This window comes from Coffea arabica, chromosome 4c (assembly GCF_036785885.1).
Source record: "Coffea arabica cultivar ET-39 chromosome 4c, Coffea Arabica ET-39 HiFi, whole genome shotgun sequence".
NCBI lineage: Eukaryota > Viridiplantae > Streptophyta > Magnoliopsida > Gentianales > Rubiaceae > Coffea > Coffea arabica.
The window spans coordinates 20,395,390-20,467,478 of NC_092316.1; the positions used below are offsets into that span (position 1 = coordinate 20,395,390).

The 72,089-nt window shown below is 36.7% G+C and overlaps 2 protein-coding genes and 2 long non-coding RNA genes across 7 annotated transcripts; 3 read left to right on the plus strand and 1 right to left on the minus strand.

The window, feature by feature from the left end:
* The first annotated feature begins 21,815 nt into the window (after positions 1-21,815).
* Positions 21,816-25,260, plus strand: LOC140005325 (uncharacterized). Its single transcript, XR_011813142.1, has 2 exons — positions 21,816-24,556; positions 24,902-25,260. It is a non-coding gene; the product is annotated as an uncharacterized lncRNA (long non-coding RNA).
* Positions 25,261-28,252: 2,992 nt separating this feature from the next.
* Positions 28,253-35,626, minus strand: LOC113740321 (COBRA-like protein 2). 3 transcript variants are annotated; one of them, XR_003460439.2, is made up of 7 exons: positions 35,347-35,626; positions 33,594-33,673; positions 32,950-33,409; positions 32,260-32,419; positions 31,834-32,111; positions 29,174-31,742; positions 28,253-28,581 (listed from the first exon to the last, which is right to left on the minus strand). XR_003460439.2 is itself a non-coding variant. In XM_072046172.1 (7 exons), exons 1-6 carry the CDS (start codon positions 35,438-35,440, stop codon positions 31,866-31,868), a joined length of 924 nt encoding a protein of 307 aa, XP_071902273.1. In that variant the 5' UTR covers positions 35,441-35,624; the 3' UTR covers positions 31,544-31,742; positions 31,834-31,865. The 3 variants fall into 3 exon arrangements, 2 of the variants coding, with proteins under 2 accessions (XP_027123712.1, XP_071902273.1); XM_072046172.1 differs by lacking the exon at positions 28,253-28,581 and having other exon boundaries at positions 31,544-31,742; positions 31,834-31,924; positions 32,041-32,111; positions 35,347-35,624; XM_027267911.2 differs by having other exon boundaries at positions 28,253-31,742.
* On the plus strand, positions 28,566-30,879 carry LOC113740320 (COBRA-like protein 4). 2 transcript variants are annotated; one of them, XM_027267908.2, is made up of 6 exons: positions 28,566-28,707; positions 28,813-28,892; positions 29,017-29,473; positions 29,601-29,748; positions 29,880-30,157; positions 30,467-30,879. In XM_027267908.2, exons 1-6 carry the CDS (start codon positions 28,566-28,568, stop codon positions 30,751-30,753), a joined length of 1,392 nt encoding a protein of 463 aa, XP_027123709.1. In that variant the 3' UTR covers positions 30,754-30,879. The 2 variants fall into 2 exon arrangements, with proteins under 2 accessions (XP_027123709.1, XP_027123711.1); XM_027267910.2 differs by having other exon boundaries at positions 30,410-30,536.
* Positions 32,239-33,151, plus strand: LOC113740322 (uncharacterized). Its single transcript, XR_003460440.2, has 3 exons — positions 32,239-32,364; positions 32,636-32,714; positions 33,016-33,151. It is a non-coding gene; the product is annotated as an uncharacterized lncRNA (long non-coding RNA).
* Positions 35,627-72,089: the final 36,463 nt, after the last annotated feature.

Consider the following 72,089-nt stretch of genomic DNA (forward strand, 5'->3'; position numbering starts at 1 on the left):
AATTTTTGTTCGGGTCAATCCCATGATTTAAATTTTGTTTCGGGTCAGTCCCATGATTTTAAATTTTGTTCGGGTCAGTCCCATGATTTTAAGTTTTATTCGGGCCAGTCCCATGATTTTTAAATTTTATTCGGGTCAGTCCCATGATTTTAAATTTTGTTCGGGTCAGTCCCATGATTTTAAGTTTTATTCGGATCAATCCCATGATTTTAAATTTTGTTCGAGTCAGTCCCATGGTTTTAAATTTCCTTGTTCGGGTCAGTCCCGATTTTAAATTTCCCATTTGGGTCAGTCCCATTTTAAATTTCTGGTTCGGGTCAATCCCGTTTCAAATTTCTTGTCTGGGTCAATCTCATTTTGAAATTTTGTCAAAAGGGGTCAGTCCCCATTTCTAAAGCGTCCATCGTTCGAGACGCTCGCAGTCGAATAACACAGGTAAGTATTTGGTGTCTACTTTTTTGTCTCAAGTTTTTCCAAAACTCAGACAAAGAGGGGCAAACTGTAGACACCAAATTTTTAGTGTAGTTTGTAAGTCCCAAAGACAACCAAGAGGGGGGTGAATTGGGTTGATTAAACTCTTAACCAAATTTATGCACTTTTTATTTAGTAAAAATTTACCTTCTTTTCTAGTAATGATCAACTAAGTAAATTAGAAGATAGGAGCAATATTGATCAGAAAAACAAGTATAGATAAGCAATGAGAATTTTAATTAAACAGAAAAGTAAAATAGGGAAACAAACCAAGTGTCTACCAAGCTATACCCAAACTTGAAGACCAAACACTAGGAAGAGCAACTTCTCTTTGATGAACGAAGATCAACTAGATGTACAATGGAGGGAGCACTTCCTCCTTGCCCTAAGCCTCACTTAGTCAAGTTAGGAAGTTTTACAAACACTCAGAAAACCCTCAACAAAGCTACACTAAAGATCCTTTCAACCACAAAAGAAATGCTCAACAGAAATTCACACCACTTTAAAACAAATCTACTTTGGAGACTATTTTCTAGCTAAAATATCTCTTGAGAACTTGTAAACAAAGTGTGCAAAAGTCCTTTCTTGGTTCAAACCAGTTTGATTTTAAAGGGATCCAGAAATGGGCTTCATCAATGCTTCCAACGGATAGAAGGCAGCTGAAGAGTCAACTAGCCGTTGGGGCTGTCGGACGTCCGACGATCGAATCATTGTCCGAACCAATCGTCCGATGATAGCCAAGTTGAGGTTCGGACGTCCGATGAGTTTTTTGTCGTCCGACAGCACAGCGTCCGACCTTGGGCCGAGAGCTAGCAAGTTATTTTGGAATTTTTCGGACGTCCGATGCGGTTGATGAGCGTCCGATGGCAAGCGTCCGATCCTTCCGGACGTCCGATGCTTCCATGTGAGCGTCCGACGGTGCTTCCTTCCTGATGTTCTATATCTTTTCGGACGTCCGACAGTTTCCTTTCGGCCGTCCGACCTGATTGTCCTGTTTTTGCTTCTCATTTTGGTTGTTTTGCATTTCATGACATATTTGAACCTGATTCTTGGATAGACAAAAACACTTGTATTTGAAGAAGGTTAGACAAATATTTCAAAGTATCAAGAATGACAAACTAGACATACTTAAAAGACAATATCTTTGATCGAAACAAAACAATGACTAAATTCATTCATATTATTCCAATCTTGTTTGCCACATCCAAAGCAACGTAGTCAGGAGATAAACGAACATATGCTTTCTTTGTTCCAACAGACCTGATCAAAGTGTTCACTTTCTTGGTCTGTATAAACAAACTTTTGTGATCATCAAAACCAAGAATAACATTCTCCCCCTTTTTGATGATGACAAAACAAAAGTTTGAAATGAATTTTGATTGATTGCAATGAAAACTCCCCCTTTCTAAATAGACTAGAACTCCCCCTTTCTTAGTGAATCATAAAAATTTGAAAACCTCCCCCTCACTAGGCTGCCCAACCGAGTTTCAAAAACATGACAATTAAGCAACTCACAACCAACATATTACCAATTCAATCCATCATCAAAATCCAAATTTAATTAAACCATCAATCAATTCAACATATCCAACATCATCAAATCCAACATATCAATCATCAATCAGATCTCTCCCCCTTTTTGTCATCACAAAAGGGCAAACCAAAAACATCCATCTTATACACAAATACATCTTATCCACAAATGCAAACCAAAAACAATTCATTCCATTCACACAAATAGAATAGACAAACATCACCAGTACTTAAACATCACCAATAACTTCCATCAAGATACTTAGACCACCAGTACTTAAACATCACAGGACTTAAACATAAACAAGAATATCCATTATATTACACCACAGTACTTAGAACATCCATCAAAACACACCAAAAGAAACTTAGAATATCCATTACATAACATATTCATTGTTGAATTCCACAAACACCTAAAAGAGACAAACAAAATGCAAATGTCCTAAATGATGATTTAAGTGGATCCAGGTGTCCTCCGAGAAAGCTGATATTGGTCGACATCCTCCTCTTCAGTTTCTTCATCATCTTCAGCAGCTTCTACAACTGGTGCCTTGCCTTTGTCTGATGTGGAAGGGCCATGAGGAGTCACAGGAGTTGATGGATTCGGATCTGGAACAGATGAACCTGGATCAGTGGTTCGAGGTTCTTTGTCATGTGAGACTTCCTCAACCACAGGTGGGGGAAAAAGAAGATTCTTTTTATCAAGAAAGGCAGTTTGTTGCTCAGAAGACATGGTGAGCATTAGGCCACGTTCTAGAAGAAGAACATGCTGTTTGAGTTCATGAAGAAGCTCAATTACTTCATTACTTGAAGAGAAAGATGCTTTAGTGGCAGACTTCCTAGGGTGAATGGGAGTGAGTGAAATGGGTGAAGGATCATGTATAGTCTTAGACCTCTGTTCACTAGATGATGCCCCCTTATATGCCCACAGATTATCTTTAAAAACAAGATTTTTCCTTTCAAAATATGCTCTGGTAAAAGCATAAGAAGATGCTTCTTTGGGACAAACACCTAAAATTGGAACTTTGTAAAATTCAAAAATCTTTTGAAGAAACTTTCCATAGGATAGTTTTCTTCGAGAGTCAGTAGCATAGCGAAGTAAAAACTTGCACATGACAAAACCAAAATCAATTCGGATTTTTTCTCGAAAACAATAAAAGAGATACAACTCCATTTTGTTTGCATCAGTTCTGTGGCCATCAGGGGGCACAAGCAGGTTTGAAATGATAGAAAAGGCAATTAAATTCACAGGGGCCAGATCATTCAACTTAGCATCAGCAGGTGAGGAAAAACTTCTTTTGAAATAAGTTAACATTTTTGTCCCATCAAAATGATTTGCAGCAGTAGGGAGCTCTTCATAGGAAAAGAAATTAGCAACCTTATCTTTGCATAAACGTTCAATGGTAGTTTTTAAAATGGAATTCACAGTTCAGAATCAAAGATGAGGTCTACCCCATTTACCCTAGACATGATTTCAGTTTGGTCAGTTCCTTTCCTCAGGTTGGCAAAAAATTGATGCAGCATATCAGGATAGTAGACATTGGGCATGGAAATGAGATGTGACCATTTCTGGAAAGCAAATAGATTCAGAATGGATTCTAAACCTATGGAGCGAAATTCAGAGGGGTTTACAGTTCTTTGAGGGATGACACCCTTCTGGGATATCCAGGCGTATCTGTCTTTCAAAGCATCATCAAAGAATGGAGGGAGAGGGACTGATTTAGGAGGCGGTTGAGAAGAAGTCCCCTGTCCAGATTCTGGTTGAGAAGTGGGTTGTGGAGTAGGTCGTGACATCTGACCCTTGATAGCTCCCCTTTTGAAGGGCTTGGATGTCCGTTTGACAGTAGGAAGATCCTCATCCTCATCCCTGAGTGGATACTTGCGTCCGGCAGTAACTTTTCCTCCCCTTAGATTCACCATTTTTCTAAATGTGTGGAATGGAGGATGCAAATGATGCACACAGCAGTAGGGAAGTGAATCGCACAGAAATTTTGGAACAAAAACACCTTGAACGAGATTTGACAAAGCGATTATGCAAGAGTAGGGTTGTGAGGAAAATTTGGGGATTTGCGAAATGTTATTCAGTTTGGTGAAATGATCAGGAGAAATGAAACGCAAACGATGGGGAAATGTTTTGGTTGAGTCAATTTGGGAATGGTAGATACAAAATGGTACGAATTTGAGAGTGAGGGAAGAGAGAGTTTTCGTCCGAGAGGAAATAGGATGGGAAGAGTCTGAAGCAAATGCGGAAGAAAGTTGTTTTAAAAAATGAGCCGTTGCACTGTCGGACGGCCAAACGAAGTTGTGCGTCCGACAGTTGCGTCCGAACAGGCGCAATCTGGAAAATGGCTGAAGAACATCATCGGACGTCCGTTCATCTTCTTTCGGACGTCCGAAGACCCCAAAAAAATTAAGATGATTTTTCGATTATTCCTAATTTTGATCTTGGATGAATGAACTGATCTAATGGCAAAGCTTTTGTGAAAATATCAGCAAATTGATTTTTAGAGCAAACATAATTTACACATATTTCACCTTTTTGAACAAGATCACGAATAAAGTGATGCTTTATATCTATGTGCTTTGTCCTAGAATGATGAATAGGATTTTTGGTCAAATTTATAGCACTAGTATTATCACAGAATACAGGCATGCAGTCATACAACAATCCAAAATCATTCAAAGTGTGCTTCATCCATAAAGGTTGAGCACAACATGCACTAGCGGCAATATATTCCGCTTCGGTTGTAGACAAAGAGATTGCACATTGTTTCTTGCTAAACCAAGAGACTAAACAATTTCCAAGAAAATGACAAGTTCCACTAGTACTCTTTCTATCCACACGACAACCTCCAAAATCAGCATCTGAATAACCATATAGTGCAAACTCATTAGATCTAGCATACCAAAGACCATAGTCTAATGTACCTTTCAAATACCTAAAAATTCTTTTTACAGCATTCAAATGTGATTCTTTTGGACAAGATTGAAATCTAGCACACAAGCAAACAGCAAACATAATATCAGGTCTACTTGCGGTTAAATAGAGTAGGCTTCCGATCATACCTCTATAATGCTTTTCATCCACATGATTACCTTTTTCATCTTTGTCAAGCTTTGTAGAAGTGCACATTGGAGTTCCAACTTGTTTTGAGTCCTCCATGCCAAACCTTTTCAACAGTTCCTTGGTATATTTTGCTTGATTTATAAAAATTCCCTCAAGAGCTTGATGTATTTGAAGTCCAAGGAAGAAATTTAATTCTCCCATCATACTCATTTCAAATTCATTTTGCATAGTAGTGGAAAAATCCTTGCATAAATACTCATTAGTAGCACCAAAAATAATGTCATCTACATATATTTGCACAATGAGAAAGTCATTCAACACTTGCTTAGTAAAAAGTGTGGTGTCCACAACACCTCTTTTGAAATCTTTTTCAATCAAGAACCCACTTAATCTTTCATACCAAGCTCTTGGAGTCTGTTTTAAACCATATAAAGCTTTAGAAAGTTTAAACACATGACTTGGAAATTTTGTATTTTCAAAACCGGGGGGTTGATCCACATACACTTCTTGATCAATAAAACCATTTAAAAAGGCACTTTTAACATCCATTTGAAACAATTTGAAACCTTTGAAGCAAGCAAAAGCAAGAAGCATTCTAATAGATTCTAATCTTGCTACGGGAGCAAATGTTTCATCAAAATCAATTCCTTCTTCTTGTGCATATCCTTTAGCAACTAATCTGGCTTTATTTCTTACAACAACACCTTTATCATCCAACTTATTTCTAAAAATCCACTTTGTGCCAATGATAGGTTGATTTTGAGGTCTATCAACAAGTGTCCAAACTTCATTTCTCTCAAATTGATTAAGTTCCTCTTGCATAGCCAAAATCCAGTTTTCATCCTTTAAAGCATCATTGATATTTTTAGGTTCAAAAAGAGAAACTAAAGCAAAATTATCAATCAATTTTCTAGATGAGGAACGAGTGTTTACCTTCTCGGATGGATCACCAATTATAAGCTCTTTTGGATGATTTTGGCTGAATTTCCAAGCCTTGGGAAGATCTTTGAGTGGATCATCATTTTTGTCTTCATCTTCCTCTTCTTGATCATTATGAACTTCATTTTCAATTTCAGTTGCTGCTGGTTTAGAACTTCCTTCATTTCCAATTGATAGCTTTTCCATTCCTTCTCGAACACCTACATCATCATCCTCACACAAACTTTTGGAATTATCATCATTGGCTTCATCAAATGTTATATGTATAGCTTCTTCAATCACAAGTGTCCTTCTATTAAAAACTCTATATCCTCTTTTATTCTCACAATACCCCAAAAATATTCCTTCATCAGATTTTTTGTCAAACTTACTAAGATGTTCCTTTAGATTCAAAATAAAACATTTACAACCAAATACTTTGAAATAACCAACGGTAGGTTTCTTATCAAAAATCAGCTCATAAGGAGTTTTCTTTAAAATAGGTCTCAAGAGTATTCTATTCATCACATAACATGCAGTGTTTACCGCTTCAGCCCACAGATATTTAGGCAACCTACATTCATTCAACATAGTTCTAGCAGCCTCTTGGAGAGTCCTGTTTTTCCTTTCTACAACACCATTTTGCTGTGGAGTCCTTGCAATAGAAAACTCATGTGTTATACCATTATGATCTCAAAATTCTGGAAAACCACAATACTTGAATTCCGTCCCATTATCACTTCTAATCCTAACAATTTTTAACCCAAGCAGATTTTGCACTTTAGCAAACATTGAAGTAAAATTTTTGAAGGCATCATCTTTATGAGCAAGAAATATCACCCAAGTGTATCTAGAATAATCATCAACAATTACAAAACAATATTTCTTACCTCCCAAGCTAGTGATTTGAGTGGGACCAAATAAATCAAGATGCAAGAGTTCCAAAGGTTTTGAAGTAGATACACACATTTTTGGTTTAAAAGAAATTTTTGTTTGCTTCCCAAATTGACATGCATCACATATTTTGTCCTTATCAAAACTGATTTTTGGCAAGTCTCTAACCAACTCCTTTTTCGAAATTTCCTTTAGTAAATCCATGTTAAAATGACAAAGTCTTCTATGCCATAACCAAGGATCTTCATTTGAAGCTTTAAGACATTTTAAGTTAGAAGAATCAACTTTATCAAGAATCACAATATATATGTCATTAAACCTCTTAACTTTGAACACAACATTATATTTGGAATCAAGTACAATGCATTCATGCTTTTTAAACAACACATACAAGTCTTTATCACACAATTGACTAACACTAAGCAAGTTATAACCTAAATTATCAACCAAGAGCACATTATGAACAAAAGTTTCACCATCCTTACCAACATCACCTATTCCAATTGTCTTAACTTTCACATCATCACCAAATGTTACCTTTTCACTTGATTTTGATTTCAGCTTTATGAACAAGGAAGGATCACCGGTCATGTGCCTTGAGCAACCGCTATCAATGAACCATTTGGACTTGTTTGAGCATTTTTCCTGAAAAGAAAAGGTGTTTGGTACCCTTTTTAATTTTTGGGTCCATAATAGTTAGCATTGTATCTAACTAACCACATGCACTTCATCCCTTTGTTCAGATTTCTTTTCACATAGCAATTACCTTTCAAATGCCCTCTTTGACAACAAAAACCACACATAATGGAAGAGTCCTTAACATGTACTGGTTTGATATATCTCAATCCACCTCTTCTATATGTTGTGAAACCATGTGCAATTTTGTTGTGTACAAATGTTCTTTGAAAAGTAGTAGGATGGGTAAATAACATGTTCCTTTTGCTAAACTCCTGCTTTCTTGCTTTCAAAGTCTCATCCAAGTTGTCCATTCTTTTTTTCAAATCACCCTGTCTTTCCTTCAGCATTTCACAAATATTTGTCTTTCTATCAAGCTCATTTTGAACATTACATCCGGCTCTTACTAGACTTTCATTGTCGGTCTTTAGTTGTTTATTTTGTTGAAAAAGACTTGCATTTTCTTGAATGAGAAAAGCCATTTTCTGTTTTAACTGCTTGTTTTTATCATAAGATTCCTTCAAGGCATTATGCAGTTTTTCAACAAAAGATTCAAGATCATCATCTTCATCATTATCACTTTCAGATTGAGAGTGTGTGGAAGTTACCTCATTATTTCCAATAGCCATGAAGGCCATTTGAGCTGATTCTTCCTCTTCTTCAACTTTTCCTTCGGAGTTGCATTCATTCCAAGTAATCTGAAAGTTGTTGAATCTTGGCTTCCGATCAGCTTTTCCATCTTTCATCTTCTTCATGGGGCATTCGTTTGCATAGTGTCCAGGCTGTCCACATTCGAAGCATTTGTCCAACTGTTTCTTGTTGAAATCTTGTTTTCCTTTGTACTTTGTGATAGATGGATGATTCTGGAATTGATTGCTAGGTCCTCCTCTTCTAAACTTTCTTTTATTCAAGATTCTCTTGAAGCCTCTGGTGATGAGAGCAAGATCATTATCATCACCATCTGAGTCTTCATCATCCAAGTGAGCTGTATCATCTTCACCTTGAGTAGTCTTTAGAGCAATGTTTCTCTTTGCTCTAGCATCCTCTTCCTCCTGCACTTTAGATTTCAGTTTCAACTCATAAGAGGTTAGTGAGTTAATGATAGATTCAATAGGCACAGAACTTAAATCCTTAACCTCCTATATTGCAGTCACTTTATTTTCCCATTCTTTGCCCAAAGCATTGAGAATTTTCCTGTTCTTCTCTCCCAAGGTGTACTCTTTGCCCAACGCCTCGAGATCTTTGATCAAGTCAGTGAACCTGCAATACATTTTGTCAATATCCTCAAGAGGTTCAATTTTAAATGATTCATATTTCGTGACCAAGATGGCCTTTTTCTGTTCTTTCACATTGTCACCACCCTCATGGATTTCTCTTAGTTTATCCCACATTTCTTTAGCCGATTTGCAGCCTTTTACTCTGATTGATTCATTTGAATCTAGGGCACTATAAATAACATTCATGGCCTTGACATTCAATGTGAGGTTAGTCCTATCTCGAGCATTCATTTCAGCTCTTGTTTTTGGCCGAAGCAACCCTGTATCTGCATCAAGAAAGTTAGCTTCATGCGGTCCTTCACTCACAATAAACCATAGTTCAATATCAATAGATTGCAAAAAGATAATCATCCGTTCTTTCCAGCTAACATAGTTAGAGCCACTGAACATGGGAGGCCTAGTAACAGATTGCCCCTCAACAAACATAGCATGACTGGTTGTCATCTTTACTCCAAGCCGTTAGAGTTTAATCTCAAGGAGACCAAGCTCTGATACCAATTGTAAGTCCCAAAGACAACCAAGAGGGGGGGTGAATTGGGTTGATTAAACTCTTAACCAAATTTATGCACTTTTTCTTTAGTAAAAATTTACCTTCTTTTCTAGTAATGATCAACTAAGTAAATTAGAAGATAGGAGCAATATTGATCAGAAAAACAAGTATAGATAAGCAATGAGAATTTTAATTAAACAGAAAAGTAAAATAGGGAAACAAACCAAGTGTCTACCAAGCTATACCCAAACTTGAAGACCAAACACTAGGAAGAGCAACTTCTCTTTGATGAACGAAGATCAACTAGATGTACAATGGAGGGAGCACTTCCTCCTTGCCCTAAGCCTCACTTAGTCAAGTTAGGAAGTTTTACAAACACTCAGAAAACCCTCAACAAATCTACACTAAAGATCCTTTCAACCACAAAAGAAATGCTCAACAGAAATTCACACCACTTTAAAACAAATCTGCTTTGGAGACTATTTTCTAGCTAAAATATCTCTTGAGAACTTGTAAACAAAGTGTGCAAAAATCCCTTCTTGGTTCAGACCAGTTTGATTTTAAAGGGATCCAGAAATGGGCTTCATCAATGCTTCCAACGGATAGAAGGCAGCTGAAGAGTCAACTAGCCGTTGGGGCTGTCGGACGTCCGACGATCGAATCATCGTCCGAACCAATCGTCCGATGATAGCCAAGTTGAGGTTCGGACGTCCGATGAGTTTTTTGTCGTCCGACAGCACAGCGTCCGACCTTGGGCCGAGAGCTAGCAAGTTATTTTGGAATTTTTCGGACGTCCGATGCGGTTGATGAGCGTCCGATGGCAAGCGTCCGATCCTTCCGGACGTCCGATGCTTCCATGTGAGCGTCCGACGGTGCTTCCTTCCTGATGTTCTATATCTTTTCGGACGTCCGACAGTTTCCTTTCGGCCGTCCGACCTGATTGTCCTGTTTTTGCTTCTCATTTTGGTTGTTTTGCATTTCATGACATATTTGAACCTGATTTTTGGATAGACAAAAACACTTGTATTTGAAGAAGGTTAGACAAATATTTCAAAGTACCAAGAATGACAAACTAGACATACTTAAAAGACAATATCTTTGATCGAAACAAAACAATGACTAAATTCATTCATATTATTCCAATCTTGTTTGCCACATCCAAAGCAACGTAGTCAGGAGATAAACGAACATATGCTTTCTTTGTTCCAACAGACCTGATCAAAGTGTTCACTTTCTTGGTCTGTATAAACAAACTTTTGTGATCATCAAAACCAAGAATAACATAGTTTTATTTATTTTTCATGTTAGTTATTTATTTATTTCTTTTATTTTCTTTGGTCTTTTATTTTATTGTTTTGTTATTTTTATTTTTATTTTTATTTTTGAGTCATTTTAAGCATGGGAATTTATTGAAAAGAAGAAATTCATTCACAAAAAAAAAAACAAACAACGCAAAAAGCTGTTTCATTGTAAGGGTGTCATCGGATGGCCAAGGGAGAGAGCTGGAGAGGAGGTTGGTTTGTAGCCATTGAAAGGAGGGTTTTAGGGTTTCTCACTTAATATATAAGGGCTGGAAAAGAAACCGCAGCCAAGGAGGAAAAAAAAGTGAAAGGCGACGGCTGAGAAAAGAAAAAAGACAGAAGAGGAACGACAGAGAGGTTTTGGTGTGAGCCGAGAGTAGGAAGGGGAGATGGAGAGAACCAGGAAATCTGGGGAGGTGAAGCTGCGAGGAAAAGAACCAAAGCAAAGAAAAAGGGGGGAATGACGGCGGGGGTTACGGGACGAGAAAGGGGAGGAAGCCGAGAGAGATAGAGTTTCTGGGCAGAGAGAGAGGAAAAAATCGGAGGAAGAGAACTTTTGGCAGCAGCAAGAGAGGATTACAGTGGCAGCGGAGGAACGACGCAACCCCAAAGAAAGAGGAAAGCAAGAAACAGAGGGAGGTCTTGTCAACGGGAAACTAAGGAGAAAGTCAGCGAGGGAAGCTACCGGAGCAGGGGTAGAGACCGAAGCTTTCACTTTCTCTCCATCATTCACCTGCATCCAAATTCAAAAACTTCAGGTATCTTCCTAAAACTGGTTTCTTACCCTCTCCAATTTCCTTCGTGACTGAGCTGGATTCTTGCATTTTGTTTTCAATTTTTGTTATTTGTGTCGCTGTTGATGCTTCAATCGCTGTTGAGTTAGGAGTTGCTGTTGTCTCTACTTGCTTTAATCTTGCCTGTGGAATGTGTATCTCCAGATTTTGTTAGGCAGTGAGTTTGAACTCTGGGGTTTTATGGGTTTTGCTGATCTACTGGGTTTGTTATATCGGATAAAAGTTGCAGAAAATAGCCAACATTTGCGTCTTTTGTTTTTGGATTTTCTGGGAGGAGAAAGGCAGTGACTAAAATTATGATTTCGCTCTTTGACTCAAAGTCGGTTGGGTTGAAGATTTGGGTCATTTGGGTAAGATATCTACAAGTTTCAATGGGGCATGTAAAGGTTTTATAAACATGCTGAAATTGTAGAAGGCAAGCTGAGCATGCCTTGTTGCGTTTTTCCTATGTTTCTTTCCTTATGCATCTTTGCTGCATTTTGTGCACTTTCAAATCTGTTGGGATGTATGCTAAGGTAATGGCATCAGTGGTTGGGGAATACTTACACTTGGTAGGTTGGATTTAAGATGGTCGTATGAACATGCTTCATGAGTAAGTTGCAGCAGGTTTGAAGTGAATTGGTCTGCATGTTGCTGAATTATTGTTTATTCCTTCGTGATTTATTTGTCTCTCCTTGTTCCAGAAGTGCATGCTCACCAAAATAGGTAGTTGGGTTGATGCCTTGGTATGATATTGTTCTCTTACCTCACTCACGAACCATGAGCAGCTTTCGGTTGCTGAAATTGAATAGCATATGGAAACAAATTGCAGAGACTTGTTGCCTTCATAGTTTGCACCGAATCTGCATGATATCTCCCTAAGTGGTAGTTTGTTTGTATGTGGAAGTCATGTGTTTAGTTGTTTGGCTTGAAGTTATGATTTTGGTTGGAAAAGCTTTGAATCAAAGTTTGTCTGGAATCCTCATTTTGGAATAAAAATGACAGCAGGTTTGAGTTGTTACAGAAGCATAAGCTTCGTAGTGTGCATGGCAGTTTACATGAAAATGTTTTCAAAGTTTGCATTCCAACCCCTCATGTTCCTCCTCATGTCACAAAGGCCCAATTATATTCTAGTCTTTTGTAGTTAGATCCTAGAGTAATTGCAATTTTAACCATTACTTGACTTCTTCTTTACTCTTGGACCCTTGAAGTTCCCAAAATGTTTCGTTTAGAGTTGAATGATTGATTAAGGGTTGCTTTTGAGTTCCTAGTAGTTGCTATATTTGGGAATTTGATGGGTCATTCCACTTTTCTTGGTAATTATGCATTATGTGGTTTCATTCGAGTTGCAATTGGGGGGATTTTGTTTATATTTATTAGTTAATTGGTACCTTGACCCTTTTATTGGTTTGAATCTAATATCTCATTTACTCGATTTCCATTGCAAGGAAGGTAACCTCTATTTCCTTGATTTTATTTCTCCTACGTGCTCCTACGTGTTATGTGTGAATATGCATGCTTTAATTCGTTTTTCATTTTATATCTAATTGCTTGTTTCGCTTGCTTTTATATCACTTTCTTTAATTAAGCAAGTTATTCGTGGGCATTTGAACCCCAATTTGTAATAGTTTAGTATTTCTTTTAATCATTTATTTATTTATTCCCCCTTTTAGTTTGTAGTAGGTTTCCCCCAAATGTAATAGTTAGGGTTTTATTTGCTTTATTTGCCTTGTGTGTTTTTGCATGCCTATGTGCTATGTGTTACTTGCTTTCCTAGGGTCTTGCATCTAGATATCATGCTTACGTGTTATGTGTTTATGTGGATTATGTGTTTATTTGCTTTATTATACTTTACATCATTTATTTGATTGTAATGAATGTGTGATGTCACCACACTAGTCCAATGCTAGTTGTGGTCTTTTTCCCGTCACCACACTAGTCCAATGCTAGTTGTGGCCCTTTTGTTCCGATTTTCCACTAGCCCAATGCTAGTAGGAATTCATAGACATGGGCTAGTCCAATGTTAGACCCTTAGGGACCTCCGACGCTAGATCATGTTTGCATGACTACATTACATTCTCATGCATATTTTTTTCACTTTTTAGGGTCTTTTATCATTTTTTGCATGACATCCCTCCTTATACGTATACCCCTTTTCCCGTATTTCCCTTTATATGTATATTCCTTACCCTTTCGTATGAAAACATGACATTAGACCTGCATTTCCATTTAAGAATTAGAATTAGTGTAGTGCATTTGCTTGATTAGATAGGGAGTAACCCCTTGGGTATGGGATATGGACGAGTTTGGCTCTTTAGCCTTAGCACGCTCGTATTCCCTCTATTAAAGGGAATATTGAAAGTCACGTGTATAAGTCCCCGCACCCATTATGATGCATTCCTCTAGGTCATACACATTTGTATATATTATTTTCTTCACTTTTTCTTTCTTTCGAGTCTCATGACTTGCATTGTTCGTGACTTCTTCGAAGAGTCTTCATTGGGCGTCACAATTAATGTGATTGGTACCAAGTAATCTATGGAGAGAAATTTTGACTCCCCGATACTCTCTTAGATCTAGGGTTTGCATTCATATAGTACATCCAAATGTGATAAATTTTTAGGTTAAAATAAGAAAATCTTTGACTAAATCGCGCAACTAACCTTGGCTAGGTTGAAAGGGTGCCTTGGATTCTTATCCTTGCCTTCCCTTTCTTCAAATGTGACTCGAGAATCTTTTTCTCTGATTTTCGTAGACTTGGAGTCGTTTAAAAAGGGTTTTCTACTTTTCCTTTAAAATTTATTTTTAGGTGACTTGGTACACCTTAACTCTATACCAAATGGCGACTCCAATTTTAATTCAAAAACCCTTTTTAAACTATTATTCTGGGTCAAATCGTCGCATTTTCAAGTCTCATTTAGACCCATGTTTTTATTTTTCTTTTAAATCAACAATTTATTTTCCAAACAAAAGCTATTTTTCTAATCTCGTCGTTTATTTATTTTTCTTTTTAAAAAATGGGGCGCGACATGTTTATTCTTTAAACATTGACGGAGAGTCAACGAGGTTGGATCAAGTACTGCAACGGGAATTTGGCTCTTGAGAGCCATCTGTATCTTTTCTATGTGAATTACTAAGCTTAACTATGGCATTTGTTCATCTCTTTATCCGTTGTTTCTCTTTGATTGATGAAAAGAGAAGTTCTATGATTCTTGACTGCTTGAACTTTTGGTACCTCATTGAGCGAAAGCTCACCCCCATTATCTTTGTTTTCCTTACAGGAAACAATATTTTGGGAACTATGATTTTTGAAGATAAGAGTTGAGCTAGTTATAGATGTACTTTTGTTTATGCTCCTCTATAACAGAAACCCTAATTGTATTTTGATCAAGTATCACCTTTTGGCTTGTAAAATTTTCAATGTATGTATATAAATGTTTAATCATGTCTCTTCAATGTATTTGATTGATATTGTACGTTCTCTGGGTTTATTTGAAGTTTACTTGTATCCGTTGGGGAATCGAGTGAGTATGGATCTTGAATGAGGAAAAAAGTTTTGGCAGGAAAGTTTCTCAAGGAATCCGGTCGTATATCTGGCCAAGATACTTGGCTGGATTAACAGGGCATTTGAAAAAAAAAAGTTGAAAGGTCACTGCCTTGAATCCGGCCGGATTGTGACGTGGCATCAGGAATCAGTTTTTTATCGTTCGTTTCTCGCAGTTCTTTCGCGCATTATGTAGGGTTTACGTGTGTTTTGACTTAGTAATCCTGGCGAGAGTTGAGCAGCCAATCTGCCGAACCCTTTTGGTTCGCCCTAGAGGAAGGTGGGGCTATCACACATTATGTGAGATAAATATAAAATTTCTCACAATGCATGATACGAGATACCCAACGGAAAGTTTTAATATTTTCTGAAAACTTGTTCCATATTTCATAAGTATGCAAATACAATAACGCACATTAAAGACAAACACATAATGGTATATCAAGGTTTCCATATACCTAAATTATGTCATGCATTTCTTTGATGACTTGAACCATAATATTATTCTCAAAATTATCCATATACCCAAATTCATGACTTTGGCCATTGAATCTTGTGACTTATTAATGAGGTACATGACTTTGGTCATGATATCTTGATTCGATCCATACAAGTTCTTAATTTGTTCTTTCATGTATGTGGAACAATATTACTTTATTATTCATACATTTATGTGGTCATGTAGGCCTCAATAAGTAATTAATCTAACAATCAGAATTTAAAAGCAATGTACCTGCAACAAAAGTTCCATTTCACTACTATGATTTTTGGGGCGGAGTTTTTAATGTGCCCCTGGGGATAATGACCTCTACTGCAATCAGAGTTATTGGAGATAGCTTGGGATCTTTTCTTGATGTAGGGGTAGATGAGGATTGTATTTGTTTGGAAAATTCATGAGAATTTGTGTTTCTCTGGACATTTATCAGCCACTGTGGCAGCTCATAATTGTTAGTCATGAAGGCATTGACGCTACTATATACTTTCAATATGAAAGACTCCCTAATTTCTACTACTACTACAGTAGTTTTGGACATGTTGAACAAGATTGTGAAATCCATCTTATATGGTCTGACATATCAAACATGGACGTGCAGTTTAGAGCATGGATGAAAACAACTGGTGCCAATTACTTCAGCAGCCTAGGGAGAAGAGAGTTCAAAACAGGAACAAGGAGCCTTGTCATGTTCAAAATTTGAATGGGATTTACTCTAATCCTCACTCCAAAAATCTCGCATCAAATGCTAATCAATCCCCTGAAACTTTTTTTTTTCTTTTTTAACAAAAAAGAGTCTTGTTGATCGTAAACGTAGAAATCAACTAAAATGCTTCTTTATTTTTTACCCCAAATCATCTTTTTCTTAAACACTAACAAGTACTTTGATTCACCCATTATATCTTTAATCCTGCAACAAAAACGCTCAAAGGATCAAGCAGCAAGATTCAATTTTACCTTTATCCAAGTAAAGCAAATCAGTAGATCATGTATGCCAATTTTACAATATATTTGATTCATGATCCGTCTGGTTATATCAAGAATTACTTGTACTGATTGGAACTTGTATGCAATAGGAAAAATATTGTACAATCCCAATCAACATCATTGTTCATATAAGTATCTATATATATTGTGAAGTTAATATAGTTAATAAACAAGTGTCTAATTGTTCAGGCATGAAGTTCCAGTAATACCGTAAAGTGTGCCTTTAGTAGTCAATAAGTGATTGAAGTAAACTTTTTCAGTGATAAACTTTATACTTAAAAGCTTTAATTTTTTACTAATGTCATTCGATATCTAAGTAGGTTTATTTGTATTTAATTACTTCGTAGATATTGAACAAATTGTTTACTTTTGCCTTTTTACTATTTTTTTGTACAAAATTCTTGTAATGAGTTAAAAATTAATTTTGTAAACAACAAAACAAAAATCTTAAAATTAACTACTAAAATTTTTTAAAATTGTAGATCATGGAGTGTGATGATTCCCTTGAAAGCAAGTTCCCACCTTGTCGTAAATTGGAATTTACGTAAAGAGAAAATAAAAAAAAGTTTTGAATTATCTGTTTTAATTGGTTTTGAGTAAACTTGTCAACTGATTATTATCGATTTGTTTGAGTATGAGTTATCAAAAAGTTAGAGAACTTGTCAACTGATTATTATCGGTTTGTTTGAGTTTGTGTTATCAAATGTAACAACCCTACCTTCCCCTAAGGTGAACTAAAGGATTCGGCGGACCGTCTGCCCAACTCTCCCCGGGACTCACTCATACACCTCAAGTAAAAATGAAAATAAGACCACCAGAACAAGTGTAACAATAATTCCAAACTTAAAACATATACTTATATACATTTCTATCTCAAAAGGGATACAACTCAAATATACAAAGGTTCACAATTCTCCATACATCCAACCCTTACCAAGCGCCAGGGTGAGAACCATTACAAAAATTCAAAAGAACTAGACTAGACTATTCTGTACAGATCTCTCGTCCTTGCTTGCATCTCTTGTTAAGGAAAACAAAACTAACGGAATGAGCTAAAAGCTCAGTGAGGTTCCAGACAGATAATCAACTTAAACAAGGACATTAATCATGTGATAATAAGTAATCCAGGAAGCATTTACAAAATGAAGCAATTATAACAAATTCATTAAAAGGATACAAGCTCACGTAGAGCCTTTTGTTCTTTTCTTCTCCTTTCATTTCCATATTCCTCCAAATATTTAAAATTTTATTTGTATTTGAAAACCTCCTTTCGTTCATTCATTTCATTTCTCCTCCTTCTGGACATTGGCCAGACTCCACCCGACAACGTGGTAATACTCGAGTATACCAAACTTTTACCCAGAGTCACCAAATCGCTTGACCGAATCCGCTTCTGACTGGAGTCGACCGGCAACGAAGGGCAAGGGGCCAGTTTAGCCAAAAGGCTTACATTCATGCACATATAACATTTAATCACTTAAACATTGAAAATTTCACATTTCATTTAGATCGAGTACGATAAAGTACACACTCGTCTAGCAAAATTCATTTTTAACAAACATTTATCATGTAATCAAATATCCACCACAACAAATCATATAGTTAATGGCAACATAACAAACAATGAACACTCACCTATTTACGCAAAATAATGTCCAAAGGAAACCTCCGAGTAACAACCTCAATCACCAAGGAACCCTAAGAGTAACCAAGAAAACACATTATGGTTCTACCATCAAAGATTTAGGTGAATCGAAGAAAATTCGAATAATGACTAGGAAAATGTATAAATATGAGTTTTAAAGTGAAAAGACTACATTTAGATCAAAGGAAATGAGTAACTAGGAGTTTCCCCAAACCAACCACAAAACTATACTAAAAAAAACAATTTTTAGAAATTTCCCTCGGAAAACAAATGAACAGGGTCACGTCACAATCCGACCGGATTCTCTGCCGGATTCAAGGCAGTGAGCAATCCCAATTTTTTTTCTTCTTCCCTTGTCAATCCGACCAGCTATCCGGCCAAGACTTGGCCGGATTACACGGCCGGATATGAAAAAGCATTTGTTTCAAATTTTCCAAAGCTTTTTCTTTGGCTCGAAACTAACACATATGCAAAGAAATAACGTATAATAAGTGTTTTGGGTAAAATCATACGAAAAGGAAGATAAACAAACCCTAAATTCACACCTAAAGCCTCGCTTGATAAAATTAAGTTTTACGACCGAGAAACCCTATACAACTCTTCTTTGTTTCGGAAAGAAAATGAGTAAACATTTGAAGTCCAAAACTTGACATTTGTATCTAAGTATCATGTTTAAAACGGTTGTCACATTCACCATACGAAAATGTACAAGTTCAAATGAAATCTAGCTCAAATAACACCATGAAAGTGGACCTAAGTATGTCCAAGCAAAGTAAGTCCAAAGCATCACAAAATCACATTTCCAAATATCACTTTTACTCACTCAAATTTCAAGAAAATAAATGGACAGCATTTCTCTTTAATTTCTTCACTTTCCAACCTACAATCAAACACCATATCTCATCCCAATTCAACCACAATTTCACATACAAATCATAGGCGATAAAATACACCTTTCGGTATAACAACCACAATTGAAGCTACACTTATCGGATTGAAACGAATCTTATGGCGTTTGGAAGCCAAGACATATACCTACATTCCCTATGAAGACCTCCAAAGCCAAATCATGCATTTTCATGGTCAAATATCGGAATCACAGAGAGGACAGAAACCTGTCCGTGAAACAAGGTTTGTGGGCAGTCAAGGGTATTTCGGTCATTTCATAAGCTACAGTACTACGATTGAGCTGAACTTTTACCAGTAGTTAGCTAACTCAAATACCAACAACTTTCATGTTTTGAGAAAGGGCAGATTCGGTCTCTCTCAAGAACGAATACACAGTGCAAAAACAGGGCAGATTTGAATCCCTAAAACTGAAATTTAACATAGCTCTAGCTCAACACATGAAATCTTCCACAAAACAACATCTATAACAACTATAAGACACTAATTAGCAATTAATTGAAGTAAAGAGGAAGTTCTTGGCAAGATACCTTGGAAACTCAAGAAAAATGGTAGCTTAGTATCTTTTCTCCCACAATCACTCCACCAACTCCTTTAAGTTTCTTAGTTGAGCACTTGTATGGTGTAGTTTCCAATTTACTTAGCAAGAACTCAAGATTTGAGTAAGTTTGGAAGCTAAAATTGAAGAACTCTCTCTTGTTTCTCTTCTCAAGTGGTTCGGCCAAGAAGCAAGAAAAATGAAGGAATTTTTGGTCAAAATTTGATTTTAGGAAAGTTAAATAAGTTTGGTCAAAAGTCCAACATCCAATGAGGTAATGACACTTGGCCTTTCTAGTGTTTAAAACTTATCTTCTTTCTTCCAATGGTTAATCCATCTAACTAACCTCTAATCATCTCCTAGCACCTTGTAAAATAATAACACTTAGCACAAAAATCACTTAATCACCAAAATTTTATCACACTAGCGGGTCCTACGTCTATAATACGTTTCAAATTTAACGTACACTAACTTATACTAGAAAATTGATTTATAACTGCACTTGCTTATAAAAATGCATAGAAACTTTAATATTTTAAAGACAAGTATAAAAATGTAGGCAAAAAGAAAATACTTGTTAGGAAATGTGAAAATTTTCGGGTTCTCACACTCTCTCCCCCTTAAGAAATTTCGTCCTCGAAATTTTTACCTTCAGATGACTCAGGAGCTTGTTGGTTGTCTAAGGCATATACCTTTGTCGGTACTTTTGTTTGATTCCCTCTTGTTGGTTGTTCATACAAGGATTAAATCTGGAAATCCAGGAAGCTTTAGCAGCGATTCAGGTTAATACCTTTACGGAAGCCCTTGAGAAAGCGCTATCTTCATACAAGTTCAAATGAAATCTAGCTCAAATAACACCATGAAAGTGGACCTAAGTATGTCCAAGCAAAGTAAGTCCAAAGCATCACAAAATCACATTTCCAAATATCACTTTTACTCACTCAAATTTCAAGAAAATAAATGGACAGCATTTCTCTTTAATTTCTTCACTTTCCAACCTACAATCAAACACCATATCTCATCCCAATTCAACCACAATTTCACATACAAATCATAGGCGATAAAATACACCTTTCGGTATAACAACCACAACTGAAGCTACACTTATCAGATTGAAACGAATTTTATGGCGTTTGGAAGCCAAGACATATACCTACATTCCCTATGAAGACCTCCAAAGCCAAATCATGCATTTTCATGGTCAAATATCGGAATCACAGAGAGGACAGAAACCTGTCCGTGAAACAAGGTTTGTGGGCAGTCAAGGGTATTTCGGTCACTTCACAAGCTACAGTACTCCGATTGAGCTGAAATTTTACCAGTAGCTAGCTAACTCAAATACCAACAACTTTCATGTTTTGAGCAAGGGTTGATTCGGTCTCTCTCAAGGACGAATACACAGTGCAAAAACAGGACAGATTTGAATTCCTAAAACTGAAATTTAACATAACTCTAGCTCAACCAGTGAAATCTTCCACAAAACAACATCTATAACAACTACAAGCCACTAATTAGCAATTAATTGAAGTAAAGAGGAAGTTCTTGGCAAAATACCTTGGAAACTCAAGAAAAATGGTAGTTTAGTATCTTTCCTCCCACAATCACTCCACTAACTCCTTTAAACATCCTAGTTGAGCACTTGTATGGTGTAGTTTCCAATTTAGTTGGCCAGGTCTCAAGATTTGAGTAAGTTTGGAAGCTGAAATTGAAGAACTCTCTCTTGTGTTCTCTCCTCAAGTGGTTTGGCCAAGTAGCAAGAAAAATGAAGGAATTTTTGGTCAAAGTTTGATTTTAGGAAAGTTAAATAAGTTTGGTCAAAAGTCCAACATCCAATGGGGTAGTGACACTTGGCCTTTCTAGTGTTTAAAGTTTATCTTCTTTCTTCCAATGTTTAATCCATCTAACTAACCTCTAATCATCTCCTAGAACATTGTAAAATAATAACACTTAGTACAAAAATCACTTAATCACCAAAATTTTATCGCACTAGCAGGTCCCACGTCCATAATGCGTTTCAAATTTAACATACACTAACTTATACTAAATAAATGATTTAAAACTGTATTTGGCTATAAAAATGTGTAGAAACTTTAATATTTTAAAGGCAAGTATAAAATGTAGGCAAAAATAAAATAATGCTTAGAAAATGTGAAAATTTTCGGATTCTCACGTCAAAAAGTTAGTATCGCATGGCAGCTGTACAAAGAAAGAACAGAAGGGATAGAGATTAATTTAAAGACAGAAGATTCAAAACTCGTCAAGATGATTCTTTGCTCATAATTTTTTGGAGATAACCATTCACTCGGCAACAAATCCGTAGCTGAATATTTTACATATCCAACCAAATGGTCCAAATCATGATCTGCTCAGTCTCAAAATTCTAAAAGCCTATCCCACAGCGCTACATGTACCCATGTCAGTAGATACCAAACGTGATGCATTATCTACCCAATCCCAATTATATACGCAATTACAAGCCCAATAACAAAACCCAACCATAAACCCGACCACAATCACACATCCAATCCCATGACCAACCACTGACCCAATCAAAAACTCCGCCTCAGGGTCTCAGACCACAGTGAAAATTAAAACATCAACACAAGCACAAGCCGAATCAAAATCGCGATCAATATCCCGTGCAAGTAACCTTCCTCAAACTCGAGGACAAAACAAATCACCAACCCAAACTCAACCTCAATCAGCATCCCAATCTGAAAACTCACCGCATGCTCTGCATCAGGATAGACTCGAACTTCCCTGTTCTAGTTCCCCTTGATGTTGATATTGCTAAGCGCAGGACTTGGAAATGAAAACCAGTGGCCGCATCCCAAAAGACTGCTGCTTCATCAAAGTTTCCCAAAGGCGAACGTAAAAAGGCAGAACCCAAACTTTGATAACTCTGGCATCGCCACTTTAACTATCACCAAGAGGCACAAGCTTATTGAGGATGATGACACAATTGTTGCCGCCTCCAATGGTGGTGTAGGGTTGACCCGGGAGCATATGGATTTGGAAACTAATCAGGAACAAATGGTGGAGACTAAACCAAATCAGTCCCATCGAGACCAATGAATATCTTAGCTTGGAACTGCCATGGGCTTGGGAACCTACGGACAGTTTGCGAGGTCTGTGAGTTAGTCTGGAGAAAAGCTCCCAAAATTTTATTCCTTTCAGAAACTAAATGTTCCAGTAAGCTTATTGATAAACTCAAGTATGATCTCAATTTTTTGGTCTCCCTGTTGATGCGTGTGGCCTCTCTGAAGGCTTAGGTTTTTTATGGATAAAAGTTTGATTGTCTCTATCCTTGGATATTCCCAATGCAGCCCTAGCAAGGCCTTCGACCATATTGAATGGATCTTTCTGGTTGAAGTGGTGAAAAAATTAGGATTCCATGAGAATTTTATTTCTCTAATTTATAAATGCATTTCCTCTGTATCTTTTTCGTTCATGTTAAATGGTTCTCAACTTGGCTTCGTTGCTCCTCAAAAGGGTCTAAAACAGGGCGATCCCTTGTCCCCTACTTATTTCTAATTTGCAGCGAGGCTTTTTCTTATCTTCCTCGGGACTCATTTAGATGTGGCAAGCTGAAAGGTATTGCGGTGGCAGAGCAAGCTCCTAGCATTTCTCACTTGCTGTTTGTCAATGATACTCTACTTTTTGGGAAAGATGCGAGAGAAAAGGCAGAGAATTTCCTTGGAATTATTGAACTGTATGAAAGGTTTTCTGCCCAATGTATGAATCTTGATAAATCAGCTATTATCTTTAGCCCAAACATGCCTATCGATACTAGACTGATTAGCTGCACATGCTGGTGGTACATTCTTGCGATAAATATTTTAGGGCTTCCATCTGTAGTAGGCAGATCAAAATCAAACACCGAAGTTTTTGCATCTATCAAGGATAGGGTGTGGCAAAGAATTCAAGGATGGCATGAGAAGCAGCTCCCGCGGACAGGAAAAGCAATCCTTCTCAAGGCTGTTATCCAGGCAATCCCAACTTATGCCATGTTGTGTTTTCAACTTCTCCATTCTATCTTATGCGACATTCAATCAATGTTTCCTAACTTTTGGTGGGGTGACGGATCATAAAAGAAAAGAATGCATTGGATTAATTGGGACAGTATGTGTTCATCAAAGGAGAGGAGTTGGCTTTCCGTATCCTAAAAGCCTTCAATTACACAATGCTTTGCTAAGCAAGCTTGGCGGATCCTTCCTAAAGCTTTCTCTTTACTGCATAAAGTTTTGAAGGCAAAATACAACCCAGATTCAGATTCTTTTCAGGCACAGCTAGGACCCAGGCCATCTCTAACTTGGAGAAGCATTCTTGAAGGTAGGAGAGTGCTGCATATTGACTAGCGGATAAGGGTGGGAAGAAGAAAACTATCAGAATTTTGGAGGATCCTTGGCTACCACGGCCTACAACTTTTCGAATCTGCTCACCACCTAATATCATCTCACCTGATGCTTGTGTCAGTGACTTGATTGATAATTCTACTTATTGCTAGAATTCTGGTTTGATTGAGAAGTTTTTTGGAAGGAGGGGGCTTACTTGATTAAAGGAATTCAGCTCTCTAGGTTACAAATAAAGGATAGATGGATTTGGCACTACATACGCAACAGCAAATTTACTGTCAATGGTGCATACCATACTATTATGATGGGGACTTCCTACAACTTAATCAACTTGATCACGTTTCTTCAAGTTTAAATCATGATAAAATCTAGACGAGGCTCTGGTCTCTGAATATCCCCAGCAAAGTAAAGCATCTTATATGGCGAATTTGTCACAGCTCTCTTCCATCTGCTGACAATTTTTTGACATGGTTTGTAAGTAGACAACAGCTGGAAATCTCATGCACATGTTTCTATTCAAGTTTAGGCTTTATCTTTCCTTGCGCAGAAAGTCCAGAATTATCCTCACTCCGCAATTGATCTTTGGGTAAAAGAGATAGTTTGTTCAATAGTCAAAGAGGACTGCGAATTATTTGCAGTCCTAACTTATGACATATACAACACTTGGAATGCCAAACTGTTTGATGGTAAGGAGGGTGATCCCATGTCCTTGGTCAGTTTTACTTCTGGAATGTTATTTTCTTTTAACAAGGCCAATTCCCAACCTTCAACTGAACCTGTTCGGCGAGCATGTCAACGATGGATGACCCCCAAGGAGAACATATACAAGGTCAACTTTGATGCTGCCATTGCAGAGCAAGAAGGTACCCATGGTATCGGGCTTGTGATTCAGAACCACAAAGGAGAATTCATCGCTTGACTGGCAAAGAAATTCCAAGAAACTGTTTCTGCTGAAATTGCTGAAACTGTAGCTGCTCGGGGAGCTTTTCTATTTGTGAAGGCATTACTTATTCCATCTTTTTCCATTGCAGGTGATGCATATTCAATTATCCAGAAAATGCTGAATAGAGAAGATGATTCCTCTGTCATAGGCCCTATCGTCAATGATGTGCGTGATAATTTGAATAGCTTTAAGTAATGTATCTTTGAGATGGGCGCCAAGGGAATTAAACAAAGTTACACATGTCTTGCCATTCATACTAAGTCTAGCAACTCGGTTGAATATCAATCAAATAGTGCTGGACGATTTTCAACAAGTGTTGTATCGTCAATAATTTAAATAGCTTAAATTGTGTATCCATCAATAATTTGAATAGCTTAAGTAATGTATATTTGAGATGGGTGCGAGGGAATTAAATAAAGTTAAACATGCTTTAACATTTGATGCTAAGTCCAGTAGTTCAATTGAATCACTTTGTAACTCATCACTTGATTTTGTCGAACAAATAGTGTTGAACAATTTCCATTAAGTTTTATAAATAAAAGTTCTTCTTTTTCATCAGAAAAAAAAAAACATTATACAACTAGAAAATATGATCTATTGGTTTACTTTATTTGGATGAGCAAGAAATTATTGATTACTGCTTATTGATCCTTCGAGCGTGTTTATTATAAGATTAAAGATATAATGATTGAATCAAAAGACTTGTTAGGGTTTAGCTAAAAAATGAAAAAGAGTTCTAGTTGATTATCCATGTTTATGACCATCGACATTCTTTTTTGTTAGAAAGAAAATAAAAACAAAAAAAAAAAGATTTGACTTAGTTGACTTTCTTGTTAATATATCGGTTTGGTTGTGAAGCCAATTGGACTTATCAACATATAACGGAGACTATTTCCGGACAGAAAATTCGCAGAGAAGGGGCAAAGGTGCTAATTTCAGCACAAGCGGTAAATATCGCCCTTAAATTGGGCCCTCAAAGTTGCGATTTATGCTGATTGATTCATAATCTAGATTAGGAGCAAGGTCAATGATTGGTTGAGTGAATTGACCGTGATATAAAGTACTCCTGCCAACAACATAACGCATGAACAATCGAAAGAAAATGCACTTTCTATTTGGGGTAATTTCAAAAACATCTAAGGCTGTTGTTAATTTTACCTAGTACCCTTTTAATTTCAAATGTTATACTTGTCTCCCTTCATAACTCAAAATGATTATAATAACCTTTCCAACAGAATAATACTCATCCTATGCAAAAAAAAAAAAAAAAAAAAAAAAAAAAAGTAAAATAGTCAAATGACTAACCAGATATGAAAAATAGCTAACGAGCATTTCATCCCCCACTAAATAGCCATATCTTCACCACTTTGACCACCCATCTTTTTTCTATTCAAATTTGTCATCCTTCTCCAAAATCCCAATTTTCATATCTCACAAATTTTGGCGTTCATCATGCCCCTTAATCAACCCATATTTCACTCTTCTCAATTATTCTCGTTTTTTCTCCTACCAAGTTCAGTAAACAATTAAAATTCAAAAATATAATATCAAATTAGATTAAAGGAGTACCGAGGAAGTGATTAAAGCCGTAGGCAAGGCAAAAAGTTTGAGACTAGATGAAAAAACATGATTATATTCATTAAATAATTTGATTTAAAACCAAAAGAAAAAAAAACTCCTCAAGGTCAACAAGATATGTTAGTATGAATTCTTCCCACATTAGCCAAATCCAAAACTACCATTCAGGGAGTTATGTGTAATTTTTGAAATATGGAAAATGCTAGCATATTTGACATAGAAGACCCAACAAATCAATGATAATGTGTCGAAAATAGTCAAAATTGCTAAAGTATTGTAACAAAATAAAATAATACATTATTATTAATTTACACTATCTTTTATTTCGTTAATTTTGCTAACAATATTAGTAATTGAAGCCTTTTAAATCAATGATAATGTATTTCAATTAAAATTAGAACAAAACGATACATTGTTATTAATTTTTAGGGTAAAAAACAAAAAAAACCCTTGCGGTAAACCTAATACACAGAAAAGTCCCTTATGGTTTCAAAATATACAATACAATACCTCATGCTTTGAACTAAATTGTAAAGGTGACGGAATCCGTTAAACTTAACGGAAATGACTTATTGGAATCTAAAAAAAAAAATTTATACGTAAATTTTATCAAATATACCTATTCTATCCCTTGACCCTCAATTCTCTCTATTTAGAGAATAAAACAAATGATTTTTTTGAACTGTCTTTTGCTTAATTAAATCAGGGCATTTTTGTCATCTCGTCCATTTCCGTTAAGTTTAACGGATTCCGTCACCTTTACAATTTAGTTCAAAATATGAGGGATCGTGTTGTATATTTTGAAATCATGCAGGACTTTTCTATGTATTAGGTTTACCACACGGGGGGGTTTTTTTTTTTACCATAATTTTTATCACTCTTTATCTCATTAATTTTGAGAACGTAATCATTGGTTAGACTTAAATTGAACAAACTTAAGAATTTAGGGTGCAAAATGTTCAAAATTAAGAGCTTAGGATGCAAAGTATTTAAAATTAAAATTTAAAATGTAAAGCAAAAAAGTAATATAAGATCAATGGTGCAAAGTCAAAATTAGCCCAAATTTGTACATTTATTTGTTTAGCCAATTGTGTGCATCAAACTGTCTGAGCCCGCATGCATGCGTAGGATGAGGGGCACGAGCGGTCATCAGAAGGACCGCTTCTGAGCTGTTCATGGCCAAGATTTGACCTCAAAAAATTGTACGGTCCAGATCACTTCTTATATCTCGTTTTTAACAACGTATGTGGGACCACAAAAATTTATACTAAAGTTACACGTTATGCAAATAAAATTACGCCGTATACAAACAAAGTTACGCGGTGTGCAAAATGTACAAAACCGTTAGGAACAGTTGCACTTGCAACCGTTCCTGCCCGTGGTCGCGTACGTGGCTCCGATTCTTGCCATCTGTCTTGTCACCGCTCTTTTTCCCACAAATAATAAATAAAACACACACATACAAAAAAAAAAAAAAAAAAAAACTTCTAACATGCTCAAAAAAGATTGCCGAATGCGGTAAAGAGTATGCAAGAGTAAGTAAAATAGGCTTCTTGGATTAGAATAGGAGTAAAATAGATGTTACTAGTGAACCACAAAAAAATATGCTGAATATGATAAAGAGTGTGCAAGACATATTCCTGAAAGCTTTTGTGACAATAAGATATGATTACTTGTACTTAAAAACTTATTCAAACATTGTGAAACACTCCACAAATCAGAACAAAATTTCGCATTTTGGTACTTACCCGACTTATTGTATAAAATCGTTATGATGGTTATGTTTTACCTTTGGGGATCATAATGAGTGCATTAAGAACCAAATGGGAAAGCAAAAATGAAGTGTGTTTGCTTAAGGATCTCTAGATATAAGATAAACAGTCTATTTCAAATGAGAATCAGCAGATATCATTGCACCAAAACAGCAACTCTTCAGCTGTTGAGGTCAAATGTCTTATGTCTCACACCTGTTTCAACTTTCTAATATCTGCAACAAATCAGAAATAAATAAGATAAAACTATAGCATGAAGTACCCAAGAGAACAAATTTCAGGTGTTCCATCAACAAACATTCTGCATTTGCATGCTGTTGCAACTCGTGTTTCCCTTATAATAGACGAGCTTCTTTTACTTGTTCGTATTGGATTCCTGAAATCCTTTGAAAACATTAGGCAATGGGATTCACAACATCTGCCAACAAAAGAGAGGGAACTCCTGTTAAAGCTAACGATCTCCAACTGCTTCAATGCTTCTCAATTCTGAAAATTAAGCTCCAATTATGGGCTATCCTGTTACTAATGGCCTTGTCTCAATCAGGTGATGCTTATATACATTTTACAGCATTTTAATGAATTTGCCTATTCATTTGTTTTGCCTTCTATTAATTCATTCTAAATTCTCTTGCACAATTGCATTCGAAAGAGGCATTTGATCCACTGGATCCATTTGGAAATATTACAATCAAGTGGGATGTAGTATCATGGACAGCAGATGGATATGTGGTAAGTGAGCTCCTGAGCCTAATATGGCCTTTCTTCCTAGAAACTAAATGATAGAACTATAGAACAAGCTTTTCAGCCCCCAGACTTGCAATAATATGATCATGTAATAAATCAATGCATTCAGGCCTCGGTAATTATGAACAACTATCAAATGTATCGGCACATCAATACTCCTGGTTGGACCTTGGGTTGGAACTGGGCAAAGAAAGAAGTGATTTGGTCCATCGTTGGGGCACAGGCAACTGAGCAAGGTGATTGTTCAAAGTTCAAAGGAAACGTACCTCATTGTTGCAAGAAGAATCCCATAATTGTGGACTTGCTTCCTGGAGTCCCTTACAACCAGCAGTATGCCAATTGCTGCAAGGGCGGTGTGGTGGCATCCTGGGGCCAGGATCCTTCAGCGGCAGTCTCTGCCTTTCAGGTAAGTGTTGGTGTTGCTGGGACTTCCAATAAAACCTTAAAGCTTCCCAAGGACTTCGTGCTTATGGGCCCGGGACCAGGGTACACTTGTGGCCCTGCAGAGGTCGTTCCATCGACAGTTTTTTTCACACCAGATCACAGGAGAAAGACACAAGCATTGAGTAAGTTTTCTTTGAAGCTGAATCTACCAACCAAATCTTTGTCACCAGATGTTTCAATTAAGCTAGACATATATATATTAACATAAAAAAGAATCTCCAGTTATACTGCTTTAACATTTGAATGCAGTGACTTGGACTGTCACATGCACCTATTCCCAGATTCTGTCATCAAAGTACCCAAGCTGTTGCGTATCCTTCTCATCTTTCTACAATGAAACCATGACTCCTTGCCCATCTTGTGCTTGTGGTTGTCATAACAAAAGAGATTGTATCATGTAAGTCATGCTTACCTGTTGCGATTCCCAGTTCAGCGCCTTGACATCCTTGTAGGTTACAAGTTCAAGGTTGCCACTTTTCCAGCGAAACATTACCAAAAGAGTCTGTTAATTCTTTTTTCTAATTGCAGGAGTGACTCGAAGAGACTGAACACATTGGGAATAAATACTCCAAAAAAGGACAATACACCGCTACTACAGTGCACTCACCATATGTGCCCAATACGTGTTCATTGGCATGTGAAGATCAACTACAGGGACTATTGGCGTGTTAAGATTGCTGTTACTAATTTCAATTACAGAATGAACTACACACAATGGACACTTGTTGCACAACATCCCAACCTCAGCAACGTCACGCAAGTTTTCAGCTTTGATTACAAGCCTCTTGTTCCATATCAAGCTATAAGTAAGTTGAATCAATACAAAGCAAAGAATATTTGAAAATCTTCCGACACTTTTGGAAAGAAAGAATGATTGACATATTACTGATGGCAGATCAGAAAATTTATGAAGATACAGGATGACTGACATATCACTGCTGACAGATCACTCAACTAAAACCAAATAAAAGATAAGCTTAAAACAAAGCAAGTAAAGAAACAAAATAAAAAAAGAAGAAGCGAGTAAACTCAAAATATTTGTCATCCTTAATGTGCAGATGATGCCACCATGTTTTACGGCATAAATCAAAATATTTGTCATCCTTGATGCGCAGATGATACCGCCATGTTTTATGGCATGAAATTCTACAATGACCTCTTGATGGAAGCTGGGCCACTTGGAAATGTTCAGTCTGAGGTACTCTTAAGGAAGGATAAGACTACCTTTACTCTCAAGCAGGGATGGGGATTTCCGAGGAAGATCTATTTCAATGGAGATGAATGCAAGCTCCCACCTCCGGATTCATACCCCTTTCTACCCAACTCTGCCCATGAAATCCCATCATTCTATTCAACCATGGTAGCTATCATCCTCTCCTTACTAATCAACATAATGATGTAGTCTGGAATTTTGGCACAATGAATGGAGAGATACTGATGCAAGACTACTCCAAAATGATAATTTCAAGTACTTTTGTGCATATGATTTTCCCAACAATTGACAAAGATGCAAGTTTGAATTTGAGAATGTGGATGAGTCAACTGATGCAAAATCAAACATTCTGTTGTCATGCATTTACGTTTTCATATATTGTTAAACTAAGGAAAGAGATGCTACAGTTGCACTAAAGAAACCTTAATTCCTGAGGTCCTTCTACAAAGATTTTTATCCAAAAAACTAGCACAAACCATGTGAACAAAGTGCAATCAAGGGTCCAGTACTTTCGATTATGGAATAGCAAAAGAAACTCTAATTAAAGTTATCTAAATAATTTAGTGGAGATTTTAGCCAGATAGAATCCTAAATGTGCAGAATGCAGACATACTATATTTTGGGTAATTGCAATGTAATGTACAATTGCACTAGAATTAGTATCAGATAAAAGACACAAATATAATTGCACCCCTGTTGATTAATGAACACGGAGATTCTGTATACCTTGCTGCTCAACCGGGCTACCCTTATCACATGAAGTTGCAAACTAAAGCTTCACTTTTGGATATGCTTTGACAGGATTTAAAACAGAGCTCGAGTTCCATTTCTGAAGGAAATTCTGTACCTAAAGCCCTTTTTTATTCATTTCTTTCAGCCAACTTTCTAGACATAGCCCAATACAATCACCAAAGACACCAGTATCATTGTTAAGAGACAATGTAGAGATGTAACTCTAGGGACACTAGCATTTGGCAGATTTGGGTATAAATCTGGAGGTGGCATAACACAATTGTCACCATTGAAGTAAATTCTTTGGGGGAAACCCCAACCTTTTTCAAAGCTGAATGTTGATTTGTCCTTCCAGAATATAAGTTCTGATTGAATGTTTCCAGAAGGACCGGCATGCATGAGCAAATCATTGTAGAATTTAGTTCCCCAGAACATTGCAGTGTCATCTGCAAAATGATCAGTTCCACAGTCATGAATGTCAATACAAATTTCGAGAGTTATATTCCAAACACGTGATAGATAGGAGACAAAACCTACTTATGGAAGCATAAGGTGTCAACGGTTGATAATTAAAGCTGAAAGTCCGGGTAAGATGCTCGAAGTTTGGATGCTGAACAACAAGATTCCACTGAGAATAATTCATTCTATAATTAAAATTTGTGACCGTGACCTTGACTCGCCAGTACTCTTTGTAGTTAACTTTAATGTGCCAATGTACTCGGATAGGACACATATGGCGCGTACATTGAACCAATGGTGTATGACTATTTTTGCCTGATCTTGAAAGAGCAGAAGGTACATTTGGAGATTCGGACCTGTAAGATGGTATCAGACAAGTGAAAGTTGCCGGTAAGACCAGTCTCAATGTTGATACCAAGGTATCATGCCATCAGTGAAAGCTTATACTACTCAAACTATATACAATGCTAAATGACAAATTCACATTGAAAAGTGATATCTTACTCTACACAGATCCCTGGTTGGGTAATGCTGTTTTGGCAGCCACAAGCGCAAGTTGGACAGCTCACAATGGATTTGCTATAAAAGGATGAGAGTGAGACACAACAGGTAGGTGTCTTCTGGGCCAAAAATTGTGAATACATGCAGGTAATGTTCCATGTCACTGTGTATGAGAACACGAATATTGTATTAATGTTGCCAATCTTTTCAAGTGAGACCACATCTTTCACTAAATCAGAGCAATTTATTGTATATAACAGCATTTCCAAAATTCTTTAAAATGAACTTAAACAAATTGAAATCAACAGAATTATTGGAGTAAGGTACAGTAGTTGGTATTGGAAGCTATACTCCCCCAATTATGCAAAAACTATTGCAGGGTAAGTCTGGTGATGCAGATATTGGTGCATAAAACCAACAACAATGACAAGGAAAAGTATCAAAGAAGGATAAGAAGGGTAGGTAGCTCTAACATGAGTATCTATTCATCAGTCACATTTGACCCTTCTCTCTAATACCATTTCCAATGAATTTTAAAAAGAAAGCTACAAGTCGCTGTGATCCAAAATGATACACAAACTGAAATTAGAAAAGCATATGAAAAGATAAGCACAGGTGAACCCCATCATGCTGGGGAGAAAATAAACGGATGCTTTTTAAATTACTAGAAGAAGGCATGAGCAAATTACTTACTCAAAGCTTGGGTAACCCTTCTCTTGTCGTCTGAAACAAATTTGCTTGGGTTTACTGTCCTAGCAGGCCCACAGGTATATCCAGGCCCCGGTGTATTCAGTGTGAAGTTTTGTGGTGCTCTGGCAGTTGTATTGTTAGTTCCCGCTTGACTAACCGTAAGTTGGAAAGAACTCACAGCATTTGCCGGATCTTGGACCCAAGAGCTTATAACTCCACCCCTGCAGCAATTTGCAACCTGCTGATTGTAAGGAGTTCCTGGCATCAAATCAACAATTGTCGGCTTTCTGTTGCAACAATGAGGGATGATGGTTCCTTTGAATCTTGAACAATCTCCTTGCTCTGTTGCCTGACCCCCCATCATATTCCAGATTACTTCTTTTTTGGCCCATGTCCAACCCAATTGCCAACCCGGGGATTCAATATGTCGGTATTTGTAGAAATTAAAGATTGTAACAACAGCCTGTTAGTGCCAATGGCGTGGATGTTAAAGACATGAATCATGAGCAAATAAAGCACAAAAAAATGCATATTATATTCATACAAATCTCGCATACAAGGTTAAGCCATTAATTACTAGATTTTGATATCAGGATTCAATATTCTGCAAAAAGAGGTAGTGAGTAATTAATTAGTTGTAAACTTACAACATATCCATCAGCATTCCAGGTCTTAATATCCCATTTGATGGTAATATTGCCAGTGGGATCAAAAGCATCATAGCCGTCTGCAAGAACAAGCAGCAAGCAGAATCTCTTATAAATGGTTATTTCTCACAATGTCGAAGAAATGGACTCTTTAGGCGTTGTAAAATTCAGAAGTTTCAGCTAAAATTATCAAGTAGTTACAGTACTTGACTCAGGTTTCTGCAACTTGGACCCAATAGTGCAATTGACTGACACAAACAGTGCAATGTAACAAGGCATGAGCCATCAGGCTTTACATTTTAGAACAAAGAAAAAAGAATAACGTTGTATCAAATATTGATGAGTTGATGACATTTGAACAAAATATGCAATCAGAACTTAAAGCAATTAGTTGCCCAAACTTCACTCCTAGACTCTAGTATCATATGACAGTTCAAAAACTTAAAGCAATTAATTTATTCGTGATCGTTATTAATCTAGACTGGACAAGGATGTTGGTCCTATAGATTATCAATTTAATAGCTGATTGATGTTGATATCTTTTTGATGCATCTTAATCCAAGCGTTATCATTGGTCATTTTGTTCTAATGTAATCACATGAATACATAAACAAATAAATAGCAAATCTTCTGAACGAACAAATCAATAATTATCATTTTTGCCAATTGAGTGATTACTTACCACTAGTACTATCAAAGGTTGACAACTAATTAACTAAACTAACAGAATCCAAAACTATGAGGAAATGTCCTTGCTTACGAAACATACCACTGCATTTACTACAAAATACACAGAGAAAACTATTTACAAAAGGAGGAGTTTATGACGTAAAGCTTATCCAGCAAAATAATTTTTTTAAAAAAAAAAAAAGAAAAAAGGAATACCATGATCCCTATGAAAAAAAATTAATGAGAAAACAAATGAAGAATGAAGAAAAAGACAGAGAATCCTTGTTAACTCTTAAGCGGGCCAATATCTCAGAGCGGTGAACTGTAATGATATAAACGTGCCCACCCCAAGAAAACGGGTTGCCCACCCGGGTTCATGTCTATCCATGCATTAAAAATTTGCTTTCTCTTCAAACAAAAAAGAAAAGAAGAGTAATTAACTATTTATTATTAACAAGAAACCCAAAAAAGAAAAATGAGTATAGACCGTTTCTTTTTACCATAAGTGATAATAAAATTTAATGCGCTTTTAACTGGTGGAGTAATAAAAAGCAACGTTTTTAATTAATAAATGAAGAAAAAGTAGATGGAGTCTATCAAGAAAAGACGAATTAAGAAGACATATAAATCAGTTTTGAATTCAGAATCATAGCTCTCTTTCATCGTTAAAACATAAAATTTCTTCAATAGTTTATACAATTATAGGAGAAAAAAGGAAAAAAATAAGTTTTGGAGTTGAGGAGGAAGGGAAGTGAAAATCAGAAATGTTGAAAGAAAAATGAGTATAGACCGTTTCTTTTTACCATAAGTGATAATAAAATTTAATGCCCTTTAAACTGGTGGAGTAATAAAAGGCAACGTTTTTAATTAACAAATGAAAGAAAAAGTAAATGGAGTCTATCAAGAAAAGACGAATTAAGAAGACATATAAATCAGTTTTGAATTCAGAATCATAGCTCTCTTTCATTGTTAAAACATAAATTTTCTTCAATAGTTTATACAATTATAGGAGAAAAAAGGAAAGAAAATAAGTTTTGGAGTTGAGGAGGAAGGGAAGTGAAAATCAGAAATATTGAGCACTGACCTGTAGAGATAAAGCTGAAAGACGCATGCAGCAAGAACAACAGGAGCAAGATTCTGGTAAAACTGCTAAATAGGTTTGCCAAAAACAAGTCCATTTTCTCTTGCGACCAGCTACGAGGTTGAAATTTTTTGAGATTGTAGTGTTTTGTTCCAACAACTCGCTTTTATGGTGTTTTGAGAAAAGGGTGTCGGTCCTTAATGTTTCATTTTTGACGAAATCCAAGATTACGTGTAAAGAATAGGCGTACTTTGTGAGTAGGGGTGCAAACCAACGGACTCGAATTGAATTTTAGCGAATCGAATCTTAATTTAATTTTATGAAATTTGAACTCGAGTTCGACGAATTCAAAATGTAAAGATCGAGCTCGAGGAAAAAAAATTAATTATTATTTTATTTTTAAAAAATAAAAAAATAATTATTTTATTTTTAAAAAATAAATAAAATAATATTTTTCTTAACAAATAATAAAATATTAGAGATTTATATATAATTTTACTATTAAAAAAATAAATATATATAATCTAACTTGCGAGCTTACTATTAATATATATATATATATATATATATATATATATATATATAATCGAGCTCGCGAGTTTTAAGCTCGAGTTCGATTTAATCAGTTCGATCTCGACGCAAACTTAATATTAACTGAACTCGACTCGTGCTCGCGAGCAATTCGATTCATTTACGGCTCTACTTATGAGCACTGAGATGTCAAAACTTGAGGGAGAAGAGTTAGTGGATGTTTGACTTTTTCTTGTGAATGGCGGATGTTTTAAGGGTACTGCAATGTGGTGATTTTAACGGGACTAGAGCCAAACTGTAGCCAGTTAATCTTCAGTAGCAACAAATCCGTGTGCTTCACAACATTGTCCTCTGTACAGAGTCATTTTAAGGGGAAATTATGCTCAGAATAATTTGGGATATCCAATAATGTGTAAAAGGATGTTTTCAATGGATGGTTAGTGGGTAACAGAGTACATCTAAATTATATTTAAATTATGTGAATACAAATACTAATAATCATTAGAATTAATTACATTTACCTTCCTTGAGCTTTAATCAAATTATGAAACAAATCTTGAAGTTTGTTCGCATTACCAAAAGACCTTTAAAAATCATAATTTCTTAACATTTTCATCCCTTTGGTCTAGGGGTGTTAAAAAAAAAAGTGGATAATGAAGAAAACTAAATTGATCCAAACAAAAAAAAAGGGGCAACCAACCTACAATTTTGAAATGGTTAAGTTACCTGAATCTACTTAAAAAATTAGATTAGAGTGTGGCTTTCAATTTTCAAAAACAGTAGTTACCTGAACCTACCTGCATATAAAAAGATATATAGGGTTAGTTAGAGTAACCAATCCGACGACGGCACTAGCTACCTCTTTTATTTTTTCTTCCATTCTCTCCCTCTTTCTCTCCCCCTTCCTCCTTACTCCTTCTCATTCTATCCTCCCCTCCCCTCTCCCATTCTACTTCCCTCTCCCCCACCACCTCCTCCCCCCCCTTCCTCCCCACGCCACCCTTTCCCTTCTCCCCGGCATGATATGGTCGCGCGACTATATCTCTGGTCATAACGACTAGATTTGGCTGCCGCAACAAGATCACGCAAGGGGGAGAGGAAGGGTGGCAGGGGGAGGGAGAAAGGGGAAGGAGGTGGTCGGGGAGAAGGGAGAAGAAGGGAGAGGAGAGGGGAGGGGAGGAGAAGAGAGAGGGGATGAGAACGGGGGAGAGGAGAGGAGGGAGAAGAGGAGGAGAGAAAAAAAAAAGCAAAAAAAAAAGTTTCTGCTGTTGCCGGCACCCATTGCCAATGGATGTTTTAGCATTGGCCGTTGGCAGTAGGGATGGAGTAATGAGGGAGAAAAGAGAAGAGGAAAGAAAAGGGAAAAGAAAGAAAGAAAAAGAAAAGAAAACAAAAAACAAAAAGAAAAGTAAAAACAAAAAAAGTTTTACATCTTAAAATTTTGTGTACAAATCCTACAATAAGTTACACTAAAATTTTAGGCAAAGACCCAAAAAACTCTTCTGTCAAATGAGACCCTAATCTCGACCCATAATTATTTAGTCATTTACTAATAATTTGAGTTAAGATGACCATTATATATTTTATTTTTCAAAACTTATAAATTTATCTTCCTAACCCTAACTCTCATTTATATTTTCTACTTCCTACTTTTGCCACCACTAATATCATATATTCTACTTTTTGTCATTTTCTCAAATTTTTTTTTTGTAATGAACCTATTCTTCTTCATTTCCTCTCCTTTTTCTCCATGAACCAGAACCTTCAAGACCCCTCAAATCTTCATTTTCACCAATTTATCTTGCTAGAAATCACCATACAAACTTCTTAAAGATCATTTAGTGCCATTTCCATCAATCAAAAACAACCAAAAACACCTAAAGTTTAGGACTAAGTGTCATTAAACAAGGATTTTCAAATCTGAAAATCATTCTTTTGGGGGCTAATTTGGATGTAATTTTTTATAACTTTCACATCATTTGCATCATATAACATCACTCAACCAATTAGAGGTAATTTCTTCAACTTAACTCGGCATTTTACATTTCACCATTTGCATTCTTCTTAAGTTTCTTGACAAATTTTCAAATGGTGAATATGTGATTTTTTTGTTGATATTTATGAGTTTCATTATGCTTATTTGGCATTTCAAAGCATATTTACGTGGTCAAATTTGGAATGTGATGATTTATGAAGTATTTTAATTTTTAGCATATTCCTATATTTTGACACTTGTAGTGATTGGATTTGGAATGTTAATAAGCATTGTTGGATGATTCAAATAGAGAAAATGTGACTTGTTCACGATGATTAAATAGGTACATTCATTATATAGTGACATTTTGAAATTTTTGAATTTTGGTGATTGAAAAATGGCTAATTTTAACTATCTTTAAAGGTTTATGACATTGATGTTTGGAAGTTGTAATGAACTGCATTATTGCCTATTCTTCATATTGATCGTGATCGTATGATGAATTTTGAATATTTTGAAGAAGTTTACAATTTTTGTGGAGTCTAGGAGTTTAATTAAACATGTGCATGAGGTGTGCTTCTTGGCTTTATTTTACTCTTGAATTGATTTCATTGGGATATCATGACCTTGTTAAAATGTGTAGATGAGAATTATATCTGACACTTGATGTTCTAGCCATTTTGAGTGACAAAGTGTAAATACATAAAAGATTTAGAAAGTGAAGTGTTGCATTGTACCTTAAAGAGTTTCTTGTTATTTTTATGTTGGTACAAAGATTAGACAAGGTGCTGGAGTTACAGATCGCCATTTCTACTTATTGATGCCTTAACCACCTTTACTTACTTGAACCCTTGTAGTTTAAATTCCATTTTTACTTTTACTCATGAAGATTTTTTTCCGAAACGTTAAGATAATTTCATTCAAAGTAAGAAACTTTACAATCGCGAGCAAAGGCTCAATGATCTGTACATTTATTGTTCAAAGACACTGAGAAATGGTCTATTCCCCATCCAAAAGAATGCCTAATGCATAGGAGTTAACTTGTTCACTAATATCATTTATATCTTCATTAACTAAACAAAATGAGCACATTCAAAACAATTTCTTTAAGTTTAAAATATCCTTAATTAGCATTGGTATTCTACTATCTAATGATCTCTAATGTGTTAACTACCTCATTATTTCCTTGCTCTAAATTTGGAGCTTAACCCTACTCCACTAGTGTTCCATTGCTTTGCACAAAGACTTGTTTGATTGCCACAACTTCATCTATAGTCTTGTTTCTTGAGCTTCTCTCCTTTAACCCCCATTTGGCAATACTTGTATTTGGAAGCATCTTCACTGTTACTCCAACTCCAAGTAATGCTTGCATTTGCTGACTTCTTGTTGCCACTCTCAGGACCATTGTTCCAAGATCTTATTGTCCCTGGCAATGCTCTTCCTGGTCTGATGTTGTTTCTGTTGTGCTCTGCCTAACTTTATAAGCTCTATTTCCTCTTGTTTCAACCATTCTCTATGAGCTTTCTAAACAATCCTACATGGTTTAATGCTAGCCTGGTTCTCAAATTCTTTCTTATTCCTATTCTTCCAAACTTGCCACAAAATATTAGCAGTCAATCCAATATGTTTCCTTCCGTCTGGTCTTTTCCTTGCTTTTATGATTCTACTCCACCATCTTTTGAATCTTCTTGTTGGTCTTTAGCACCATCCCACTGAATTGGAGCATCTTTCCATATCTCTTTAGTATGTGGGCACCTCAATAGTATATGTTCCATTGTTTCCTATTCCTCGCCACAAGTTTTACATACTGGATCCTCCAGTCCTGTCTTCCTATATATTGCTTGCCTTGCTAACTATGTACTTTTTATACACTTCCATAAAAAAAACCCTTGATTTTATGTTTGATATTGAGTTTCCATAGGGTGTGCCACATCTGCTTGCTTTGTTTCCTTCCTTCATCAAAGCTTGGACCTATTGCATCTTTTATTTCCTTGTTTGATCTTGATCCATTCTCCATCAGTAGTCTGTATCCTGAACTAACTGTGTAGGCTTCTCCTGCATTGAATTGCCAACAGTTATTAACTTCTCTACCTAACAAACTCATAGGAATGCTTAGAATCTTTTCTGCATCACTCTGATTGAATATTTTGAAAATGATGTTCCTGTTCCATCTTTTGTGAATGATAAGCTCATGCACCATCTCCAAATTACAGTTTTTAGGTCTGGGGAAAGCTGATTTACTAGAAGGCGAGCCTAGGATCCACCTATGTTCCCATATGTTTGTACTTCTTCTATTGCTAATTCTTTTGAGGAACCCTTTTTCAAATAGACCTCTGGCCTCTAGTAAACCTTGCTAGATCCAAGATGCATTCGTATGAGTTTTGTAGCTGAAGATAGATTCCTTGGGATAATATTTTGATCTAAACACTTTGCTAACCAGAAGGTTTGGTTTTGTGATTAACCTCCAAATATGTTTACCTAGTAAGGCTTTATTAAACGCTTCTAGGTCCTTAAAACCCAAGCCACGTTTCTTTCTCTCTAAAGACATTTTCCTCCGAGAAATCTAATACATCTTATTATTGCCATTTGTGTCTTCCCACAAGTAGTTTGCCATGAGTGAGATGAGTTCTTTGTAGAGTTTCCCTAGAAGTTTAAAACAAGACATCACACAAGTAGGCATTACCATAAAGACTGCTTTCAACATTACCTCTTTCCCTCCTGTACTAAGGAGCTTGTTTTTTCAATCTTCTAGCTTTCTTTTGATGTTTCCTCTAATGAAGCCAAATATCTAGTCCTTAGTCCTTGAAACCACCATTGGGAGGCCTAAGTACCTCCTTTGTTTAACTTCTGCCATTCCTCCCAAAGAGTTGAAAACATTTTGCTTCTGCTCACTGGTCATGTTCTTGCTAAAAAGAACTAAGGATTTGTCTAAGCTGATCAGTTGTCCGAGGCCAATTTATAGGTTTTGAGGATCCTCACAAGTTTAGAAGCCTGTAGCATGTTAGCTTTGTAAAAAATGAGAGAATAGTTAGCAAAGAAAAGATGAGTGATATTTGGTCCTTGCCTGCTGATTTTCATCCCATTTATCTTTCTACTTTCTACTGATTTCCTTAGCAAACTAGAGAATCCTTCTAAACAAATTAAGAAAAAAATAAGGTGAGAAAGGATCACCCTATCTTATTCCCCTACCTGGTTTCACAAATCCTTTAACCTCCCCATTGCAGTTGAAAGAGTAAGTGACAGTCTTTGTACAACTTGTGATCCAGTTGATCCATTTTTTATAGAATCCCATTTTTTGCATCATTGCATCCAAGAAATGCGACTCCACCCATTCATAGGCTTTGGCCATGTCTAACTTGATAGCCATATACCCCTCTTTACCTTGCCTTTTGTTTTTGAGGTAGTGTAGATATTCATGAGCTATGATCACATTGGCTAGAATTTGCCTATCATGGATGAAAGCTGATTGAATTTTACTTATACACTTATCCAAGACAGGTTTCAGCCTAGTAGCCAAGATTTTTTAAATTGTTTTGTACAAGACACTGCACAAACTGACGGGTCTATAGTTTTCAAACTTGTAGGATTCAGAGCTTTGGGGATAAGGGAGATGACAGTATGATTAATAGACTTAAGCATGGAACCAAAGTTGAAGAAAGATTGAACTGGTTTGAGTACAACACCCTTGATAATGTTCTAGAATCTCTGGAAGAACAAAGGAGTCATTCCATCCTAAACTAGAACTTTATAAGGATGCATGGAAAAAATGGCAGACTTAATTTCATCCTCCTCTACTGGTTTAGTCAGATTAACATTCATTTCCTGAGTAATAGAATAGGGAATACTCTCTAGTATCTCGGACATATCACCCCTCCCTCCTCTGGTAAATAGCTTTCCATATAAGTTAGAAATTTCTAAGATTAGTTCCTCCTCATTTTTTGTCCAAAAACCATTCTCTCTTTGCAGATTCCTTATCCTATTTCTGGTTCTTCTCCCTTTAACGTAGGCATGGAAGTAATTTGTATTCTTATCTCCTTCTCTAAGCCAATTAAGTCTGGCTTTTTGACTCCAGAAAGCTTCTTCTTCTTTGTAAGCCTCCTTCAGCTGATCTTTGAGTTCAGCAACTCTCTCCTTCTTATTTTTAGTGTCTGAATTTCTTATTCTATCCAGTTCCTACTATATCTTAGAGATTCTTCCTCTAGAGTTTGCTTGGAAAGTGTTCTTCCATTACAGCAGTTCAACTCTGTAGTTTTTAACTTTCGTAGTAACTTTGAACATTTTTGACCCTTGCTCCTCCTTTGCCCAAACTTTTTCCACAACCTCCTAAAATCCCTTCCCTCTAAAACCACCTCTTATCAAAATAAAATCTTTTTTTCCCTTTTTTTCCTTGTCAAGACCTGTGTCTAGCACTAATAGACTGTGGTCAGATATTCATATGCTGACATCTTGCTCTTTCAAAAGTTTGGAACCTTTCATAATCACACAAACATCTATCCAATCTTTGTCACATCTACTCCTCATTGTCCCAGTAATTGCTTCATGTCCAAGGGTGCCCCTTAAAGCATATATCTATCAAGTTATTCTGGGATATGAAATCCTTAAACTCCTTGAAGCTCCTTTCCTCTCTAAAAGCTCCACCCCATTTTTTTCATTGGACAACAATATCAATGAAGTCTCCAGAAATCATAAATCTTGCACCCCATAACCTTTTCTTTTTATTCAAAACTTTCCACTATTTCTTTCTGATTTGAGCATCAGAGCTTGCATATACACCAACAAACCACCAATCACCTAAAATTTTACTATCCTCTATTCCAGTTTCTATGGTCAAAACTGTGTGATTCACCTCCATAATTCTAGTTTCCTCATTCCACATCAAGGTCCCTATTCATCGATTCTACTATTATCAGATCTAAGACCTTTTATCACTTTATCCATATACTGCTTTCTATTTTTTGTCTCACACAAAAATATTAGATTTGGAGAGAGGAGGTTGTTCACCTCCCTTAGATGGGGAATTGTGAAGGGGCTCCCCACTCCTTGACAATTCCACACCACTATCCTCATATCTCTTGGGGGTCCCCAATAGAGAAGGACCCCATCTCCTCTCTGTTTAATTCAGCCGGATCATCCATTTTTGTTGGTTTAACCTTTTTCTAATTCAGATCCTGATACTCCAGTTCCTCCATTCTTCATCTCTGAGCTGCACCTTCCTTTCACCATTGCCCAACTGATTCATTTCCTGACCATTCATCTCTCTCTCTCAATGGTATTGTAGTCTTAATAGGAGACTTCAATCTTTTGTTCAATCTTTTTGTCTATCTTTTGATAGCCTCCTGCAACCTCTCATTGTTTTGAGGTCTTTCCCAGTTCATATCCTTTTCTTCTGCTACCTCACTTCTTATATCTTCCTGGTCCCTCAAACTTACTGCTATGCCTGATTCTTCTTCCATATCTATCACTTCTACTAGTGTATTTTTCATTTCTACAATTGGATTTTAGACCTCTAGTTGTATTGGCTGCTCCTCAACATAATGTTGGTGGCATTCTTTTTGCAGTTGATTCTTTCCTCCGATCTCAAGCTTTTGTGGTGAATCTTTGAACACATTTTCAATTCTCATCTCCTTCAGATCTCTTGTTAGATCCTGGTGGATATTCCTTTCTTTTTCTGGGGTTACAATGGATTCCAGATGACTCCTCCCCAAATGATTGTTAGGTCTCTCCTTCTCAATCAATTCTCTATTCTGGAACCCCCAATAAATGTCTACCATTTGACATATCAGGCCTTGTTGGCTTCTTTTGTGGTGAGTTTTTACTACTTCCTGCTCTCAACCAAGGGTCATACTATTTATTAGAGAAGCCCCCTTATGTAGCTCTTTGATTTGTACGTCCTTTTACTATGGCTTACAATTCCATAGTTATAGCAAAAATCTGGACACCTTTCTATACTTGAAGGCTACCCATTTTGTTGATCCTACCAACTTCACTACTGTACCTCTAAGTAAAGGTTTTAATAGATCTGTTAGGACCAAGATCTTCAAATGTTTACCTTTTTTACCTGTAGATTGAGGAATTATAACATCCGTCACTTGTTTAAACACTGATCCTATCTTCCTTCCAACCTCCTTTGTTATCCAATGCACATGTAGGTTCCACACCTACACCCACAATGAGCTATCACAAAGGCTTCATTTTCTTCTTCAATCCCCTCTACCCATCTATTCAGGACCAGCATTTGATTGTCCATCATCCATGGTCTTTCTTCTACTATTCTTTTCTTATCATCATTATTAGGCATATTGATTTGAAACATGTTAGGGTCGATCTCCATTATTGTCATATTTTTGTAACCCCATGCAATAGTAACAAAGTTCTTATCACCAGTAAAATTAGCTATTTTCTCCCCCATTATTTTTCCAATTAGACTATCCTTGCATTCTCTCACATCGTATTCCAGATCCTTGAAGTCCAGAGTTGCTCCTAAGATCCCATTCCCAGTTAGGGAGAATTTTTGCATCAACTCAGCCAGATCTCTCTCCATTGATATCGTAAGAGATACTTGGGGGTATTCCTCACTCCAAGACTAGAAAGCTAATGTCAATCCTACTAAAACTATGGCGAAAGCTAGATCTACTAAAAAGGAAGGAATAAAATATAAAACACAAGAGGGGTCAAAGACTAGACATTAACTACCCCAAATTTGAAGGCAAGGAAAAGGAGTAAGGCATCAAAATTATGCCTGGTTTTAGCATACCAGAAGGCATTGCATTGTGAATTCTTGTACTTCAGCTTCTTAGACACCTTTAATGTTTCTTTGTTAAATTGATAATTGTTGCATTAACTATTTTGACTGGTTTAGACAAGATTAGTTATGTCTTAGGCTTGAATTTTCGTGTGGAAAATGTGTGGAGTTAGTGTTGTTTGAAAATTTTTGAGCTATTGTTGAAACTCTCATCAAGGAGAGTTAAGGCTCTAAGCCCAAAAGAGAGCAACCCCTACTAGAGAGAGGAAGAGCGAGACGTTAATTCCTATTTTTTTACTCATGAAAATTAGTATTTATAAAATTGCGGACAATGGATCATGAACTTCATGGGGTGACAACTTAATCACTATAAAAGGGGAGTATTACTTTCTTATTCTTGCTTTCCTTTTTCTACATTGAGAACAATGTGTGTTTTAAGTATAAGAAGGATATTTTGAAATTATATGCATTATTTGTGATTGAATGTTGATTGGAAATATTGGACTTGAGCTTTGAAATATTATCGTGCTTTTAAATATGCGAAAATTGGATTTGTTGGCATAGAGTTTCATCGAGTTACAGGGGAAATTTTGTCAAGATATTTTCAAAAACTTGTCCAAATTTTCAAAATTGCCCCAAGATTTTTTAATATTTTTCAATTTCATCCTAAGGGCATATGTTACACACTATTAGTATCTCAAATTTATTTTACTTTTCGAAATAAATTTATTGCCTTTGATAATTCATTTCTCATTTAACTTTGAAATAGCTATTATGTGATTAGAAGTTTTATATTATTAGTGAAATATATCTTGTAAAATAGAGGAAATTATCCCAAAAATTTTGCAATCTAATAAAATTTCTTCTCTTTGCTTGATTTTACAATTTAGGTGATAAATATGCAATGTGTTTGAATTGAAGATTATTTCACTTTATTTACACCTTATTTACACACACTGATTTGATTGCATCATCAACATATTTTTCAATCACCTTTTTATCTCACATACATCATATCAAAAAAGTGTTATAGTAAAAATATCTCAAATAATTTACAATCCAAACAGTCTCATGATCAATAATTACAATACTCTTCCAATGATTATTTTTATATGAATTTGTTCAATAGGGAGTGTAGACACCAAATTTTAGCTCAAGTTCATTTACTCTTTGTTTCTTAGTTTTTTGTTTTTGTCATGTTTGTTTTATTCATTTTTAGTTTTTTTTAGTTTTCATGTCATTATTTTTAAACTTTTAGGATGGAATTTCTCAAAAAAAAAAAAAAGAAGAAAACAATGGAAAAATCATGAAAAAAGAGAAAAAGGGAAAATTGGTCACAAAAATACGTTCAAATTCAATCTTTTGGCACTTTAGTTATTTTTATTAAGTTATTTTGAGAAAAGAAAAGGAAAAAGGAAAAAAGGGGAAAAATGGAGAAAATTTGAAAAATGGACATTTTTGTTGTTTTTATTTATTTATTTATTTGTTTTCATTCTTATTATTGTTACATGATTTTGTCATTTTGTTATTATTATTATTATTATTTATATTCTGTATTTATTAAGTTAAAAAAAAAAAAAAACTAAAACTAACGCTCAGCATGCAAGCTGCGTTTTTGCAGCAGCTTGCAAGTGAACTTTGGGGAGATCCTTAGTTGCAAATATAGCAGAAGATCCTGGAGTTTTAGGGTTGGAGGCTGCCCATATAAAAGCCAAAGGGACAGCCGCAAGAGGGGAAGAGGGGGGATAGGATCGAAAAAAAAGGAAAACAGAGAAGAAAATAGAGTGGCGGCTGAGGGGTTTGCGGGAGTCAACAACGAAAGAAAAAGAAAAGAAAAGAACGGCAGAGGGGATCGGCTAAAGAACAGAGGAAAAATCTGAAGTTGGGGGAGTTTTTCGGGAAGAGAAAGACGAGCGAGAGAGAGTGAAAACAACAAAAAGAAACAAAAGAAAACAGAGAAAGAACGGGCGGCGGACGGTGGTATAGCCGAAAAAGGAAAACAGAGGAGGAAGAAAGGAATTGCAGCTTTGTCATCAGCTCCAGGATTTCCCATCACTGTCTGTGAATTTTCACCAAAGAGAAGCACCGCGAGCTTACTTTCTCCCTTTAAACTCCATTTTTTTGTAAATCATGGGTTTTTGAAGCTCTTAAGAGCATGACTGCCGTGGCTTCATTTAGCATAATTTCCCTGCTAATTGGCCTCAAATTTTTGAAAATGCCTGCTGTATACATTGATTGGGCTGAACTTGTTTGTTTTTTTAATAAATCTTGGGGCTGTTCATGACATCAATTGAACGGAGATTTGCTGAAATTTTCATGCCCGTTCACCTGCTTGATAAAATACCCAAACGAAATCCCAACCCCAAAATTTGCCTATGGTGAATCTGTCTCTTGTAATTTTCGGTGGTTGTTCATAATGGTATGAGTTGATTGGATTGATTTTTCTTGTTTCTGATAAAATTTGGGTGCTGATTTATGTCAACTGAGCGAGAAATTGGTGAAATTTGTAATGTCCGTTTGGTGTTCGACGAAATGCCCAACCGAAAATGCTACTAGAAAGCTGACTTCATTTCTCTGCCGTAGCATGTTCGTCCATTTGGTTTGATCTGCAATGACTGGCTTCCTACAGTGGGGTTGTGTAGATGTTGAAATTTTAGGGGGGTTTCGGGAACGAATTTGCTGGATTTGGTTTGGAATTGTGAGTGTTGCTTGAATAAGCTATGAAAATGGCGTCTGAAAAATGGTAAAAACCCAACGAAGAAGATGAAGTTCCGTAGCTTGAAGCTTCGTAGCTTGTCTGAAAATAATTCTGAAAACCCCCTTTAATTGTTACCTAATTTCCCTGTCGCCCCAAAACCTTCATAAGTCCTTCAATTGGGTCCTTATTTGCATTGCATTGAAACCCCTCAAGTCTCCCCTTATTCTGATATGGCCCGAAATCTGGAAAATTGAACTAATTTTACCCTTTTAAGTTTAATCCTTTGTTTGCATATTTTTATGTGATTTGTTTGGATAGATTAATTCTTGTTTGTAGGTTATAATTGAGGTTTAATAATTTTATTTGGATTTTATCATGATTGGGTTCAATAAAACAAGTGGTGTGGGCTAAGTGTTTTTTTTGTTTGGGTTTAAGAAAGTGGATTTTGGTTTGGGCCAAGGGATAGAAGCCCACCGATTTTGTTGGGCTTTCGGTTGGGCTTTGAAGGTTTTGGCCCAAGCAAATAAGAAAATGGCCCAATGGTTTGGACCATTAAGAAACCAGAAAATGATTTTGCAAATCGGTCCTTGAAGTTCTCCTTAACTGTACTGTGCCCCTGGATATTTTCAACTACTTTCAATTTAGTCCCTGGTTTAATTGCAAATGAGTCCCTGAACTTTATTTTTCTTTAATTTTGGCCCCAAAATTTTGCCAATCTTTGCAATCAAATCCTTTCTTCTCTTGACTTCTTAAATGTGGGTTGTTGACATGATTTAATTGATTCAAATTCATGTTTATTTTTATCCTTTGTGATTATTTGTCAAATAAATTGGCACCTTGACTCCTTTATTATTTTGGAGGGTAAATAAGTTGACTTCACTCCATTAGAGCTTCATTTCAAGGGAGGTATAATTTCTTTTATCCCTTTTGTCTCTCCTATGTGATCCAATGTGCTAAGTGTGAATCGCATGCCTAATTTGCTTTCATTACCATTCTTTAGTTCCATTATTTCATTCATTCTTGCTTTTATTAAATTATTCTTTTAAATGTGGTATGTGTACACCTCTTGGCTTGTAATAGATAGGGCTTGGTGAGCTTTCTTGTCCATTTTCCCTTTCCCCCCCTTTGTTTTAGTTAGCAAATGTAATAAGTTCATTGCTTGCTTTCGTTGCTACGTGTTTAATCGCTTTATTAGGTCTTTGCATCTAGTCAAGCATGCTAAGTGTTATGTGCTACGTGTTTATAAGTGATTCGCATGTCTACTCGCTTTTTATAGTCATGAATGAATGTGATGGATGAATGGACGTCACCACACTAGTCCAATGCTAGTTGTGGCCCCCTTTCCCGTCACCACACTAGTCCAATGCTAGTTGTGGCCCCCTTTCTCGTCACCACACTAGTCCAACGCTAGTTGTGGTTCATTGTTCCGTTTCCACTAGTCCAATGCTAGTAGAAATCCATAGAAAGGGCTAGTCCAACGCTAGACCCAATAGGCTTTTTCCTTTCTTTTCATTAGTGCATCATTTGCTTGTTCACCACATATCATACAACTTTCTTTAGTTTTATCATTGGGCATGTTCCTCGAATCCCTTTCCCCTCACTTTAGGTTTTGCATCTCATGCTAGCTATAGGGTTCATTTTGCTTGAGTGTCCCCTTCCGATAAGGAAAACGAGCGAGTGTGGCTACTCAATAGCCTTAGCACGCTAGTTTTGCCTTCTAATCAAAGGGAAAATAGAAGTCGAAAAGTTAGGAGTCAACCCCCGTACCCGACTTGTTGCATTCCTCTAGGGTCATACTTTCATTTTTATCACCCACATACTCTTTTAACCACATTTTTTCACATTTCTCAAACCATACTTTCTCACTACATTTTTCCTATCACGCGCTCATTTTCACCTCACAAATGGAATTCCACTTTACCTTATATATCTATTATTCTATTTTCACACAAACACTTGGATTTTTCATACAATTTTACACATGCACCTTTTCATACACTTGCACACAAACACTTGGATTTTTCATACAATTTCACACGTTCACCTTTTTATACACTTGCACACTTGCACTTTAGCCATCATTTGCATTAATCGACCTCTATAAGGTTTTCCTTTATTGGCCGCCACAATTCATGTGGTTGGGACCAAAAACCTTGCAAGAGACATTTTAGAATTTAGGTTTGCATTTTTTCTTCATTTTGCATTCATGTAGTGCATCCAAATGTAATAAATTCTTTGGTTAAAACAAGAAAATCTTTGATTAAATCATGCAACTAGCCTTGGCTAGGTCAAAGGGGTGCCTTGGATTTTATCCTTGCCTTCCCCTTTGTCAAATGTGACTCCCGAACCTTTTTCTTTGGTTTATGTGGATTAGGAGTCGGTTAAAAGGGGTTTCTTACTACTTTTTCCTATTTTTCCTTTAAAAATTCATTTTTTGGTGATTTGGTACACCTTAACTCATTACCAAGTGGCGACTCCAATTTTTATTTCAAAAAACCCTTTTTAAACTATAATTTTGGGTCAAATCGTCGCATTCTCAAACCCCCATTTAGACCCACTTTTCTTTTAAATCAAAATTCATTTTTCAAATCACAAAAATACATTTTTTTAAAAAAACCATTTATTTATATATCAAAAAGTGGGGCGCGACAACTTGGCGACTCCACTGGGGACATTCGAGAGTCCAAGCAAATTTGATTTAATCAACCTTTTTCTTCTTTTAACCCTTTTCATATATCACATTTGGGTGTTTTAGGATTGCATTTTTCCTTTTTAGGATTTTTTTGCATTTCGCGCGTATTGAATTACTCCCTCACTCACGCATGTATGATTGGTTGATTGGATGTATGTTTACTTGTTTATCTCGCGCTTGCATTGCATTTGGGGGGGTGTGTGTCACCTTTAGAGCCTCGCATGGTTCTCAACCCCTTCCCTCAAAATAGGGAACACTTCATACGTGCACGTTTACTTATTGTTATCCCATTTTATTTTATTTTTCGTGGGCGCTATCCCACACCGCCTTGTAGGATTAGGATTGATTGCCTTGGGTAGGCAGATGGTGTGCACTGCGCCCATAGCGCTACCTAAGGGATCACTCGAGCCACCGATCGAAGGCCTTGGGAGTGATGACCCTTTGCCTTTAGGTCTGAAGGCTTGGGAGCCGAAACCTTATCGAGTCTAGTTGCATTAGTGAGCCCCAGCCTCATGCATCCATGTTAGCATTTGCCTAGGTTAGAGTCAGCCTCACGCTCTTTTAAGCACTTTAGGCACGAGGGAAGGGGTTCCATCCCTTTTATTTGCTTTTATTGTATTTCTTTTCTTATTTGCTCCCAAAGTGTTATGTGTACTATCAATTGCACTAACCATTCTTTTGTTTTCTTAGCTTGCATTCATGTGCCTTAGCAATAAGAGGACTCTTTGGTACTCTTTTAGTGACTCACCCACTAGATAACTCACATGTTTAAATTTCAGTTATTACACTTGATTTTCAATAAATACATTTCATTTTAGACCTTTTCCCCCCGATGCATTATTTATGTCCTTTAGGCCATACTTGTCACATAGTTACATTGCTTTAATAAATGGCATCATGCATTAAACCCTAGAAAGGGAATGCCACTTAGGGGATCCCGTGTTAGGAATAAAACCACCTTGTGTCTCGGATACTTAATCCAAAAAGAGACTTGCACGTTTACATTTTGTACCATCCGAAGGGGTAGTGCACGAGGTAAGGTAGGATCCGATCTTTTCAAAGACGGCAAAGCAATTTTTGAACCATTAGAATATGAGCATCTAACAATCATCTTTTGGCCGTTTTATCAAAATTGGTAAAAATTCCTTGCGTAAAGGACATTAATTTGAAGAAATCCACAAATAATTCCTTATCATTGAAACAATTAATAAATTGAGGCCAAATCGTGATTTTAGAAGGCTCATGACTAATTCTCTGAAACCACCAATGGCCGGCCGATTCAATCGATCCATTTTGTCAATTCATAATCAATTTTGAATAAACCATCATTTGACCAATTTACCCTTTTTAGGGTCATTTGACTAATTTACCCTTTTTAGGGTCATCCGGTCGATTTTGAATAAATCGTCAATTCATTTGACCAATTTACCCTTTTAGGGCGATCTGGTCAATTTTGAATAAATTCTCAATTTCATTCAATTCATTTGACCAAGTTCCTTTTTTTAGGATGATCCGGTCAATTTTGAGTAAGTTATTAAATGTCACTCAATTCATTTGACCCGTTTCCCTTTTTAGGGTAATTCGGTTGATTTTAAATAAATTGTCAATTTCATTCAACCCATTTGACCAATTAGGATTTCAATTTCGAATTTCAAAATGGAAAACCTAGTCGATTTTGAGAAAAACATCCATGGCATCCAGCCATTTGATCAGTTAGAGTTTTGACCCGGGCTTCACTGAGAAAATTTGTCAACGAATTCCAATCTCTTTGATAGGAAGTTCGTCAACGTCAAATCCGTACGTTTTTCGCAAATTCTTGTATCGATTAAAAGTGATCAATCCCTTCGGACGAGGTCCTCATTTTGACCAACGTCTCTTCTCATTCCAATGGGCCAAATTTTTTTTAAAATTATTTTTCACTCCATGAGTTGATCGGATCCATCAGGTATTGTATAGTGCCTACTCTAGCGGATTGCATTTTCATGTTAGGCCTACCCTTGGCACAAAAAGGGTTCCCCCATAGGACATGCATACCGATTTTGCAGTTTTGCCTACTAACTCTGGGTATTTTTCTTTTGTTTTCCCTCTCCCCTGTATTCATAAAAATGTTTCAATAAGATGAAAATATTCTTCTATATCTAATGATAATTTTAATCCAATAAAGTTTGAAGATTACAAGTGTTATTTGATTCTTGGGCAAATCCTACAATGAAAACATAAATGATCTATCTGGAAGCTCTACGCTAAAGCCTCTGAGAGATTTTGTAATTGTTTTCCAAAGGGAAATTCTGTTTATTTGATTTGTTAATACATTTTGTTCCAAAAGGAAAGGAGACAAAAGTGTATATTTTGAGCTCTTTACGAGTTTCTCTCTTCTCATTTGTATCATAATTGAATGAGAAATTTTGTTTCAAATTATTTTTCAGCAATAAAATTTTTGGATAATCATTGTTTTGTGTATATTTATGTACATTTCATTCTTTATTCTTATTCATTGGAGATTTCATGATGAATTTTGAGAAATAAAACCAAATGGAGATTTTTTCAACCTCCAGCCTGAAAATTCGCAAGTGTATGCTCTCTAACCCTTGTATACACTAGATTGGTGATCTGAGCTACACAATAAGAGTGCTCAAGATTGAAAGAGGTCGCTCAAAAGGCCTCATGAAATACCTTTTCTCTTTCACTGTACAATTCATATTTTTGCCCACTTCTATTCACCCCAAAATAAAATCAGTCACATTGATTGATAATTTGCAAACTGGGGCACCTCTACTTCGAAATGTCCGTTGTGTCTAATTATATCTAACTCACATCTAAGTGAAAGCAAAAAAATGTGCATTATTCTTATTTTGTTTCGAAAATTTGGAATGATACTTTGAGCATTCGTTCCTCTACCTATACACATTTTATCATTTGCTCTCCCATTTGAGCCTTTGAAAGAGTAATTTCGTTTCAAATAAGAACCCTAATGATCACTACCCTATATTGGAAAATTTTCAAATATCAAAAAGGGGAATGGATTTTCAATGACCATTTCGTTACTTTGGTTGACGTAAGGTGTAAGAATGATACTTTGGCCGTCGTTTCTACAACCTAAACACCATTTATCCCTTGCATCCTCATTTGAGCCGGAAAAATTGGTGGTTCTTTTCGAGTGCACATATGATCGCACCCCACATTGGGGAAGGAGATTGGGGAATTTTAAAAAAAAAGAAAAAAAAGAAAAAGGAGAAAAGAGGGAATCGCAAGTTGGAGAAATTTGAATCTATCTGGGCTTCAATTTTGGAAAAAGGGAAAAAGGAAGGGTTTTGTCCGACGAACCACTTATGGAGAGTCTTCCTCAGTCAATTAATTCAGATACATGTAAAAAATTTTCGCATTGACGAAAGTTTCCTTTCAGAGTTATTGTAAGGGACGGAACAAAGGTCAGGCCCTCTTCTTTTCCAATCAAGCATTCTATCCCTAGTTATCCCTTTTGAGCCATCAGAATAAATTATTTCGTTTGGCAACCCCTGAGAATCGCCAACCCCACACTGGGGCAAGTTGGAGTTGAAAAGAAAAGTTTTCAAGAAGTGAAAAGTGACAAAGCCACAAAATCAAAAACAAGCGGAAAAAGAGAACCTCAGTTCAAAAATAAACTGGGGCAAATTTTGTGAAAATTTCAAAAATGGCAGAAAGCCGAAAAGTCAAAAAGAAAGAAAAAGAAAAAGAAAAAGCCTCAATTGAGCATAAACTGGGGCAAATTTTGATTTAACCCTAAAATAGGGTTGACGCAACAATGCGATCTCAGATTCTTCAAACCACTCTTAAAATCTGCCTTCAAGCCTTAACTTTTCTAAACACCCCACCTGACCCCATTACAAAAGCCGAAAGTCCTGACTTCTGTTTTTTGCAATGGTCCTGTCAAGAAAATTTCTGATGCCGAAAAAGTTCAGCTGTACTTCTGAATTGCTTATGAGGTTGACGCTACTCACCATGGAAAACCCACCAGATCAAAGAAAAGAAAACGGAAAAGCAGAAAGGAAAAATGAAATACAAAAGATTCGATGGTGAAGTCCCTATTGAGTGATCAAACAAAGTTCAGAATCTTCGAGTTCAAAATAGGGGCAATTTTGGGAAAATGCGATCTTCAGTGCTATGTCCTTGAAAGTTTTATTCTTTAGCTATCGTTTTCAAGCCACATTACAAGCTAACAAAGTCCATCGTTGACTTATTCCTTCATGACAATCCAAAGTGAGGATCATGCTCATAAGAAATTCATCAAATCATTTGTGATCATAAGGGTATAACCCGTTTCCACATGTTTAGCTATCACTTCTGCCCATACGTTGCATGCCTAGAAAGCTTGTATGTTGACTAAGTTTTCTTGAAAAATAAGGGTGACAAACTCTTTGCTTTCACTAAGATGTGGTATTGAAGGAATTACAATTTTGGGCACAAGAACCAAACAAATCTCATCTTCTCATTTCCCTTAACCCCCTCAAAAATCAGATCACTTGATTGGTCCTGACAGATGAACCAACAAGAAATAGTGACCCATTACCTAAAGCATTGATGCTAAAGTGGGGAAGAAATCTTTTGTAATTTGGCATTATTTTGAGAAATTCATCATGGAATGTGCTATATCAGCTTAAGCAAGACATTCAATTTTCTTCATGTTAGGAAAAGCAATTGCTTACCCTGTGCAAATAAATGGAGAAGCATCCAAACCAATTTTTGCAATCAAATGGGCCCACACTGGGGCAAAATTTTTATTTGCAAAATTTCGCAAAATAAGCCCACACAGGGGCAAATATTTTTGTAGTCCAATTGAGAATTTCGTTCAAAGAATCAAATAATGCATTTTTCAAATCAATCACGCTGCCCTTTTCATAAAAATTTGAGTGCATGTAAGCCCCCTGTGCAGGTATTCATAGTTGACATCGACGAAAGAGCATCTGGTGATGTGGAAAACCGATGCCGAAGAAAGAGAAGAAAAAAGGAAAAAGCGGCCCTATAATGGGGGCAAATTATTTTGAAAAGAATTTTCTCCAAAAATCAGAAAAATTCAAAAGTCAAAATCAAAAATCAAGTTCAAATTCTTGTTTCTTGGAAAATCAAATTCAATTTCTTGACCGCTTTTTATCACGTTGGGACCGGGTTTCATCCCGCCAATTCCCTCGGCAGGACCGGGTTTTATCCCGCTGACCGCTAACCTCGGCAGGACCGGGTTCTATCCCGCTGACCGCTTATTTCGGCAGGACCGGGTTTTATCCCGCTGACCGCTAACCTCGGCAGGACCGGGTTCTATCCCGCTGACCGCTTTTTATCACGTTGGGACCGGGTTTCATCCCGCCAATTCCCTCGGCAGGACCGGGTTTTATCCCGCTGACCGCTTACTTCGGCAGGACCGGGTTTTATCCCGCTGACCGCTAACCTCGGCAGGACCGGGTTCTATCCCGCTGACCGCTTTTTATCACGTTGGGACCGGGTTTCATCCCGCCAATTCCCTCGGCAGGACCGGGTTTTATCCCGCTGACCGCTTATTTCGGCAGGACCGGGTTCTATCCCGCTGACCGTTTTATCACGTTGGGACCGGGTTTTATCCCGCCAACCTCGGCAGGACCGGGTTCTATCCCGCTGACCGTCCACACCCCGTCAGGCTCAGATGTTATCCCATCGACTAATTCATCATACTGGGGCAAATTATCTTTGGAAAGTTTCTCAAGAAAGATCTCAAAAAAAAAAAAAAAAGAAAAAAAAAAAGAAGAAAAAAAATCAAAAAATCAAAAAATCAAAAAAAAAATAAAAAAAAATCAAAAAAATCAAAAAATCAAATCAAGTTCATCACGGCAGGTTCGGGTTTGATCCCACTGTCCGATTGTCAAAGCATGTTATTTTCATTGCTATTGGAGCTGGATTTGTCCCGCCAGTAAGAATTTCATTTTTCTGTTCGGGTCTATCCCGTGGGTCTATCCCAATTTTAAATTTCTGTTTGGGTCTATCCCATTTACGTTTCTGTTTGGGTCTATCCCATTTTACGTTTCTGTTTGGGTCTATCCCATTTTACATTTTCTGTTTGGGTCTATCCCATTTTACATTTTCGGTTCGGGTCTATCCCGTGGGTCTATCCCAATTTTATATTGCTGTTCGGGTCAGTCCCGTTTAAATCCTGTCTCGGGTCAGTCCCGATTTTTTAAAAAATTTTCTGTTAGGAGTCAGTCCCCATCGTTTGAGTAATTCGCAGCCGAATAACACAGGTAAGTATTTGGTGTCTACTTCTTTGTCTCAAGTTTTTTCAAAACTCAGACAAAGAGGGGCAAACTGTAGACACCAAATTTTAGCTCAAGTTCATTTACTCTTTGTTTCTTAGTTTTTTGTTTTTGTCATGTTTGTTTTATTCATTTTTAGTTTTTTTTAGTTTTCATGTCATTATTTTTAAACTTTTAGGATGGAATTTCTCAAAAAAAAAAAAGAAGAAAACAATGGAAAAATCATGAAAAAAGAGAAAAAGGGAAAATTGGTCACAAAAATACATTCAAATTCAATCTTTTGGCACTTTAGTTATTTTTATTAAGTTATTTTGAGAAAAGAAAAGGAAAAAGGAAAAAAGGGGAAAAATGGAGAAAATTTGAAAAATGGACATTTTTGTTGTTTTTATTTATTTATTTATTTGTTTTCATTCTTATTATTGTTACATGATTTTGTCATTTTGTTATTATTATTATTATTATTTATATTCTGTATTTATTAAGTTAAAAAAAAAAAAAACTAAAACTAACGCTCAGCATGCAAGCTGCGTTTTTGCAGCAGCTTGCAAGTGAACTTTGGGGAGATCCTTAGTTGCAAATATAGCAGAAGATCCTGGAGTTTTAGGGTTGGAGGCTGCCCATATAAAAGCCAAAGGGACAGCCGCAAGAGGGGAAGAGGGGGGATAGGATCGAAAAAAAAGGAAAACAGAGAAGAAAATAGAGTGGCGGCTGAGGGGTTTGCGGGAGTCAACAACGAAAGAAAAAGAAAAGAAAAGAACGGCAGAGGGGATCGGCTAAAGAACAGAGGAAAAATCTGAAGTTGGGGGAGTTTTTCGGGAAGAGAAAGACGAGCGAGAGAGAGTGAAAACAACAAAAAGAAACAAAAGAAAACAGAGAAAGAACGGGCGGCGGACGGTGGTATAGCCGAAAAAGGAAAACAGAGGAGGAAGAAAGGAATTGCAGCTTTGTCATCAGCTCCAGGATTTCCCATCACTGTCTGTGAATTTTCACCAAAGAGAAGCACCGCGAGCTTACTTTCTCCCTTTAAACTCCATTTTTTTGTAAATCATGGGTTTTTGAAGCTCTTAAGAGCATGACTGCCGTGGCTTCATTTAGCATAATTTCCCTGCTAATTGGCCTCAAATTTTTGAAAATGCCTGCTGTATACATTGATTGGGCTGAACTTGTTTGTTTTTTTAATAAATCTTGGGGCTGTTCATGACATCAATTGAACGGAGATTTGCTGAAATTTTCATGCCCGTTCACCTGCTTGATAAAATACCCAAACGAAATCCCAACCCCAAAATTTGCCTATGGTGAATCTGTCTCTTGTAATTTTCGGTGGTTGTTCATAATGGTATGAGTTGATTGGATTGATTTTTCTTGTTTCTGATAAAATTTGGGTGCTGATTTATGTCAACTGAGCGAGAAATTGGTGAAATTTGTAATGTCCGTTTGGTGTTCGACGAAATGCCCAACCGAAAATGCTACTAGAAAGCTGACTTCATTTCTCTGCCGTAGCATGTTCGTCCATTTGGTTTGATCTGCAATGACTGGCTTCCTACAGTGGGGTTGTGTAGATGTTGAAATTTTAGGGGGGTTTCGGGAACGAATTTGCTGGATTTGGTTTGGAATTGTGAGTGTTGCTTGAATAAGCTATGAAAATGGCGTCTGAAAAATGGTAAAAACCCAACGAAGAAGATGAAGTTCCGTAGCTTGAAGCTTCGTAGCTTGTCTGAAAATAATTCTGAAAACCCCCTTTAATTGTTACCTAATTTCCCTGTCGCCCCAAAACCTTCATAAGTCCTTCAATTGGGTCCTTATTTGCATTGCATTGAAACCCCTCAAGTCTCCCCTTATTCTGATATGGCCCGAAATCTGGAAAATTGAACTAATTTTACCCTTTTAAGTTTAATCCTTTGTTTGCATATTTTTATGTGATTTGTTTGGATAGATTAATTCTTGTTTGTAGGTTATAATTGAGGTTTAATAATTTTATTTGGATTTTATCATGATTGGGTTCAATAAAACAAGTGGTGTGGGCTAAGAGTTTTTTTTGTTTGGGTTTAAGAAAGTGGATTTTGGTTTGGGCCAAGGGATAGAAGCCCACCGATTTTGTTGGGCTTTCGGTTGGGCTTTGAAGGTTTTGGCCCAAGCAAATAAGAAAATGGCCCAATGGTTTGGACCATTAAGAAACCAGAAAATGATTTTGCAAATCGGTCCTTGAAGTTCTCCTTAACTGTACTGTGCCCCTGGATATTTTCAACTACTTTCAATTCAGTCCTTGGTTTAATTGCAAATGAGTCCCTGAACTTTATTTTTCTTTAATTTTGGCCCCAAAATTTTGCCAATCTTTGCAATCAAATCCTTTCTTCTCTTGACTTCTTAAATGTGGGTTGTTGACATGATTTAATTGATTCAAATTCATGTTTATTTTTATCCTTTGTGATTATTTGTCAAATAAATTGGCACCTTGACTCCTTTATTATTTTGGAGGGTAAATAAGTTGACTTCACTCCATTAGAGCTTCATTTCAAGGGAGGTATAATTTCTTTTATCCCTTTTGTCTCTCCTATGTGATCCAATGTGCTAAGTGTGAATCGCATGCCTAATTTGCTTTCATTACCATTCTTTAGTTCCATTATTTCATTCATTCTTGCTTTTATTAAATTATTCTTTTAAATGGGGTATGTGTACACCTCTTGGCTTGTAATAGATAGGGCTTGGTGAGCTTTCTTGTCCATTTTCCCTTTCCCCCCCTTTGTTTTAGTTAGCAAATGTAATAAGTTCATTGCTTGCTTTCGTTGCTACGTGTTTAATCGCTTTATTAGGTCTTTGCATCTAGTCAAGCATGCTAAGTGTTATGTGCTACGTGTTTATAAGTGATTCGCATGTCTACTCGCTTTTTATAGTCATGAATGAATGTGATGGATGAATGGACGTCACCACGCTAGTCCAATGCTAGTTGTGGCCCCCTTTCCCGTCACCACACTAGTCCAATGCTAGTTGTGGCCCCCTTTCTCGTCACCACACTAGTCCAACGCTAGTTGTGGTTCATTGTTCCGTTTCCACTAGTCCAATGCTAGTAGAAATCCATAGAAAGGGCTAGTCCAACGCTAGACCCAATAGGCTTTTTCCTTTCTTTTCATTAGTGCATCATTTGCTTGTTCACCACATATCATACAACTTTCTTTAGTTTTATCATTGGGCATGTTCCTCGAATCCCTTTCCCCTCACTTTAGGTTTTGCATCTCATGCTAGCTATAGGGTTCATTTTGCTTGAGTGTCCTCTTCCGATAAGGAAAACGAGCGAGTGTGGCTACTCAATAGCCTTAGCACGCTAGTTTTGCCTTCTAATCAAAGGGAAAATAGAAGTCGAAAAGTTAGGAGTCAACCCCCGTACCCGACTTGTTGCATTCCTCTAGGGTCATACTTTCATTTTTATCACCCACATACTCTTTTAACCACATTTTTTCACATTTCTCAAACCATACTTTCTCACTACATTTTTCCTATCACGCGCTCATTTTCACCTCACAAATGGAATTCCACTTTACCTTATATATCTATTATTCTATTTTCACACAAACACTTGGATTTTTCATACAATTTCACACATGCACCTTTTCATACACTTGCACACAAACACTTGGATTTTTCATACAATTTCACACGTTCACCTTTTTATACACTTGCACACTTGCACTTTAGCCATCATTTGCATTAATCGACCTCTATAAGGTTTTCCTTTATTGGCCGCCACAATTCATGTGGTTGGGACCAAAAACCTTGCAAGAGACATTTTAGAATTTAGGTTTGCATTTTTTCTTCATTTTGCATTCATGTAGTGCATCCAAATGTAATAAATTCTTTGGTTAAAACAAGAAAATCTTTGATTAAATCATGCAACTAGCCTTGGCTAGGTCAAAGGGGTGCCTTGGATTTTATCCTTGCCTTCCCCTTTGTCAAATGTGACTCCCGAACCTTTTTCTTTGGTTTATGTGGATTAGGAGTCGGTTAAAAGGGATTTCTTACTACTTTTTCCTATTTTTCCTTTAAAAATTCATTTTTTGGTGACTTGGTACACCTTAACTCATTACCAAGTGGCGACTCCAATTTTTATTTCAAAAAACCCTTTTTAAACTATAATTTTGGGTCAAATCGTCGCATTCTCAAACCCCCATTTAGACCCACTTTTCTTTTAAATCAAAATTCATTTTTCAAATCACAAAAATACATTTTTTTAAAAAAACCATTTATTTATATATCAAAAAGTGGGGCGCGACAGGGAGTGTCTATTTTTTCATCTAAAAATATTGACTTTTGTGAGAACCCCGGAAATTATATTTATTTTATCATATTTCTATGGGCACATTTTCTTTACTCTACTTTATAACCTTAAGTTCCTAGATATTTTTATAAGTGAGTCAAGTTTTAACTCAGTTTCTTAATATAAGTTAGTATATGTTAAGTGTAAAAACTCTCACTTAAAAATATAAATTCTCCTAAATCACTTGCATTTCCCTAAGACTAAATCACTTATGACATTTCCTTGCATTGCATTTTATTACCTTTTACTTGAATTGTAACATTTCCTTGACTTGGTATTATTTTATTTCACTATATATACTATGACCAAATATCCTTTTTATTGTGGTTGAGACTTTAAGTGATAGTTTAAGGGTGTTAAATTGTCATTGGAACAATTGGAGGATAGAAACTTCATTAGTTAAAGTTTAGAGAGAAAATGGCCAAGATTGAGACAAGTGGCCAAACCCTAACCATTCAACTTTTGACTAAAGGAATTAGAGGAAATTTAAACCATTCTTGGCTCCATTTTCTTCTCTTATGGCAGGCCACTTTGAAGCTTCCAAGGAAAGAGAGAAAACTCCATTTTCTTGCTTATAAACCTTACTTTGATCTTTGAGCAAAAATCAAAAGTGAAGGTGTGAGAACCCGTAAATCCCTAATAATTTTCTTAGGGTTTATTTCCTTTAATGGCATGATTTCTGCATTTTCTGGCTTAGAAATATTTTCTTAGTGGATTTTACGAGTAAATATAGTTTTTAGATGATTTTTCTTGTAACGAATAGATTTTGAGAAATTAAGAACGTATATCAGACGTGGGACCCACTAGTGCGAAAAGTTCGAAAAAATTCGGCCAATTAGGTTAAATTCCGGATACTGTGTAAAATTTATCGGGTGTTAAGAGATAAGTAGAGTGTGTGAAATGATTGATGTGAGAGAGAAAAGAAAGGATAGGATTGCATTAATGGTGTGACAAGTGTCACCATCTTATGGGTTGAAGCTTATGGAACACTATTCACTTTTTTTGACTTTTGACCAAAATTGGTTAAATATCTAAAAATTTCACAAAAAAATCCCCATTTTCTCACCTTGGATGGCCGGCCCTCTTACCTCAAGAAGGAAGAGAACTTCATCATTTTGCAAGCTTCCATTTGGTTCAATCTTCCATAAACAAAAGCTTAGACTAGATTTCACTCCATAAAATCCTATCTTCTAGTGCTAGTAAGGGTTGTAGTGAAGTTTGTTTGAAGCTCTAAGGTGGCCAACCTCTCTACACCTCTTGTTCTTAGGTAAGTGATGTTTTACTACTTCCTTATACTTAATGATGGTTATTTTGTGCTTAAGGGTGGCATAAGTGTTGGAATATATGATTTATTTCTTGATTTGAAGAGTTTTGGTGAAGTTTTCCATTTTGTGATGAATTTTCTGGTGTAATATGAAATGAATGTTGTGGCCATCTTTGATGATTGGCAATGGACTATAATGGCTCTAGTAGGTATGTTTGATAAGTATTTGCAATCAATTTTGGATTTGGATGGAAAATGGAAAGTTAGGGTTCTTATTATTCCCAATTCTGTCCGGTTTTAGATTACTGGGTTAGAGGCCGAATTAGACTTTGCTCAAAACATGAAAGTTGTAGGTATTGATGTGGTTAAGGTGCCTGTAAAATTTCAGGGCATTTGGATTAATGTAGAATGAGTTATGACGAAATTACTGTAGCTGTTCTGCTTTGGACAGAATGCGAAAACTGCGATAGTAATTGGCCATTTTGGCTGGTTTTGGTTTGGATTTTGAAGTTGGTGTCTTCTGATGAAATGTCGCTGAATGTCTTAGCTAACATATGCCTTTGGAATTTCGGCATTTGGACTAGTATGGACTGAGATATACCGATTACAGTTTTCTGCGTTTTGCAAACCTGTTTTGGGAATTCTGGTATAGTATTTCGTATTTTTGACCTAGTTGGGCCAGGAACTGGATTGAGTGACCTTCTACATTGTTGTAGCCCTGTTTCATAGCTTCGAAACGGTGGGTCTTGCACCGCCATCCGATAACCGTAGAGAATTTTACACCATTACCGCATAATAAGGGCAAAACAGTTTTCTATTTGGGGCCAAGACTAAGGCCATTTTCTAATTTCTGGTTTGCTATTATGCTCATTTATGCATATGAAACCTTATTGGGGTTGTGGTTGGCATTGGTTTATGACTCGTTATCGAGTCTCTTTTAGGGCTTGCTTTCATTTCGATTGTTTCCTAGTTAACTTTTGTATTTGTACCACGTTGAGCCTAGCGAACGGCTTTTGGGAAATGAGATGAATTTTGTGTGAAATGTTGGGACTGATTTGAGGATAGAATGAAGCCTTAATGGCTGGAAAAGTAAGAGATTTAGGGGAAGTGCTGCCCGATTTTCTAGGCCGTTTGGTTCCTTTAAGTTGGGTTTGCCTTTTGGTAGAATGAAAGGCTTTTGGGTTGTTTGCGCCTAGGTCTTCATGCTACCTTTTCGTTTCCAAGAAAATCATGTTTTGCACCCTTGCATTAGTAATTATTTGGCGAGGTATACGACTAGTAGTCGAGCCTCACATGTGCATTCTGTTTACTCGATTCTGGAAGTAAAACCTTCAATTGGTTTATTTTGATTATTTTAGGGTTTCTTGGCGATTAAGGCCAATCTGAAGTGAAACTTTTTGAAGTTGAATCGGTGAGTGTACCACTCCCCTCCATTGCTGTTTAACTTGATTTTTGCTCTGCAATCTGTTTAATTTGTTTGAGACGAGGGTGTACTTTATCACACTCGTTCTCTTGTCTGTTCATATGCCAATTTTGAGTGCCTATCTGAATCTGCCGTCTGAATCTGCTATCTGAATATGCTATTCTGTATCTGTATCTGAATCTGTTATCTGTGTCTGCATCTGTTCGGATTTCTATGACCTATGAGCTCAATCCTGTGGCTAAGTTATTCGAGTCGGGCCGGCAAGGGCCTGGACGATTAGATAACGAACCACGGTAGTCTGTTCGGGGATTTTTGGGTATTGAGACCCTTGATTCCGGTATACTCGAGTATTACCATTTCTGTTCGGTTACGGTGAGCGGGCCCGGTAAAGGGGTGTTTGGTGGACGGAATTCGGTGTAAAGAGGGGTCTACGGACGTTTGGTTCTATATACGTTGACGGAGAGTCAACCGGTTTGGATCAAGTACTGCGCTGGAAATTTGGCTCCTGAGAGCCACCCGTATCCTTCTGATTTGAATCATTGGTTCCTTTGATTTACATCTGGCATGTGTATCTGATTTGTTAAATGTGAAATGCCATGATTTTTCTGCTATATGTTTGGTACCTCATTGAGCGCAAGCTCACCCCTTTCTGTCCCTTTTGTTTTCCTTACAGGAAAATAAACACTTTTGGTCTGGATTTGACAAATGGCTGCCAAACTGAGCTAGTCGAACATATCTTTTGTATAGCTCATGTATTAAAACCCTAAGTGTACTTTTGGGGCGTTTTCTCTTCTGATTTGGCAAACCGTGTGTATGTATCAACTTTTGAAAACTTTTGTATGTCCTTTTGGATTGTAATCGCTAAAGTTCAGATGTGAATGTTTGCGTGCTCTTTCGGTTGCGTTCTGACGGGTCGGTTACTATTCATGGCCGACTCCAGATTTCATTTTTTTTTTGTTTTGGGTTATTTTACCATCTTGACTTGTTTACGCTCGTTTGTAAGTTCCGGATCGCTATTAATAGCTCTACTCTGATCCGTAGTCCTGGCGAGAGCTGGGCAGGCAGTCCGCTAACCCCTTTGGTTCGCCTTAGGGGAAAGTGGGGCTGTCACAGAAGGACTTGAGTTAGGTGAGTGAACAACCTTCAACTCTAGCGTGTGATTCAAACTTGGAGCTTTGGTTTTGGTGGTTTGTTTTGGTGATTCAAGCTTCACATAAGAGAGGTATATGACCCTTAAATCCTAACTTTCTTGTGTTATATCAAGTGTTTGAAGTTTTAATGGCAAACTAGGAGTTGAATGGATGATATTTGTGGTGAAACTTCTTGAACTAAACAAGTAGAAGTAGGGTTGGTTGTGTTGCATACCATGTGTTTTATTTTTTGTCCAAGTTTTGTTTATGATTTTACTTGATGTATTAACAAGTTTTGGACCCTTTTTGAGCTAAGGACAACTCTTGGAATGATGCTTAAGTTAACTATAAATGAAGGGATGAAGGTTGGTGTTGCAAGGGAACTTGTGGACTGTTTTGGTTTCTTTTTGCAGTCCAGCCATGGAGTGGAGAGTTTTCCTTGATTTTTGTGACTCATTTGCACCTTAATTAAGCCTAGGAAACTTGGCTAAACATTGGTTAAACTTATGTGTGAGTTGAGATGGAAATGAAGCAAGCAAAGTGGTTGTTTTTGGCAACTATTGGACTGTTTTGGTTCTCCTTTGTTGGCTAGATTGTTTGGGTTCACTTAAGCATTATGTATATTACATTTTAAGCCTCAATGGTGCTAGATAACTTGATCCCATTTATATGAACTCTAGAAGAGTGTATTGGATGAATTTGACTCGAAACAAGTGAAGTTGGCAAGAAGAGATAGGACAACTTTGTTAGGGTTCTAAGATGATTAGAACTGAAAAATAGCCGATTTCCCCAAATCACTGGTATTAATAGGAGAGGAACTAGAGTGTACATTTGTTACCGTTGGAAAGCTCTTTGAGTCTAGTTTCCAACGCTGCTAACGACACCTGATTCTGACCTTCCTACAGAGAGATATGACCGTTTTTCCAAGATTGCGTGGCCATAACTGTTTTATCCACGAAGACTACTTTGAACTTAAATGAGATTTTCCTTTTGCTCAACTTTCTTATACTTGTCAAACTTGTTTTCTTATGACCTTTTACTGCATTTTTGGCCTAACTTGCAAGGTGAATTGAGTAGATCTAACTACTCACTTGATCACCTAATGAACTTACATTTGGGTTGGAAAATAAACCAAGAATGTTAACGACTTTCGCTCGTTGCCCTAGGATTTGGGAAACGGAGGTGATGATTATATGCTATGTAAATGCTTGATTTAGTGAGTTGTTGGCCTGGTATATATATGCTTGAGTTGAATCTGTTTTGTGGTAAGAATGAAGCCTTGAATTGGTTAGAAAAAAAATTGGTAAACACAAAGAAAGTGCTGCTGAAAATTTGTCCGCAGGGAACCTTGGGCAGTCATACAAAATCTGTTATATCTTAGTGTAGAAAAATTAGAATTGAGTTCTGTTTATTTTGTTTAAAACTAGATTCAGAATACTTTCTACCATGCAAATTTTATAACTTTTCTCAATTTTTATGAATATCTGTGATTTTTCAAAGTTGACTGATTTGCCATACCTGATCTGTCTTTTGACTGGATGATGCAGCAAATTGAGGCTGGAATTTGACTAACTTCTGGACTGAATCTTACAAATGTGTCTTCTGGGAAATTGTAACCCTTTTAGTTTATTTTCTGATGGTATAAAGTTTATAAATTTTGCACTTAAGAAACTTGAGATATGATTTTTCAAATAATGTTGCGCAAAAACTAGAAAATTCTGTTCTCTTAGAACCATTTTTACTTTCATTTCCACTTTAAGGTTGGAGTTGGTAAATCATTTTGGGTATGGATTATAAGTGAAATTGAGGTTTAAGTGAAAGGAACTGGAGTCTTAGAAACCTTAATTTCTTTATGTATTTTGCCTTTATATTGCTAGCCTTTTTATATAATATGTGACCACAAGACTCGAGAGAGTTCAAGAGAACGAACAAAGGTTAAAGTTAAGGGTGGCAATTGATTGGTGAATGTTCCAAGTACATGAAAAAATTTACATGGAATGTCTCCTTGTTTGAATAACATGCTTACTTGGTTAAAGTAATTACTCTTGAATTGATAATCTTTGGGACGAGAATGTGCTTTATCATACTCGATCATTTGTAGTTCATTTCGTGATATTGGTATGAAATGAAATACTTTACTTGCACTTGACTTGTTGGTCACTCGGGTGGTTATCCCACCGACTTACGTGTTACATGCTCATTGTTGTTAGATAATGTTAGGTACTTGGTTTCTTGTCTCATAGGCAAGTGTATACTTTATCGCACTTGACCCATCTCGACTAAATTTATGAGATTTTGTTAAAACATGTATTAGCCATTTTGTTGCAACTCAAAAGGGCCAGAATCCGGCCGGATTCTCGAATGGATTTGTGGCCGAATTTGCTAAGAAAATTTCTTATTTCTGTAGCTTTCTTCCAGTTTTCTTGTTTGATCAGGGTTCTTAACCACCTGATTTTCAACTGTTTGGACTTGAAATGCTTGAAACATGATATGTTGAACTTATTTGTGATTTGAACCTATTTAGGCGAGTGTGCTCTTATGTACACTCAATTGACGCAACTTGACTAAATACTTGATATCTCCTTCACGCATGAACAAGTAACTTGATTTGTATATGACCTGTATATTGACTTGAAATACTTGGAATACTTGAGAATGTGAATTGCTGGACATTACTTGTGACTTGATTCTGGCTAGGCCAGTGTGTCCTTATCGCCCTTGGCCTCCCCTTCTTGAATGATCTTGTACTTGTTTGCACTTGATTGACTTGTACTTGTGTTTGTGCTTGTGCTTGACCTGTAAGTGCTGAGTGGTAGCATGTACCACACTCCATCCGAGTAGAAGGTGCCTCTCATCCCGTCTGTGAGAACCCGTAAATACCCTAAAAATTTTCCTAGGGTTTTAGTTCCCTTAATTGCATAATTTTTGCATTTTCTGGCTTAGAAACATTTTCTGGGTTGATTTTATGAGCAATTATAGTTTTTAGATGATTTTTCTAGTATTGGTGAGTTTTTAGAAAATTAAGAATATATACTGGACGTGGGACCCACTAGTGCGAAAAGTTCGAAAAAATTCGGCCAATTAGGTTAAATTCCGGATACTGTGTAAATTTTATCGGGTGTTAAGAGATAAGTAGAGTGTGTGAAGTGATTGATGTGAGAGAGAAAAGAAGTGATAAGAATGCATTAAATAGAGTGACAAGTGTCACCATGTTATTGGTTTTCCTTTAAGATTTACTATTCACAATTTTGACTTTTTTGACCAAAGGATTAAATATCCAAAAATTGCATAAAATTCACAATTTTTCTTCTCTTGTTGGCCGGCCCTCTCTCTCAAGTTCAAGGGAGGAAGAAAACCTCTTCAAGTCTTGATTTCTTCTTGCTTCAATCCATAACTCAACCAACTAAACTAGTTTCTACTCCATAAAATCTTTCTAGTTGGTGTTAGTGGTTGATTTGGTGAAGTTTTTGGAAGAGCTAAGGTGTCCAACACCTCTACCTCTCTTGTTACTAGGTGAGTGGTGTGTGTATCTTCCTCCTACATCTAATGATGCTTAAGTTATGCTTATTAGTGATTAAAGTGCTGAAATTTCTGGTTTTTATCTTGACTTGAAGTGATTTGGTGAAGTTTTCCATTTATTGATGATTTTTCTGGTTTAATTGGATTATGATGGTGTGGTTGTTTGTGATGATTGGCAATGGCCTATAATAACTCTAGTGGGTGTGAAATGTGGATAAATGCAACCAATTTTGGATTTGGAATGAAAACTGAAAAGTTAGGGTTCTTAAATCCCCAATTCTGTCCGGTTTTGGATCATAGGGTTAGAGGCCGAATTTGACTTTGCTCAAAACATGAAAGTTGTAGGTATTGATGTGTTTGAGGTGCCTGTAAAATTTCAGGTCATTTGGATTAGTGTGGAATGAGTTATGACGAAATTACTGTAGCTGTTCTGCTTTGGACAGAATGCGAAAACTGTACTGGTTATTGGCCATTTTGACTGGAATTGGTTTGGATTTAGTTGTTGGTGTCTTCTGATGAAATGTAGCTGGATGTCTTAGCTAACATATGCCTTTGGAATTTCGGCATTTGGACTTGTATAGACTAAGTTATAGTAATTACAGTTTTGTGTGATTTGCAAACCTGTTTTGGTAATTCTGGTATAGTATTTGGCATTTTCGACCTAGTTAAGCTAGGAACTGGATTGAGTGACCTTCTTCATTGTTGTAGCCCTGTTCCATAGCTTCGAAGCGGTGGGTCTTACACCCCCATCCGATAATCGTAGTGAGAGTTGTGCCATTACCGCATTATGAGGTCGAATCCGGTTTTCTTTCCAAGGCCTAAGTTTAAGGCCTTTCTTAATTCCTGGTTTGCTATCATGCTTGTATATGTTTATAAAACCCTATTGGGGTTGTGATTGGCATTGCTATATGACTCGTTATCGAGTCTCATTGCATTTGTTTACTTGTTCTAGGGCGTGACGGTGGTTCACGACATTCCCCTGACGGAAGTGCATGAAATAGCACTTATTTGATTTGTGAGTATACTACTCACTTAAATGTTACAATGTGGCTTTGTTATATGTGTAATTGATGCCTTGAAGGCTTATTTGCTTATTGGAAGTGATTAAGGTGAGGGTGTACTTGACCGCCCTCACCCCTTGTGATTTTATTCATGGTTAATGACTGTTCACTGAAATACTGTACTGGTTATATGAAATACTGAATTCCACTCATGGAAACTGATTTGGTGTCGTTTGGATGAATGTCCAACGGCTTTACTGTATCACTGAGCTCAACCCCGTTTGGTAGTCAATTGGATCGAGCCGGCGAGGGCTTGGTCGTGAAAATTGTCTTGCCACGGGGACTGTACTGAGGAACCTTGTAGTAATGAGACTCTTGGTTCCGGTATACTCGAGTATTACCAAAAGTGACTGAATGGAGTGCGGGCCCGGTTGGGGTATGATTGGTGGAAGGAAAGGAAGTAAAGTGAGATCTACGGTTTTGGTACTTTTAACATTGACGGAGGGTCAATGAGGTTGGATCAAGATTGCAAGTGTGAAAATGGGCTCTTGAGAGCCAACCGTATCCTTTCACTGGTTTGATTTATCTCTTAATTGCATATTTGAACTGAACGGTTATGATTATGTGATCTTGACTGCTTTTGTGTGATAGTTGCTCACTGGGCTTTAGCTCATACTGTGCCATTTGTTTTCCTTACAGGAAAATGACCACTTTTGGAAAGAATGTGCTAGTTGGTTCAAGTTGAGCTCATGTGAATGTATATTTTGAATGGCTCCTTGAGGGTGAAAACCCTAAGTGTTTTGTTGCAACCAATGGTTGGCTTGTAAATGGTTATTTGTACATGTATGAACTAGTTGAATATTTGATATGCCGTCTTGGCTTGCAAATGTTGGTTTCCAATGTATATATATGTTTGGTCGATGCTTGGTTGGATTTCGAACTGATACGCGTTTCAAACGGAAAAGAGGAAAAAAAATTTGGAAAAAGGAAAGGGCCAAATCCGGCCGGATTCTGACGTGTCCTCTACTGTTCATCGCGGCTTCGATTTTCGTTTTTTTTATTTTGTGATTTTGACCTATTTGCGCGCGTTGGTAAGCTCCGGAGCGCATTAGATCGACGTTAACTGATCCGTAGTCCTGGCGAGAGCTGGGCAGGCAGTCCGCTAACCCCTTTGGTTCGCCTTAGGGGAAAGTGGGGCTGTTACAAGTGGTATCAGAGCCACGTCGCGTGGTCTCTGCGCGGAGTGAGACTGGGCCAAGGGGTGTTGTGGTCCTAATTTCATGAATATGTCTAAGTGCTCGTTTGAGCGTAAGTTATGAACCGGGCATGTGATAAGTGTATGAATCATTATTATGGGACTCGAGGAAGCTAGGTATGTATGTCGGGTAGGAACCTTTAATAAGGATGGTTTACTCTTGGGACCGGCCGGCTCGAGATGTGAACTATCTTAGACAAGATTCTTGCGCCCGGATACGAAGGATATGAGGGCCTAGGTTAGAAAGAATTTGGTGAACTAGAAAGGCGATTCTATGGAACTTCGTGTGGTTTGTTCGGGTATGGTTAAGCGTGATCGACCTTGATTAAGATATAAATATTTGGACGAAGCCCTAGAAGGGGAAAAGCTTTTCGTGAGTTCTTTTGCACTTGTGACCTAGTTGTTCAAAGTACTTTTGAGGACCCTATTGTTTCATGCAATGACTTCGTATGTAATTGACTGACTGTTCCGTATGATTGCTTAACCTGGTTATGTGGGCTATGTGTACGTGTAATGTGTTTAAATGCATTTTCCGCCCACATACCTTCTAAAGAAATTCTGTTTTGGGATTTTGAAGAAAAACTAGGATGTACTAGTTTTATTTGTAAGCGATGAGTGGAAATAAGATATATATGCTTTAAATATGTATATTTTCCTGATTTTGGTAAAAAGGTGAATTTTACTTGAATTTCAAATTTGAAAATTAGTGAATAACTGATGAGTTGTTGAATTTTGTATATGATGGGTTAATACCAGGATAACAATTTCTAAACTAAGTTTTCCCCTTGATTGTATATTAGTGTAGTCTCACACTTGAAATTGTCCATGCTTTACACGAAGAAAAAATATATATATATCCTGAATTTTTGAAAGAATGGCAAGCTTATGGTTAACATTGTGAATTTTGAACTTGATAAGATTTCTGATTACTTTAAATACTTTTCTTATGTTTTAAAATTCTTGACTTTCAAGAAGAGTGAGCCAATTTTAAATGTACGGACTGAGGCAACTTTGAGATATAGAGTGACTGTATTCAAGAGTACGAAGTTAGTGTGAATTGACTTGGGTTCCATTTGGCACGTTAGTTAGCGAGTTGTATTCATTTCTTGGGTTTGAACATGGAACTTGCGACTTTACTATAGAACCTAAGATTGGTTATTCTTGGAGATGATGGTGCTTTTGCTGGTCGCTTGTTTATTTCAGATTTTTAACTTCGAATGGATAATCTTGGTTTCAGCTGGCGTTATGGCTTTATTGGATCTAATTGCGTAAGGGTATGTGATTTGATTGAAATTAGCAATAATTGGACCCTTTGGTTTAACTATAGACCTAGGAAGGGTGGTGCACGTCCTGAGACTTTGGTATCCTGCTTACATAAGCTTTTATCTGTTGTGACACTTAATTGCCTATATACAATATCTGACATATTGGCCTTATTTTGTGACTTTTGGCTCGTGCTATAATTTTGATACCTGTAAAGAATCATGTCCTGATTCAAAAATTGTTATACCTTGTATATGTATTAAGCTTTTTGATGCTTAATTATGCCTTGTCCTGTGATTATAGACTTCTATTAAGTAGGGTAGCAGGACTGGGAGTAAAGCATTATGACCGAGGGTTTAGCCAACTCCGTATTCATGGGAGAAATTGATGGATAGTTTCATGTAATTTATTAGGTCCCTAGTACTGAATATGAACCGAAAATAAATCCGAAGATCAGATCTACTGGTGTATAATGGATTAACCTAGTCGGAAACTTGGTGAGATTTTCTTGTGCGCAACATATATTATGATTGGTTTTGTGACCATATTCCAACTTTTATGGAAATTTGAACTCCGAAAGTATTGTATTGGGTTGGTAAGAGAACTCGAACTGTCTGGAACCGATTAGACTGAGCTTACTTGAGACTTGAACCTGTTTAGGCTAGTGTGGCCTTACATACCTAATGTGGA

Excerpts from the sequence above, each read along its gene's own strand:
- LOC113740320 (XM_027267908.2), top strand. The coding sequence starts at position 28,566 with ATGGGATTCACAACATCTGCCAACAAAAGAGAGGGAACTCCTGTTAAA. Across the intron at positions 29,749-29,879 it reads AACAAAAGAGATTGTATCAT|GAGTGACTCGAAGAGACTGA; the intron begins GTAAGTCATGCT and ends TTCTAATTGCAG. Across the intron at positions 30,158-30,466 it reads TGTTCCATATCAAGCTATAA|ATGATACCGCCATGTTTTAT; the intron begins GTAAGTTGAATC and ends CTTGATGCGCAG.
- LOC113740321 (XM_027267911.2), bottom strand. The coding sequence starts at position 35,440 with ATGGACTTGTTTTTGGCAAACCTATTTAGCAGTTTTACCAGAATCTTG. Across the intron at positions 33,410-33,593 it reads GGAATGCTGATGGATATGTT|GCTGTTGTTACAATCTTTAA; the intron begins GTAAGTTTACAA and ends TGGCACTAACAG. Across the intron at positions 31,743-31,833 it reads GACACCTTATGCTTCCATAA|ATGACACTGCAATGTTCTGG; the intron begins GTAGGTTTTGTC and ends ATCATTTTGCAG.